Source organism: Aedes albopictus, chromosome 2 (assembly GCF_035046485.1).
Source record: "Aedes albopictus strain Foshan chromosome 2, AalbF5, whole genome shotgun sequence".
Lineage (NCBI taxonomy): Eukaryota > Metazoa > Arthropoda > Insecta > Diptera > Culicidae > Aedes > Aedes albopictus.
The window spans coordinates 61,432,139-61,504,227 of record NC_085137.1 but is presented as its reverse complement, the minus strand read 5'-3'; the positions used below and the strand labels follow the sequence as shown (position 1 = coordinate 61,504,227).

The following is a 72,089-nucleotide window of genomic DNA, read 5'->3' as shown; positions in this document are numbered from 1 at the left end:
ACTCGTAGAGAAATCTGCTTAAAAAAAGTAAAATACAGTCAGGATTTATTTACGCGGAGGATACGTACCGCGTAAAAAAACTCAGTTCAACATTCAAAAAACCGCGTAAAAAAATCTCACCATTTCTCGACAAATCATGCAAAAATAAGGCATTGAATTTTTGTTTGTATGGAGTTTTAATTTACGCGGCCGCGTTAATGAAAACCGCGTTAAAAAGACCTGACTGTATGGCGACATTTCTGGAGCATATTTTTGGAGAAATTTTTGATCAATTTTCTGAAAGAATCCGAGTAAAAATTCTTTGGAAGAAATTTTGGAGGAATTTCTGTGAAAATATATAGAGGAATATCCAAACGAATTTATGAAGTAATATCTGTATAAATTCATGCAGAAATTCCTGAAGATATTCCTTCTTCAACCATCGAAAGAAATCATGCAAGAATATCTAAGAGAATCCCTGATAAATTTCTTCGAGACACTCCTTCGAAAATAAGCAATTCCTGATATTTCTTAAGTATTCTCTGAAGGAAAAAAAATCTCAAAGAAAATATTGGAGAAATTTTGGAGAAACTTTCAGTGGTTGTCAGAATAAAACATGGAAAACACTTGGAGGAATTCGTTGAAAAATTCTCGAAAGATTTTTTTAAGGAAAGTTTGAGAAGAATTTCTGGAGCAATCCATGAGAAAAAAACTGAGGCAACGAAATATTTTTAAAGCAATCGATAAAGGATGTTCTTTAGTTTTTTTAAGCGAGTAATCAATATTGGTATTCATAAATTAATCCTTGCAAGAAAGTTTATAATGAATCAAGTTTATTGTTTTTGAAATCCATAGGAAAATTCTTCTAGGATATTGTGAGATAGTTTTCAGAAAAATATCTAAAGGAACTGCTGGAGGAACTACTGACGAAATTTTCGGAAGATTTTCTAGAAAACCTTTGGATGAATTTCTGAAAAAAAAACCATTGAGAAATATCTAAATAAATATCTAGACAATTTTCTAAAAAAATGCCTGCACCAATTTCTAGAAAATAGAAAATCTGAACCAATTTTGTAGATATGAAGCAATTTATTCGATATTATACTTAAACAAAACTTTTGAACTAAAAACCATTCCTATAGGACATTCTGAAAGATTCCCAAGAGTAATTGCAAAAATAATCCTGGAAAAAAATTTCGAATGAATCCTTGGCAAATTGTTTTGAAAAATCCGTGAAAAAAATCTGTGGGAATTTTTGGAACAATATGAAATCATAAAGTAAAATGAAAAATGAAATGGATAATTTAGTTGACTTTGTGAGTACAAAAAATATCGGTAAATTTCGTAGTGGCGAGTCCATACCAAATAAAGCAATCGCCTCCACTGGTCAACCGGTCCTGGGGCAACCGAATCCAGTCGCCCTGAACGTTTTGAGTCCTTAGGTCCCCCTCAACTGTAAAACGACACCCTGTTCGCAGCCTACAACAAAGCCGACGTCTCCTTTCTGGCTCCCGGATCAATATAGTCCAAGCTTGTCGTTTCTCCGGCATACGAGCTACATGCCCAGCCCACTGCACCTTGCCGTATTCTATTAGCTTCACAATATCTATCGCTTAAAATACTTGGTACAACTCGTAGTTCATGCGACACCGCCAAATGCCGTCCTCCAGTTCATTATTGAGTATTGTTCGCAGAACGAGAAATCACACAAGCAATTTCTTTCCCAGAGCGAAAGATTATCGAAAGTTTATTCAACGGAAATTTGGTAGCAATACAAGTAGATCGATAATCTCTCGATACTCAAAGGATAATTCAACGTGAAGCTTGTGGGAAATTATCAAGCCGGCTTCGTCAACGGCCGCTCGATATTGGATTAGGTCTCCAAAAAATCCGGGAATAACAGGTGCCAACGCGGACTGGACTGATCAAATCCATGATGGTTTGAATACTGCGAAAGCCTTTCAAGCGATTTGTCGAACTAGACTCAATTATCGCCGGTGACGAGGACAAGGGCTCTGATGGAGGTGTTATTCGACGAGCCGAGCTCAACAGCCAAGCACTACTTTCACGCGAACGCGACAAAAAACGAAGCACATGCTGGCAGGCGCAACCACGGACGAAACTACAATCCTGGGCAACAATGTTACGATAGACGAGGATACTTTCGAGGTGGTGGAAGATTTCGTCCACCTCGGATCGGTAGACAACAACGTTAGCCGTTGGCGGTATGCAGGAGAACGATGTGTGGCAGTGAAGAATGAATCACGAGCTCGCAGCACCTTTCGGTGAACCTATCATCCGGAAGGTGGCAATAGCTGGATGGATACGACTGGCAGGGCTTGTTGTATACTGCCGAACAACAACCCTACCAAGCTGGTGTTCACAAGAATTCCTGTTGGCGCAAGAAGACATGGAGGGCAGCGTTCAAGTGGCTGACCCACCCACATGGCAGAATGCATCTGATAAATGTGGGACGCGGCTTTGGATGGAGGACTGCATCCACGGACCTAGTGTTGTAACGAGGAATGCTTTTATTCATTTTTATTTTAATTGTTATGCAACACTTAATAAATTAAAGGGTCCAAATCGATATCCTTCGAAAAAAACCCTTTGTGACGCCAGTGCAAAAGTCGGCTGTCGGTCGATCGAACGTACCAACAAGCAGGGCGCCTCCGGGGGGAAGGATTGGACCGCGTGAAACGACGAAAACAAAAAATAAAACATCCCAGAATCAAGAACCGGTTCAACTCGTATAAAACGACGGCAGCGCAGTGCAGCAGCCAGCCACAGTTAGTTCCTCCAAGAAGTCCTCCGCTCGGGTTTTCGCTCGCTGAGCGGCCGACCATCAACTCAAACACGCGCGGGGAGGTGCGCGAAAATTAATACAGCAATCACGGTCGATCATAAAGAGTTGCTCCTTTTGGGACGAGATGGGACGGGGCGGCGGCCTGTTCGATGGGGTGCGATACGCGGGACAAGTAGACAACTTGACACATGTCATCGTGCAGCATGAGAAAGTGCTAACCGTAGATCGCACGCGTTGCTGCTGCAAGTGCGCGGCAAACATGTCCCAAGTCACACAAAACCGGATGAGGCTGACTGTTTCGATGACACTAGAAATGGAGTTGTTGACAATGTTTTACACGGATCATAATTCGCCGGGTAGTTTTTCTCTTTCTCTAGCAGAACAATCCGTGAAACATCGCTAAACGCATCATCTCACCTTCCCCTCCCCTCACCCAGCGTCGTAACGTCTTCATCGACACCGCACGTCTTAAGCCGCCATGTGATCATGCAAATTTGCAACGCAAGCTCTTCTTCATTTTATCGTTTTTTTTTTTCAAATGCAGGTTTCCTTCCTCATTGCGCCGGTTTTTTTTTTCCTTTTTGTTCCAACCGTCGCGTTGTCGTCGTCGTCGTCGTCGTCGTCGCCGTCGTAGTCACTAACCACCTTCTCTTCGGCACAACAGAGCAGCTGCAATCTCTCATCTGTTGCGCGCCTCATGAAACCATTATTCCGGCAAACTTTCCCAGCATTTCATGCGGAACATTAAAATCGTGTTTAATACCTTGTTTTCGTGCCTTAAATGTATGCATATTTTGTTTTCACTTCATCCCACACCGCGCTCACCGGAGTACAGTGACTCTCGCTCGTTCCGCGGTGGCGTGGCGATCTACGCGGAGGAGTCGGTAAGGCGGCAACAGCAGGTCGCTTAATCGTGGCACTTTTATCTTCAATTTGCACTTTCTCGCCATACGCTTTCGTCTGATGATGGTTGGTAAATAGTCAAGCGACGGTATTTCCGCTCACTTTGCAATCGGGGCATATTGAAATATCTCCTCCTCCTGCTACTTCTTCACGTAACGTCCCAACTGAGATGAAGCCTACCTTTCAGCTGTGTTCTATGAGCACTTCCACAGATATTAACTGAGAGCTTCCTATTCCAATGACCATTTTGCATGTGCAGGCAGGTAAACCTCGATTTAGTGGACATTTTAATTTTTGAAATGGCCATAGAATCGAATTTTACATGAAATTGAAGCAAATTTCTTTATTTTATTTTTATTTAAATTGTATATCAAATTTTCGACATAGGTACATTAAACTTACTCGTTAAATAACGAATAATAAGCAATGGACCTACACAATAACGTTATTTACATAAATGTTCGAAAAATATTCAAAAAGTTCAAAAATTTATTTAGGAATTCCAAAGTGGGAAAAATCGACCCAAAAAACGGATCTTTTAACGCCGTTGGTTTCGGTACGTGAAGTTGACCTTTCCTGATGTAAAAAATACGAGAAATTGATTGGTGCTAATTTCATTCACCGCACGGCACGGAAAGTGGTCCGTGTTGCCCCATTTTGCCCTTTTTTCATACAAAAAAAAAAATCAAAATGTACTTTCAAACAACTAACATGACTGTAGATCATTGAAAATACCTGCAGGTGTAATAAGAGGTTAATAGATATCATAAACATATATGAAAGATCCTTTAAAATGCTTATATTGCCCCATATGGCCCAACAACTGCTGGAAATTGTGTATTTCATATGGTTATGAATGGATTTTTAATGTTACTGACTTGAAGTTGATTTGAAGTTGAAGTTGTTGTTGTAAACAAAAAGCGCTAGATCTGTTATCACCAGAATCATCTTCAGTAGTTGTCTAATTTGCGCCATTTTGCCCTATTATAATAGAAAAATGTGATTAAAAATGTATTTACAAGAAACAGATGGAACGTTGAAGTTAGTTTTAGTTGCAATTGGAAGCTAACAGCTATCATGCGCATAAATGAAAGCTATTTTCCCTATTTTGCCCTACATGCTCCTAAAACTGCTGGATGATAACATGTTTTCTATTGTTTTGTAATATTACTGGTTGCAAAACATGATGTCCTAGATCATTTTTTATATATACAAATACGGTTTATCGGGAGGGTTCAAATAGCTGTCCATTTTGCGCATGATAACTGTTAGCTTCAAATTGCAACTAAAACTAATTTCAACGTTCCATAGCAGTATTTGTTTTTCATAAATACATTTTAAATCTCATTTTTTCATGAAAATAGGGCAAAATGGGGCAAATTGGACAACTACTGAAGATGATTCTGGTGATAACAGATCTAGCGCATTTTGTTTATGCCAAACAAACCAACTTCAAGTCAGTAACATTGAAAATCCATTCATAATTTGGAAAAAAAAAATGTAAATATCCGACAGTTGTTGGAGCATATGGGGCAAAATAAGCATTTTAAAGGATCTTTCATGTATTCTTATGATTCCTATTTACTTCCAATTACACCTGCAGCTATTGCAGCTTGATCATTGAACTACAGTCGTGTTAGTTGTTTGAAAGTACATTTTGATTCTCTTGTGTGAAAAAAGGCCAAAATGGGGCAACATGGACCACTTCCCGTGCCGTGCGGTGAATGAAATTAGCACCAATCGATTACTCGTATTTTTTTACGTTAGAAATGGTCAACTTCACGTAACGAAACCAGCGGCGTTGAAAGATACGTTTTTTGATCGATTTTTCCCACTGTGGATTCTTTTTAAAATGTCTCCGAGCATTTATTTACCCTGGACTTTTCCCCTTTACGAATCGCTTCAACAATGTTCCTTTACGAATAACGAATCTGGCATGAATTGTTTCACCAATTCCTACATGATTTTACACAAATCATTCCAGAGAATGTTTGAGAAATTCACCTAGTGATTACTTTTGAGATTCCTCTGGATATTTATTCAGAAATTTCTCTATACATTCTTTTTCAGACTCTAGAGCAGCTTTTCTAAAGGAATTTTCCCCTTTAGAAAGCTACCAAAAATTTCTTCACAAATTCTTTAAAACAATCTTTTTAAAGAAATTTTGAAAACTGTCCGAGTATTTGGTTTTTGGGATTTGTTTAGAAATTTCTCCTAGGCTACAAATTCCTTTAAGAATTCTTCCACAGTATTTTGCATGATTTACTACTTCATTTCAATTTTTCCAAAGAAAATATCCATGAATGTGAGCAGAAATTTTCCCAGGTATTATTTCAAATTCCTTTGGAGATTCCTCCAGAAATTTCTCCAGAGATTCCTTTCATAAAACTCTCAGCAACGCCTTTAGTTTTTCAGAAAACGTTTCAAAATTTGTTTCAAAAATTTATACTGGGAATATTTTGGAAATCCTTCCAAGGATATCACCAGAAATTTCCACAGCAACTTCCAATTTCTCCAGATATTCCACTCCCCTAGAAGTTTCACAAAGCGTTGTTTAAGAAAGTAGTGTTTCTCCAGGGATTTCTTCAGTAAATTCATCAATATCTTTTTGTATTTTCCTAATTAGTTTTTCCGATAAATTCTTCCGAAATTCTTTTTTAAGCATTCTCTTAAATGAAATTTTAAACGAAGGTTTAAAAAAGACGCGGACACCGTCTTCAGCCAGAGGCTGTACAGACTGAAACTAAACACTAGACAAGGGCAGGGATGGGAACACTCACTTGCAGAGAGTTACACTCACTTCATGTTTTCTCAGCTCAGAAGCATGCAATCAAGAAATGGTGTATGGACGAGTTTTGCCTGGTGGTTTTGTCTAAAAGTTTGCCAAATAGAGAAGGTTTCGCACACGCATACCAAAGACGTTACAGAGCTGTGAAAGCGACTCTCCACGAGGTGAGTGTAATTTACATTCACCTCGTGGAGAGTTGCCTTCGCAGCTCCTTCACGACTTCGGTATGCGTGTGCGACCCCAACTCTATTCGGCAAACTTTTAGACAAAACCACCAGGCAAAACTCGTCCATACACCATTTCTTGATTGCACGCTTCTGAGCTGAGAAAACATCAAGTGAGTGTACCTCTCTGCAAGTGAGTGTTCCCATCCTTGGACAAGGGACACACGGAGCATGCACCAAAACTATTCTCACGAAAAGTTTCATCGCCCGGAGCGGGAATCGAACCCTCACCCTATAGCATGGTGCGATTAGAAGCTTGGTGACCCTAACCGCACGGCTACGAGGCTCCACAAAATATTTTTCATAAATATTGCAAGAGGTTAAGTTAGGTATTCCACCAGGAGTTTCCAGGTGTTTCTTCAGATATTCCTCCTGAGATTTCTTCAGAAAATCCATCTATCTATCCATCTATCCTAATATTCAGAAACTCTTTCAGGAATTCATTCAGAATTTTCTTCAGATTTTTTTATATTCTTCTGAAATTTCATCGATACTTTCGGAAATATCTTTAGAGACATATTCAATATTCCAAGAATTATTTCAGAAATTTCAGCAGGGATCTCTACAAAAGTTGTTCCCTAGATTCTTTCGGAAGTTGTTCCAGCAGTTCCTCTAGAAATTGCCCAAGTGGTTCCTTCAGATAATTGTCCAGGAATTTATCCATGGCAATGTACCAATGCAGGGGCGCTGAATCGGAGAACCTTGACTCACTAGCACTGATTTTACCAGGACAGCATTGGACATATTTTATCACACATCTTGTTAAATGATTATCACGATGCGTAAAATTCTCAGCTACAAATGAAATCTAGGTTATCCTAGAAAATAAATTGAAGAACTTTTCAATAAAATTTTCCCTGGATATTTCTCCGTGGATTCTTTTTGAAAATTTTCCAGGAGTTCCTTTCGCAAAGTCTTCCACGGATTTCTTTTAAAAATTCTTCAGAACATCTCTCAAGCATCGCTTCAGAAATTTCTCTGAGATTTTTGTTAGAGGATCCTGCAGAGCTTTCGCTAAATATTCCTCCAGAAAAGCTTCCATGGGTTTCCTTAAAACATTCTCCATAGATTTTTTTTTCAGGAATCCGTATGAAAATTCCATCAGGATGTCATCTTCGAATTCGTTTAGAAATGCATTCAGCCTTTCTTTAAGAAAACCAAAACTTTAATCAGACATTTCTCCAAAGATATCTTCAGAAAATCTCCCACAGACTTTTTCAGAAATTCCTACAAAAAATCCTCCAGAAACAGATTCTATTAGAAAGATAATCAAAAACTTTTTATGAATTTCTCCATGAGTTTGTCCATGGATTCCAAGTCAATGGATATCTTCTATGGATTTCTTCCTCAATTGAACGATGGGTTCCCTTCAGAAATTACTACACAGGAAATAGGTCTTAAAATCTGCTAAGGTTGCTAATAGAAACTCTCCGCTTATTTTTTTTTTTTCAAAAGTAATCTTCCAGAGATTTTTTAAGGCCATCTTTCAGATATTCACTAACAAATCATTAAGTTTGATTTTTATGGGTTCCACCTGGAATTACTTTACAAATTCTTCTAGGGTTTCGTTGAAATAATTCTTCGGAAAGTCCTCCAGGGATTTTTTCAGAGTTGTCTACAGAGTTTTTTTTAGAAATTATTTTAAAGACTCTTCGATGAATTCATTAAAAAAGTTTCTTCAGACAATTTTCCAGACATTCCTTCAGAAATGTGTTCAGGTAAATCTTCCGGAATTCCACCAGAGATTTGTTCAAGAGTAACTACAAGGATTCCATTTGAAATTTTCCCATGAATGTGTCCAGAAATTTACACAGGGATTCATCCAGAAAATCCTCTAGAAATTCCTCCAGGAGCTTGCATTATAATTTTCAGTGATTAAGGCAGTAGTTTCTCTAGAGATTACTAAAGGAGTTGATACAGAGATTTCTTTGAGATTTGTTACAGACATTGATCGATGTATTAGACCTGAAATTTATTCGAAATTGCTTTCGAAATATCTAAAGAGTTATTTCTCGATGTTTACAGACGCTTATCTGTCTGTTCTACATTTTTTCAAGGAATTTCAACAACAATGAGCCAATAAGTTTCGCCAGGAAGTTATCAAGGAATTACTTCAAAAATTACCCTGGGATTTCTTCGGATATTCCTTTGAAGTGCACTCATCCGTTCGTGAGAGGTTCAAGCTGACACTTCAGGGATGAACCCGCATTCCTGATCACAAAAACCTGCAGGGATACTATCAGCAATTCCTGCTGAAATTCCTTCTTAAACTCCTCCGAGGTAATATTTTTTTTTTCATAGATTTCTTCAAAATTTTAGGTGTTTTTTTACCCTTGGCAAGAAATTTCTTCAAAAGTTCTTTGAAGGAGTTTCATAGAAGTTCTACAGATATTGATTCTGAATGTATGCCCAGGGTTTCTACAAGAATTCTTTAAGAAATTTCTGCAGTGATTCCTGCAAAAACTTTTACAAGATTTTTTTTAGAAATTTCTTTTGCGGTTATATAATAAATTCTCCTGGGGTGTCTGAAGAGATCTCTGGAAAATTTGTTCAGAGATTTTCAGAGGTTTTTTTTTTCAGAAAGTGCACAAAAATTACTGAAGAATTCTTTAACGGAGGAATTTCTAAGAAATCCCTGGAGGTTTGTCCCCAGAAAACTTTTAAAAAACTCCTGGAGATACATTTGGAAACTCCTCAAAGAAATCTTTGAAACATTTTTGGATGAATTCTTGGACAAACATTCGTGGTGCATTTTCTGATATTGTCTTGTGGGAAATTCCTGGATGAATACCTGAAGAAACATTTTAAGATACCACTTTTCTCCTAAAACAAATCTTAGAGGAATTGGTAAGAGAACCACTGCACAAATAAAAAGAAAATTTCGAAAAAATCTTTGAAATAATGCCTGGAATAAATAATAAGGTATTCAAGATGACAAATTCTTGAAAAATTTCATAAAAAATGTTGATTAATAGATAATGGTGAAATATTTGTAGTAAATTGTAAATGATAAATTGGAATAAATAGAGTAAAACATGAAGGTAATAAGGATATATGTACTTATATAGCAATGCTGGGAGGAATTTCTTATGGAATCCCAGGAGGAACAACAAAATTTCTGGGTCAATCCGTGGACCAGTTTCAAGATGAATCTTTTGAGAAAATTTCTTGAGAAACACCTGAAGAATCCCAAGCGAAATTTAAAAAAAAAAAACCTTGAACAGAGATGCATTTTTAAGTGATATGAAGGGAAATCTATAAGGAACTCTTTCTTAAATTGTTTTGAGAAATCCTGCGAGAACATTCCTGAAACATTTGGATAAATCCTCAAAGAAAAAACACATGAACCAATTCTAGCAAGAGTGTCTTTTCCGCAATAATTACGAAAAATAATGCAAGGAAGGGTTTTCTTCGAATAGTACCCAATAAGATTAGTTCTGTTCTTCGTTGCCTACCGATAAAGTCCTTTCTTTATGATTCCATTTACGGATCAGGCCAATCGCACCCATCAATGTTTTGGTATAAGTTAGGTTATAATTTAGTTTAAGACCCCTTCTAATATGGTCCAAAATTAGACTACGTAGTTTATGGACAGCGCCAATCTACAAAGTTATACATGTCTAACAGATGAGAGGGAATAGTTTCTCAAATTACTGAAGAATTGGCGTTCCTTGGAATAATGATTTATTATTATTATTATAGAGTTTTGGCACTTCTCAGCAAACATTGCTGGAAACTTTCACCTACCCCAGGCAATCGGATTGCCAAAGCGGATTAGGCTCTGTGGATCTCATTAGCCGGTGTTATGCTTATCCTAATGAGTCTGCTTTTGGATGTACTTTCAGTTGTGATGATTCAGGAACCGCCTAACTGTACTACAGGTTCCAAGAATCACCGCTTTCAGGATGCTGTTCAGGTCCTTCTTCTATTCCAGCTCGTCTAGGGACCTTAGGAGAGATTTAGGGACAACTCCGGTTGCCGAGAGGACAACCGGAACTATACGGACGTCCTCCAAGTGCCACATTTGCTTCAACTCCTCCGGTAGGTCGTGGTACTTGGTTATCTTGCCGGAGAACGTTGATTGGACATTAGGGGCTGTCCATAAACCACGTGGTCATGAGGGGATGGGGTGGGGGTGTTTCGGCCAATGACCATTTTGTATGGAAGAAAACAAAATTCTATTGACTAATGACCACGGGGGGGGGGGGGGGGGGGGTAGGTTGAGAAGTCCCAAAAAAAAATGACCACGTGGTTTATGGACAGCCCGTTATGGTCTAACGGTGCAACGATGTCGATGAGGTTTACCCCCTTCATCCTTGATTATTATTATTATAGAGTTTTGGCACTTCTCAGCAAAAATTGCTGGAAACTTTCACCTACCCCGGGCAATCGGAATGCCAAAGGGGATTAGGCTCTGTGGATCTCATTAGCCGGTTTTTTAGCTTATCCTAATGAGTCTGCTTTTGGATGTACTTTCAGTTGTGATGATTCAGGAACCGCCTAGCTATACTACAGGTTCCAAGAATCACCGCTTTCAGGATGCTGTTCAGGTCCTTCTTCTATTCCAGCTCGTCTAGGGACCTCAGGAGAGATTTAGGGACAACTCCGGTTGCCGAGAGGACAACCGGAACTATACGAACGTCCTCCAGGTGCCACATCTGCTTCAACTCCTCCGCTAGGTCATGGTACTTGGTTATCTTGCCGGAGAACGTTGATTGGACATTATGGTCTAACGGTACAGCGATGTCGATGAGAGTTACTCGCTTCATTCTTTTGTCGAAAACCACAATGTCAGGCCGGTTGGCACGAATGAGGACGTCCGTAATGATCTCGCGATCCCAGTACAGCTTTATGCAACTATTTTCCAGAACCGGGTCCGGCTGGTACTTGTAGTAGGGTACAAATCTGTCGACCAAGTTGTGCTTTAAAGCAAGCTGTTGGTGCACAATCTTGGCAACTTCGTTGTGACGATCGAGGTAAGCTGATCCAGCTAACACTGAACAGCCTGCAACGACATGCTCAATCGTTTCTCCTACTGAATCACACTTCCTACAACGGTCCTCCACGTCCTCGTGCAATATGTACCGCCGATAGTTCTTCGTCGCAATTACCCGGTCCTGGATGGCTACCATGAAACCTTCTGTTTCTGAGAACAGGTCACCCCGCACCAGCCACGCGTTTGACGCCGCCTTATCGATGTGCTCGAGTTCCAGTTGATGGGGGTGCGTCCCATGCAACTCCTTTTGCTTCCACGTTACGATCATCTCGTCGACGGTCTTGATGTCGCAGTTCAGCTGATAATCCTCCTGCGCCAGATGCAGGGCGCTGTAACCGTGGTCAGCTTCACATACAGTGCGGTACATTTCGTGACGGTTCTGGCTTTCTACGAAATATGCCCGCAGCTGCTGGATCTGGGAGACACATAGTGCCTGGATATCGGTGACGCCTCTTCCTCCTACTGCGCGTGGCAGGGTGACTCTCTCAATGGACGACTTTGGATGGCGCATGCGGTGCTTGGTGAACGCCACTCGTACTGCTCGTTCTAACGCCTCAAGGTCAGTCTTGGTCCACTTTACCACCCCAAAGCTGTAGGTCAACAGGGGCACAGCAAACGTGTTGATCGCCTTCACCTTGTTGCCGGCGGACAGAAAGCTCCTCAGAACACAGTTGACACGATGCAAGAACTTGTCCTGCAGTTCCTTCTTGATCGCTGTGTAACGAATACCTCTAAGTTGCAGGAAGCCGAGGTACTTGTACACTTCGCCTTCAACCATATTCCGAATCTCCTCCTGTTCAATGACGCGGAAACACCTGGCGTCCACTACTTGACCCCGGCGAAGATGGACTGACCGACATTTGTCAATTCCAAACTCCATCCGGATGTCGTTGCTGAACACCGTCACAAGCTGCAACAGTTGATGCAGCCTCTGTACTGATTCCGCAAACAGCTTCATTATTTGCTTATTCGCAATGCTTACAGCCCTAGGCTGGTTCACCTCGGAAAAGGAATAAAGATTAATATACACTCCCGTTCAAAAGTTTGGGGTCACCCCCTCAAAAACATGTCATTTTTTTAGGCCCATATCTCCGCCAGTTTGCGTCCGATTTCAAAACCCTAGGTTTCATTCAAAAGATAATAAGTCAAAGAAACTTTGAACATGATTTAAAAGAAACTTTTTCAAAAAAATTTGTATGTAAACTTAACCCAAAGTTGCCAAATTTTCTAAAAAATGAATATAAACTTACGGCAGTGTCGCTGGAAGTTGGGTCGACCAAATTTTAAGATGAGAGCGGTAATATGACCCATTTTCTATTAGCTTTCAAATGCTTTTTTACAGAACTTAGCTAAAAAATCTAGAAAAAAAAGTTATTAAGTAAATTAATCCTTGATGTCATCGACCAAAAGTTTGGGGTCACCCCTCAAAATGCTGTATCGGCCAAAAGTTTGGGGTCACTATCGTAAAACATGGAAAAGTGATTTGTTGATATCTTTGTCATCTTTCATTCAATTTTAATTCTTCTTGGCTTATTTGAAACAAACTGAATGATACTTACTGCATAGACATTGAACCACACATATTTGTTGAAATTTACATACTAAAACTTAACGTAAAGTTGCCTCATTTTTTGAAGCGTGGTAAAATGTGCTAACTTTACATAACATTTTTATATACAAAAATCGTTAAATACGTTAAGTTGAAGACATCAAACGTAAATTTTGTAAATTATCTTTGAAATGAGCCAAAAATAATTAAAATTGAACTATAGATGATGAAGATATCGCCAAATCACTTTTCCATGTTTTACGAAAGTGACCCCAAACTTTTGGCCGATACATCATATTGAGGGGTGACCCCAAACTTTTGGTCGATGACATCAAGGATTAATTTACTTAATAACTTTTTTTCTAGATGTTTTAGCTAAGTTCTGTAAAAAGCAGTTGAAAGCTAATAGAAAATGGGTCAAATTACCGCTCTCATCTTAAAATTTGGTCGACCCAACTTCCAGCGACACTGCCGTAAGTTTATGTTCATTTTTTAGAAAATTTGGTAACTTTGGGTTAAGTTTACATACAAAATTTTTTGAAAAAGTTTCTTTTAAATCATGTTCAAAGTTTCTTTGACTTATTATCTTTAGAATAAAACCTAGGGTTTTGAAATCGGACGCAAATTGGCGGAGATATGGGCCTAAAAAAATGACATGTTTTTGAGGGGGTGACCCCAAACTTTTGAACGGGAGTGTATTAACCCAATATGTACTATGTATAATCTATGAACTTCATCGTCTTCCGCATCATATTCCACAGAAGCACGTGAACCCAAATCAAACTGACAATTGGCCGGATGTATAGTATAAATTGTATACACGATGTTACCCCCACGCTCTGGCTTCAACCTGTCGTTCCCGCCGCACCAACCCAAAGAATCAAAGCACATTTGCATGCGATGGCCCAGTTGAATTCAAATGAATTTTTCTCCTTAGCCGCCACATGCATACTTTCCTCACATCCGAAAGATGCCAACCATGTGATACCACCGATCTGAAGTCGGGAAGAGCTGAATCGAAAATTCAAAACCTCATCCAGACACACGATTTGCGCCTTCTCCGCCGCTTCCTGTGCCCCAAAAAGTGGCCCAAAAACACGAACGGTTCATACTTAGGTACTCCACAACGGAGCGCGAAATCACAGTTTGCACGTGAATTGAAATCCAAATTAGTGGTGGCGGTGGCGCGATTACTCCAGTCGAGTTCCTGGGAGTGAGATTTGGTGGGGGCGTGTTGGCTTCTTTTTTTCTGCTGGCAGGTTTATCAATGGCCATCCGATTTGGGACTCCACCACCACCGCCGGGCCGAGCGGGAAGTGCTAATGATGGCTCAATCTAATCAATTGCGCTGAGAATGCAAGAAACACTGCAAAGTGTGGTCAGTTCGTCCGTTATTCCCAGTTTAGACGGTTCCCGGGCGACTATTCGAACTAGAGCAGTTTGATGTGTCGTGACTCGAGTTTTTTTTTTTGCTTTTTGTTTCTTGCGATCTATCGGAGGATGTTCATCGAGCACACGAGCTGCGCTACATGTGGCGTGCAGACATCAATGATCAAAGCCAAAGAAATGGAGGATTTTTTTGCGTCCATAGAATACAATCGAAGTGAAATTTAGTGCACTAAAATAGAACTTATTTACGTAGAGATTAACCAGTCACGAGCTGAAAATCTCCGAAATAAAGCTAATAATAATAATAATTATGTATAGTCACTTATTTACGTAACTTTTATTTAGTGGTAACATATCTTTAGTCTTTCTAAATTTCATAAAGATTGAAGCACTATGTAGAATGAATGTTACATCCCATTCCACAAATTTCTCATTAGAATCTCTAGCAATGTATCGTTTAAGGCACGGGTTCCCAACCGGTAAGGGTATGCGGTATACCGAAAAGTTTCGTCAAATACAACTCGAAACGAAATTCCGCGGAATTCCACGGAATTCAGCTTGGCGAAATTTATTATTTGAATTTCGTTTCGTTTCGCCAAATTTTAAAAATTTCGTCTCAAAAAAATATATTTTGACGAAATCAAACGGAATTCCGCGGAATGTCTAGACAATTTCGAAAACAAATACATAGTGTAAATATCCATATCATCTATCCAAGATCTAGCTAATCTCAAATTACTGAAAAGTGTTAAAAAAACATCTTAAGTAACAAAAAAAAAAACAAACCACTCCCAGGCTCTATAATAAAGACAGAACAAATGTCGAATATGCTTCTTTTATCTTGGACCTACAACCAAGACCTTGCTCAATAGGTAAGTTTTTAACATTTGCTGTATGCCGGACCATACATAATATTTTGATTATATTTTCCGATGGAATCAAATGCAAAACAAATACAAGTTAAGTTGCTGATTACTGTCTCCAGTTTAGATTCCCAACAGGATTTTTTTAGCAGAGTAATGGAGAATATTAGGTTAGTTATGATGATACAGGGTGTGGGATTTTTTCTTTATTCCTGTTCGGGTTTGTCACTGCGACCAGTTTTTAGATCTATTGTGACACAGGGTGTGGGATACACTAGCAAAAGTGCTAAGAAAACATGGATATATCTCTAGAAAATATATTGGAAATGCCAGAAGAAACTGATTAGGACAAATTCGGTAGAAAGTATAATACATGGAAAAGTTTCAGGTGAAATTCTTTTCCAAGAAATTTGCAGTTGAACTATTGAAAGAGTTTCACTATCAAATATGTATGACGAAGCGTTATACACGGTGTTTTAATTTATTTATTTATTTCAGCAGTGATTTTAAAATGTCAAAGTTAGATGAGCACGACAAACTCTAGCAACGTTATGTGTTATTTTTTTTTAAATTTTGATCCTTTCCCATACTTAACAAGTTACAAACTTCCATTTTCTTCAATGCCTACTTTTGTCGAATGTGACTGATATGCAGTTCTGGGTGGATAAGTTCTGAAAAGTCTTTTTGTTAAACCCTAGGCTAGTTTATTTCGGGACCCACAGGCTCGAATCGAAAGACCCGAAAACTTTTGGGAGTAGTATTTGACCCTAGGCCCTCGGCGCCTGCGCCGCAAACGGCAGATGATTGTGTTATATTTTTCGAATAAGTTCATATTTAATTAGTGTCGCACAAATTTCTTGAATATTCTTTTCAATTTCTTTGTGAATTTTATTTGTATTTTTGGTAATTTATATCATCTATAAATTTCAGGTTTAAATTTTGGGCTTTCTCCAGAAATCACGCTATCCAACAAAGCTTGATTGATAAACATCTGACTGATGTTTCCTCATCATGTTTCTAACAAACGACATTAGAGCACGCATTATTGGTGTGCTCTTATTAGTCATTGAAGCAATCTGATAAGATTATTGGTTGAATTATTAAAATTTTAAATATACGTCGCGGAAAATGATGAAAATATAAATGGCACTGTACCAAATGAAGCTATGGGATGAGAGTATTTATGGAAACTCAATACGCGTTACCACAAACACGCAAAAAATATAACAGTAAAATTCCGCGAAACTTTTACGAAAATTTCGTTTCGTTTCGAAAAATACCGAGTAAATTCGGATTTCGTATCGATCTCACGAAACATTTTTGAATTCCGTTTCGTTTCGTACCGCATTGTATCAAAAATTTTGTATTTCGTTTCGTTTCGTTTCGCCTTGAAAAAATCCCATACCGCATACCCTTACCAACCGGTGATCCGCGGCCCCCTGGGGGGCCGTGAAGCCAGTCCAAGGGGGCCGCGATGTTACCAAAAACTTGTTAAATTTTTATTCTATTTTGTGCAAATTATACCGATTGTTAATTTTGTATACCGCCACCCCCGAAAGCGACAATTTTAGGAACAAATTTTCAGTATAAAACGCCTTCAGATAAAAAAAAAATTTCGACTGCGCCGCTATTTTTTTAGCTATAACTCAAATTGAATGTACATGTCATCATTGTTTATGAAATGTGAGTGTCGAGTTAAAAAACGTTTCATTGATCGTCAAAAACCCTTCCCACAGTAAATTTCTAGCTACGTCACTGTACCCAAAAAACTCGGTTTCGTTCATTTAATTCAATTTTTTTTTCCAAAAAATTTCATTGAGCCCCAGATGTTTCGACAATTCTTAAAGGAGGTCGCCACCTCAAAAAGGTTGGGAACCCCTGGTTTAAGGAATCTTCTGGAATTCTTCCAGCAGTACTTTATGAAATTATTTTTTTTTCGGGAATTGTTCCAGAAGAGATTAACTCTGGATTCTTCAAGAAGATCCTTCTGAGATTCTAAAAGGTGTGCTTTCGGGGATTTTTCCAAGACTATGTTGAGTTATTCCTGGATTATTTCAAGGAAATAAAAAAACTGTTTTAAGATATCTCAAGAAGATCCTTCTAGGACTTTTCCTAATGATTCTTCTGAAATTTTTATATTTCCTTCTGGTATTTTTGAGAAGAGCCTTTTGGAATATCGGAAAGATCCACAAGGAATCCCCCGAAGGAACCCCAGAAGAAAGTTCACGAGAAATCTCAAGAATAACTTTTCCAGTAGAAGCCCATAAATAATTCAGATAGATCTTCTGGAAAAATTACTTAAAAACTTGTTTGAAGGGATCCTTAAAATAAACTCTGAAAATTTCCCAGAAGGACTTCTAGCAAGAGGAACATTGCGAAGAACTCCTGCAGAAGTCCCTGAAATAATTCCTTGAAGATTCTCAGAAATACTTTCTGAAAGAATACCAGGAGAAATTCCTGGAAGCATTGCAGAAAGAATGATTAAAAACCTCAAACGGAATTTCAGACAAAAAAAAAACAAATGATACCATTGAAGGAATTTCAGGAGGATCTCCTTGAAAAATCCATAAGAAATTGTATGAAGAAACTTTGAAAAAAAAAAACCTTTGCAATTCCAAAAGGAAATGCAGAAAATATCCTAATACAGGTATACCTCGATTTAGTGGACCCTCGGGTCTATATCCTCGATTTTGTGTACATTTTTCTTTGGTTTTTTTTTACTTAATCATTTATTTGAGGCTCATGCGCGAACAGGCATAACGAAGCCGAATTCAGTTATTTTTTTTATTTCTTACAATGTTATGTGTATGACTAAAACTATGTTAGTTTTGGGGAACCGTAAAACTCGACGTTAGGGGTAACAATAATATTTGAGGAAAGGATAGGGTGATGAGGGCTTTTCGTTGACACTTAACAGCATGATGTGGCGCATTGCTGCTGAACAAACGTAGAGTGGACAAACAACTTGTAACGATACGACGATTTTCGAAGGGGCACGAGGTGGACAAGTGGAGCAACAAGACTGGGATATCAAACAAAGACACGAGGTGGACAAGTGGAACAACTAGACGAAATTATCAAACGAAGACTTGCTTCAAGGAGTCGTACACAAGCTTCATGTACTCAAGATCAAGTTTACCCAACACATCTCTAATGTCTTCCTTTTCTGGTTTCCCTCGGGCCCTGAGGGATGCACATAAATCGGAACTGGCAATACCGTATTCGGGGCATTCCCACACAACATGGTTGATATCTTGATAGACTGCACCACAGCTACAACGATTGCTATCTGTGAGCCCTATTCGATGGAAATGCGAGCCCAGACAGTAGTGATTGGACATAAGTCGACACATTATCTTGATAAAATCTCGACCCATGTCCAACCCCTTGAACCCAACCAGCTGCGATGCGGCCATGTTTTTGAAGTCATCATCTGTTTCAGGTCAAACATTTGATTTAGGCGTAGTTTACGAGTGATATTTTTTCGTTAACAAAAAAAGTTCTTTACATCCCCAATTGCGGCCTAATTTGAACACGTTTTTATTTATTGTAACATATTTCAGCTAAGAGAATTAGATTTTTTCATAATTCTTCTAGTATTTTCGAAAATTTTCTTTTTTGTTGTGGAAAATATTACGCGCTTTTCAAGTGTTGGTCCAGAAAAGTTTACTGTTTACAAATTTTGCTGTCAAAATGGGGTTCAACGCACAATGGGGGTCAGAGATGTTGGCTCGCTTTTTTACTGTGGGGTAGTATTTGGATGACAAGTGGCTGCTTGAACCACACTTCTAGTTGTGCAGCCGCAGAGTGAAGCCGCTTTCCACTTCTGCTCCATTACGCGTTCTCAAGCTTTTTCCCCCACAACGTAGTGGGTTTTTGCTCGAAGTCTCGCGATCCCAAGTGCACCGCAGGAAGAAGCTATCCACGACATAATTCTGTGGATCAGCTGTAAACCGGAACCAAATCCGCCAAATTATCATTTTTGCAATTTGGTCCAACGAGCCGCTATCACAATCATCATTTCATATAAGCGACGACGACGACGAACATCCAAACGAAGGTCACCGTCGCGTCATCATCGTCATCATTGTGGTTCGGCGCATTGTTTGATGGTTTGCTGTGCTATATCTACACACAAGGAGCAACAGCAGAACCAAGTCCACAAAACAGCCTACAGAATACACGACGCATCTCTTCGTTGTAGGTAAACAATAATTTTGATAATTCTTTTCGCCCGCAAGTCCCCCTCTTTCCCCTCTGACGTTGTTCAACAGTAGTGGTTCCCAATTATTTTTTTTTCTTACGTTTTTTTCCCTACCCTTTATCATTATTTTTTTTGTTGTTTTTGCTCACGTAGTGCTAGTAAATTGAATTAAGTTGACGCAGAACTACGGGCTTAATATGTTTGCTCTTTGAACTAATATTTTTATTCATTATTCGTACACATATAAACTAATATTATTACGATAGTATTTTTTTTCTTTTTTCTTATTATTATTATTATTTTTTTTTTTTTTAATATCACATTATTTGGCTGGAAGCCAAAGTTCCAAAAATAAGTTTTTTTCCTTCTTCTTTCTGGCTTATCAAAGTGAAGTGAATTGATTAAGTGATAATAAATCGAGTGAAATTGTTGTCGCTCTTCAGTGGTTGTAATAAACTCCGTAATGGAGCCTAACGATACCGGAGGGGGTTCGCCCGAATATGTGCTATCTTCTGACGATGATGTAGGAACTCGTCAGTTCAAAGATCCAATTGTGCAGACCCAGTACACCGAGGCCATGGACATCACTGACAAAGTAGAAGCATCAGTCCACATTGCTCCAGTGGTTCCCCATTAGTATGGGACACGCTTGTATGGAAAAAATAAATCCTCGCTCCAGTCGACTTTTAAGATCCCATTTAGGTCCCACATGAACTGTACAAAACTTCAGCGCAATCGGTGAAACTATAATTTAGCGCAAGCGGTTCAAAGTTTTCATAGGATTCACTATGGGAAAAGTTACACTTTCAAACAAAAAATCCCAGAGGTCGCCCCTTGTCTCCTTAATTCAAATCAATCAACGCTTCTTGTAGAAAAACCATTTATGAAACTTTCCTTCGAAGACCGCAAAACAATTGGATGCTTGCGGAAAAAGTTATTGATTTATTACCGATTAGTGATCCAACGAACGGCTTTTTGTTTTGTTTTATCAGCAGCACTGTAGCTGCTGCCTTGGCTGCTGCTGTTTCTGGGGGTGGTGATGCCACCCGCCACCCCATGCAGCAACGGCAGCAGCAGTGCTGCTGATAAAACAAAACAAAAAGCCGTTCGTCGGATCACTAATCGGTAATAAATCAATAACTTTTTCCACAAGCATCCAATGATTTTGCGGTCTTCGAAGGAAAGTTTCATAAATGATTTTTCTACAAGAAGCATTGATCGATTTGAATTAAGGAGACAAGGGGCGACCTCTGGGATTTTTTGTTTGAAAGTGTAACTTTTCCCATAGTAAATCCTATGTAAACTTTGAACCGCTTGCGCTAAATTATAGTTTCACCGATTGCGCTGAAATTTTGTACAGTTCATGTGGGACCTAAATGGGATCTAAAAAGTCGACTGGAGTGAGAATTTGATGTTTGTCCCATACTATTCCCCATGTTCCTATTGACACCGCTCCCTATGATGAATATGGAACAGTTTTGTCGGCACAAAAGTCTACGGATACCAATTTGGTTCTGCCTGGTGGCTCAAGACAATCCCTGGCTTTCCCTTCTTCCTCTTCCTCTTCAGTTCTCTCACACAATCCGGCGGACCCCCGTCCGAAAGCTTACCCACCCGGATCTAAGGGTCCCTTTCTGGTTTTCTTTCGGCCCAAACCGAACGGAAAAAAACTTAACAAGTTGCAAATCGCGAAAGATCTGGCGAAATCGTTTCGGGGCGTTCTTGAGGTTGACTCACCAAGTCGTGACAAGTTGCGTGTTACTGTGAGCGACCGCGACCAGGCAAACAGGATTGCTAACTCTGAACTCTTTTCGAGGGAGTATAAAACATATCTGCCTAGTCACGAGATAGAGTGCCATGGAGTGGTCACTGACGGGGCCGGATCACAACGTCCGAGGCCATACTGTCCCGGTCGTTAAGTCGCGTTTTTTTGCGAAATAACATCCAAAAGTTTAGGTGCGTCATAATAACCAATGTGCCTTCTTTCCTTGGACTTCGTGACATACTTGTATGTTTGGGCGTTATGCCCCGAAAAAATGCGCCATAAGGCCCTGGGACATTATGGCCTCGGACGTTATGATACTGCGCCGTCACTGACGACAATTTGACTCGTGCCGCCATCTTGTGTGGAGCCGGTGGGTTTAAAAATCGTGCCGTCCCACTGGTTCCAGTACTTTATGCTGTCCAAATGAATAAGGCACAACCTGACGGCTCAAAAAAGCCATCAGAATCCTTTAGGGTGACCTTTTCCGGCTCTGCTTTACCAAGCGTTCTCGTGGTTGGGCTTCTTCGTTTACCTGTTCGTCTCTACGAACCGAAGGTCATGCACTGCGAAAAGTGCCGGGAGTTGGGCCACACCGCACCTTATTGCAGCAATAAACCACGTTGTGGTATGTGTGGTGAACAACATGCCGAGGGCCCCTGCAATACGGGGCCAAAATGTGTAACTTGTGGCGAAACGCCACGTCATGAGCTCAGTGCATGTCCAAAGTACGTAGAGCGGGAGAAACGCTCTATAAATTCTTTGAAGCAGCGGTCGAGGAGGTCATATGCAGAAATGCTGAAAAATATCACCCCGGCTGCTGTTCCATCTGTCCAACCTCCAAGTAACAATAACATCTTTGCATCCCTGCCAGATGACGATCAAGGTTCTGACTCTGAGGGTGGCGAAGAGTACACTATAATTGAGACAGGAACGAAAAGGAAGCGAGCTGTTGCAAAACGGCACTTGCAACAGCGAGCTTCTCAAAACGTTCCTGTTGCTCAACCAGCTCTTCAAAACCCTCTGGTAAAATCAAGAAGTGGCGGAAACACCAAAAAGGTATGTCCTCCAGGTTTTAAATTCTCGGCTGGAGATTTTCCGTCACTTCCGGGAGCATCTAAAACCCCAGTTGCCCCAGTTTTTCATCCAAAAAGACAACAAAGTAGTCAACAGGAACGCCGACAGAATCCAGTCGACCCTTCCGGAAAATTGACTCTTTCTGGGATAGTGGATATCATCTTCGAAACTTTCAATATCTCACCCGCTATAAGAAGTTTAATAAACATGGCACTTCCTTTTGTGAAACCTCTTCTGAAGCAACTGGCTTCAAACTGGCCGATTCTTGAATCTTTCATATCTTTCGATGGCTAATTTGTCCAGTGAGGTCGGAGATATGATAGAAGTCCTACAGTGGAATTGTAGAAGCCTAATTAAAAATATGGATGCGTTTAAATTTTTAGTTCACAAAACACGTTGTAACATATTTGCGCTTAGTGAAACATGGCTAACTTCCGATAAAGACGTCTCTTTCCACGATTTCAATATTATTCGTCGTGATCGAGGGGATGGATATGGAGGGGTGATCTTGGGGATCAATAAGCTCCATTCCTTTTATAGAATTGATTTCCCTCCGATGAACGGCACTGAAATAGTTGCATGTCATGTTACTATTCAAGGAAAAAGTTTTAGTATAGCCAGTGTATATATCCCGCCCAGTACAAAAGTATCTCGAAGAGATCTTGCGGCTATATGCTATGCTATGCCTGCGCCATGGTTGATCCTGGGAGATTTTAATGCACACGGAACAGCCTGGGGGTCTTCCAAGGACGACAATCGCGCCACCTTGATATATGACCTCTGTGACTATTTCAATTTGACAATTTTGAACTCCGGGGAAGCAACGCGAATTAAACCTCCAGATCCTCCAAGCATGTTAGACCTCTCAATATGTTCGAATTCACTATCATTGGATTGCACGTGGAATGTAATTCAGGATCCCCATGGTAGTGATCATCTGCCAATCAAAATTTCAGTTACCAATGATTCGTGTCAGGCTCGCCAGATTAACGTCGCGTATGACCTCACGAAGCATATTGACTGGGGTAAATATGCTGAGTTGGTCTCCGAAGGCGAGCAGTCGGTCGACGTTCTTCCACCGCAGGAAGAATACCAATTCTTGTCCGGGTTAATCGTCGAAAGTGCTCTTCAAGCGCAGCGTAGGCCGGTTCCGGGAACTTCGATACGGCGAAGACCCCCCACACTGTGGTGGGATGAAGAATGTACCGGAGCCTATCGCGAAAGATCCGCCGCGTTTAAAACATACCGGAAGCGCGGTACACGGGAGAATTACGAGTGGTATTCCTCTCTTCACAACAAATTCACGAATCTCGTGAAGGCGATGAAACGTGGTTATTGGAGGAATTTCGTCAACGGTTTATCGCGGGAAACGTCAATGCGGACTCTCTGGACGGTGGGAAGGAGAATGCGCAACGCGGTATCGGTAAATGAGGATCGAGAAAGCTCGCCTCGATGGATTTTCGATTTCGCAAAGAAAGTCTGTCCGGATTCGGTCCAAGTACAAGCGAATATTCGTCGTTATCCACCCGAAAGGAATGCGATGGATTCACCCTTTTCGATGCTGGAATTCTCTGTCGCGCTTCTGTCATGTAACAACTCTGCCCCAGGGATGGATAGAATAAAGTTCAACTTGCTCAAAAGCCTCCCAGACGTCGCGAAGAGGCGCTTGTTGAATTTGTTCAATCTATTCCTGGAAAGCAACACTGTTCCGGATGACTGGAGACGAGTGAGGGTTATCGCCATTCAAAAGCCCGGGAAGCCCGCGTCGGATCACAACTCGTACCGCCCTATTGCGATGTTGTCGTGCTTACGGAAGCTGCTAGAGAAGATGATTCTCCATCGGCTCGATACATGGGTTGAATCGAACGGCCTTCTTTCAGATACTTAATTCGGTTTTCGTAGAGGCAAGGGAACGAGCGATTGTCTGGCGCTGCTTTCTACAGAAATTCAACTGGCCTACGCTCAAAAATACCAAATGGGTTCAGTATTTTTGGATATTAAGGGGGCTTTTGATGCAGTTTGCGTTGATGTCCTTTCAGACAAACTCCACTAGTGTGGGCTTTCTCCGATTTTAAACAACTATTTGTACAACTTGTTGTCTGAGAAGCACATGTTTTTCTCTCATGGAACCTCGGCAACTTCACGAATTAGTTATATGGGTCTCCCCCAGGGCTCATGCTTAAGCCCCCTTCTTTACAACTTTTACGTCAGAGATATCGACGAATGTCTCGTGGAAAATTGCACGCTACGACAGCTTGCGGACGACGCCGTGGTTTCTATCACCGGACCAAAGGCGGAAGATCTGCAAGGACCATTGCAAGATACTCTGGACAATTTGTCTGCTTGGGCTGTAAAGCTGGGTATCGAATTCTCTCCGGAGAAAACTGAGTTAGTTGTCTTTTCTAGGAAGCGTGATCCAGCCGATCTAGAGCTTCAATTTTTGGGTAAGGAACTCACTCAATCTGTTTCACATATGTATCTAGGGGTCTGGTTCGACTCTAAAGGCACCTGGGGAAAGCACATTAATTATCTGTATCAGAAGTGCCAACAACGAATCAACTTCATGCGTACACTCACCGGAACATGGTGGGGAGCCCATCCGGAAGATCTGATAAAGCTTTATCGTACAACGATACTGTCGGTTCTTGAATACGGTAGCTTTTGCTTTCAGTCCGCCGCGAAAACACACATACTGAAGCTAGAGCGTATCCAGTATCGTTGTCTTCGGATCGCGTTAGGCTGTATGAACTCAACTCACACAATGAGTTTGGAGGTACTAGCAGCAGTACTCCCTTTATCAGATCGTTTCGTGGAATTGTCGTTAAGGTTCCTCATCCGCTGTGAGGTGCTGAATCCATTGGTAATTGATAACTTTGAAAAGCTGATCGAACGAATTCATCAAACAAAGTTTATGACAGTGTACTACTCGTACATGACTCTGGAGATTAACCCTTCTTCGAATGTTCTCAACCGTGATTGCTTCCCAGACTTCTCCAATTCCACTATAGCTTTTGATCTGACCATGAAGCAAGAAATCCGTGGAATCCCAGATCAGCTCCGATCGGAGCACATTCCAAAAATTTTTGCAAGCAAGTTTGGTCATGTCAGTTGCGACAGAAGGTTTTTCACTGACGGGTCAAAAACAAATGATTCCACTGGGTTTGGTGTATTTAATGAGCTTCATAGTGCCGCCCATAAACTTCAAAGTCCTTGCTCAGTATATGTCGCAGAATTGGCGGCTATACATTACGCATTAGAGCGAATCGCCTCTCTTCCCTCTGATCAATATTTCATTTTTACGGATAGTCTCAGTTCAATTGAGGCTATTCGCTCAATGAGGCCGGTAAAGCACTCCACGTATTTCCTAAGCGAAATACGATCATTTTTGAGTGCTTTATCGAATCAAGCATATAACATCACCTTGGTTTGGGTCCCTTCGCATTGCTCGATTCCGGGCAATGAGAAAGCGGACTCGCTTGCCAAGGTGGGCGCTATGGAAGGTGATATTTATGACCGTCATATTGCCTTCAATGATTTTTTTTCAATTGCCCGTCAGCATGCTTTGGTCAGTTGGCAACAAAAATGGGATGCAGGAGAATTGGAAAGGTGGTTATATTCAATTCTCCCACAGGTATCGAAGACGGCGTGGTTCAAGGGGTTGGACGTAGGTCGAGATTTTATCAAAATAATGTGTCGACTTATGTCCAATCACTACTCTCTGGGCTCGCATTTCTATCGGATAGGGCTCACAGATAGCAATCGCTGTAGCTGTGGTGCAGGCTATCAAGATATCAACCATGTTGTGTGGGAATGCCCCGAATACGGTATTGCCAGAACCGATCTATGTGCATCCCTCAGGGCCCGAGGGAAACCAGAAAAGGAAGACATTAGAGATGTGTTGGGTAAACTTGATCTTGAGTATATGAAACTTGTCTATGACTTCTTAAAGTAAGCTGAAGTCTTCGTTTGATTCCCCCGTCTTGTTGTTCCACTTGTCCACCTCGTGTCCCTTCGAAAATCGTTTGTTTGTATCGTTACAGGTTGTTTGTCCACTCTACGTTTGACCAGCAGCAGTTACGTCACATCATGCTGCTGAGAGTCAACGAAAAGCACCACTATCCCTTCCCTTCCTCAAACATTATTGTTCCCCCTAACCTCGACCAAACCGCGAGTTTTACGGTTCCCCAAAGCTAACCTAGTAAATAAGTCACATGAAATTGTAAAAAAGTTTCAAAATGAATCCGGCTCCGTTATGCCTGATGGCGCATGAGCCTTAAATAAACGTTTAAGTAAAAAAAAAAACCCCTTGAACCACGCCGTCTTCGATACCTGTGGGTGAATTGAATGTAACCACCTGCCCAATTCCCCTGTATCCCATTTTTGTTGCCAACTGACCAAGGCATGCTGACGAGCAATTGAAAAAAAAAATCATTGAAGGCGATATGACAGTCATAAATATCGCCTTCCATAATCTTTGATTTTATGAACATTGTTTTAGTTGTAACATATTTGGCGGATACATGAAAACTGCCCATTCACCAGAGGTTTCCTCAAAGCTTTCTAACAAACTTATTTCAAGATTTCTTATGAATTCCTCACCGAGAGTTGTAATGTATTCCTGATATTTGGATAGATGCATTGCTTATAATATCTGTATGTGTACTCAGCTGATTGAATCACAGAATTTGACGAAAATTTCATTGAAAAGGCCATTGTAATGCTTCAGCAGATAGCACATACATCTCTGAACTAACTACAAGAGATGTATGTGCTATCACAATCGATGTATCTGTTGGAAACCTCAACAGAAAATACGTTTATTGTTCGGTTTATTTACCGCATGATGAACCAGCCCCTACGGATGCTTTCAAGCAAGTCATTGCATACTGCACTTCAAAAGGCCTTCCGCTAATTGTTGGTAGTGATGCAAATGCTCACCATATAATCTGGGGCAGCTCAGACATCAATTTGAGAGGCTCCAGTTTGATGGAATACTTAAGTAGTACAGATCTTACATTACTTAACATAGGCAACCGCCCAACCTTCATGGTATCTGCTAGAGAGGAAGTGTTAGACATAACGCTTTGCTCTAGCAGAATTAGTCACGAGCTGACCAGATGAAGAATCTTTATCTGACCATCGCTACATCTTGTTTGAATATGTGAATGTTACTTCGCAAACTTTGCGTTTCAGGAACCCCCGGTCAACCAACTGGGATCTCTTTACCGATTTGGTTGCAGCTAAATTTCATGGATACTCACCATCCATTGACAATCCAAGTGATTTAGATGATGCCGTTGATACTACAACGGCCTTCATCATGGAAGTTTTTGAAGAAGCTAGCCCTCTGCGGTCTGTGAAGACCACAAGAGGAACCCCTTGGTATAACTCTCATCTGGCGAAGCTCAAAAAAACAATGTAGAAAGAGTTGGAACAGACGACGTTCGGCTGGATCGGAGGCTTTCAGGTCGGCTCGCAAGGCCTACCAGAAAGCTCTTCGGTCTGCTGAACGATCCGGCTGGAAAAACCTTTGTACAAATGTATCCAGTCTGAGAGAAGCCAGTCGGTAGAACACAATCTTAGCAAAATCTAAGGATTTTAAGTGAACGAACTTCGTTTACCAAATGGTCATTTCACTTCCTGTGATGAAGAAATTTTGGAATGTTTATTCAGTACACACTTCCCCGCATGTGTGGATATTACATCTTCGGATGAACCTGATGTCTTTTCTTGTAGCTATGATTCTTTAGCTTCGGCTCGGAGTATCATAATTTTAGAATTGATTGAATGGGCACTTAATAGCTTTGCTCCTTTCAAATCTCCTGGGGCAGATGGGATTTATCCTATTTTGCTTCAGAAGGGATTTGATAATTTCAAACATGTTTTGAAACAACTACTTGTTTGCAGTTTTGCTACAGGGTAAATTCCCAAATCCTGGCGGGATATTACTGTAAAGCTTATTCGGAAAGTTGGTCGTGCGTCGTATGAAGAAGCAAAGAGCTTCAGACCTATCAGTTTGGCCTCTTTTCTTCTGAAATGCTTAGAACGCATCCGTGATGTTCATCTGGCCAATGTGCCTCTTCATGTTAACCAACATGCTTACCAATCTGGTAAGTCCACTGTGACTCTTTTACACAAGATTGTTTACGATATCGAGAAAGCATTCGCTCAAAAGATATGGGTCATTCCATATGAAGTGACCGGGAAAAAATGGAAACGTGTTATCGACCATCACGGATTTTGACCAAATTTTGTTGGAATGTTTGTTTAAATGGAGGAAGAAAAAATCCAAATTTTGATGCCGATCGGATCACCCCTCGTCTTTGCCATTACAGAAAAATCCAAGTTTTCCCTTCCTTTTCTTAATTTATAGCTTTGAAACTATAACATATACACATTTGTAACCTTCGGCTTTTCTGAAGAAAATTGTTGGAGGAATCCAGGAAAAATATTATTTTTTTGATACAGTGTCGCCAAATATGTTATTTTTCAATTTTAACATTTAAAATCGATTTTTCTTCGAATGAGTATATTTTGATTTCAAAATTTTTAATTCCATCGTGTTTATCAGACATTTTCCTGTCGAAAAAGCTTAACTCCCCGAGGTCTTTTTGGCCGTTCCAGAGATACAGCGTTTTAAAGCTTGAAAACCGGTTTTCTCTAATATATAAAATAAGCCCAATTTACAAGTTTCGCTAAGAAAACATTATTCGATGCAATTTAAAGGTGATTTGGGCTGATTTAGACCAAGGAGAATAGAAAACTATGGAAAAATAATAATATGACAGTGCTGCCAGTTTATCAATTATGGATTTATTAGAATTGATAACAATAAATTGCTAAAGTTTAAAATTTATGTATTATAATCCTTATTTCAATTGATATTCTACCTATGTAAACATTGAGGTTGAGGAAAGTGTTGCCAGACATTTTAATTTTATTGTAAAAATCTACATGAGAACTTTTGTATCAAATCAAATTATCAAGCAAGAATCAAGAATTCCTTTTTTACAATTTTATTGCTATTGGCAACACTGAACCTTGTTAGTTTTCGTTTGATGTGCAACTTTCTATTCTTCGAACAAACCTTTAATAAGGGCAGTGGTAAATTCAAATATTCACTGCAATTTATTCATGATTCAGAATTACGCAAATTGATTCCGACTGTTCTTGGTGCATTTTTGGGATTTTTAGCTGTTCAGTCCGATTGTGAGATCAAAAACAACCTTATGTTCTCATACTCCGACGCTTCGAAACGGATCGAAACGTTGGAGTAAGAGAACATAAGGTTGTTTTTGATCTCACGATCGGACTGAAAAGCCAAAAAGTCCTAAAAATAAGTTCAGAATTACGAAAACCCATTCTGGATGACATGTTATGCCTTAACGTACAAGTTGCTATTCTTTTTTTTTCTGTTTATCCATTGTTTTGAACTTGTACGGGGAAAGGAAAGTTCCCAAAAGTGAGTTCAGTTAACTTCATTAATTCGCATACAGACAGAGTACTTAGAGTAGAAGTTCTTTTTACCCAACAGCCAGTTCAAATTACTCAACTATCAATACTATGTCACTTACTCATTTTTTACCAATTTTAATGTTGTTTAGGTGCCTGGATAATTACACCTTGTACGCACTCCCGGGTTGCTAGTCTTTTAAATGTGCCATCTAATCCTTCGCTTGGTCCTTTTTCATGTGCGAAACAATGCAACTCTACGGGAACTCAATAATCCTTCTCGTGAAACTTTTACATTTAAACTAACTTTTGAGCTCTTTTTTGCATCTTTGAGTAATTTGAACTGGCGGTTGGGTAAAAAGAACTTCTACTCAAAGTACTCTGTCTATATGCGAGTTAATGAAGTTAACTGAACTCACTTTTGGGAACTTCCCTTTCCCCGTACAAGTTGAAAACAATGGATAAACAGAAAAAAAAAGAATAGAAACTTGTTCGTTAAGGCATAACATGTCATCCAGAATGGTTTTTTGTAATTCTGAACTTATTTTTAGGATTTTTTGGCTTTTCAGTCCGATTGTGAGAACAAAAACAACCTTATGTTCTCTTACTCCAACGTTTCGATCTGTATGAGATCTTTCTCAAGATCCGATACGAAGCGTCGGAGTATGAGAACATTTTGATCTCACAATCGGACTGAAAAGCTAAACATCCTAAAAATACACCAAGAACAGTCGGAATCAATTTGCGTAATTCTGAACCATGAATAAAAAGTTGCACATCAAACGAAAACTGTCAAGGTTCAGTATTGCCAATAGCAATGAAATTGTAAAAAAGGAGTTTAAGATTCTTGCTTGATAATTTGATTTGATACAAAAGTTCTCATGTAGATTTATACAATTAAATTAAAATGTCTGGCAACACATTCCTCAATCTCAATGTTTGCATAGGTAGAATATCAATTGAAATAAGGATTATAATACATAAATTTTAAACTTCAGCCATTTATTGTTATCCATTCTAATAAATCCATAATTGACAAATTGGCAACACTGGCATATTATTATTTTTACATAGTTTTCTAGTCCCCTTGGTCTAAATCAGCCCAAATCACCTTTAAATTGCATCGAATAATGTTTTCTTAGCGAAACTTGTAAATTGGACTTATTTTATATATTAGAGAAAACCGGTTTTCAAGCTTAAAAACGCTATATCTCTGGAACGGCCAAAAAGAACTCAGGGAGTTAAGCTTTTTCGACAGGAAAATGTCTGATAAACACGATGGAATCAAAATTTTTGAAATCAAAATATACTCATTCGAAGAAAAATCGATTTTAAATTTTAAAATTGAAAAATAATATATTTGGCAACACTGTATCAAAAAAATAATATTTTTCCTGGATTCCTCCAACAATTTTCTTCAAAAAAGCCGAAGGTCACAAACGTGTATATGTTATAGTTTCAAAGCTATAAATTAAGAAAAGAAAGGTAAAACTTTGATTTTTCTTGTATTGGTAAAGACGAGGGGTGCTGCCAAGGGCCGAGGGGTGATCCTATCAGCATCAAAATTTGGATTTTTTCTTCCTCCATTTAAACAAACATTCCAACAAAATTTGGTCGAAATCCGTGATGGTCGATAACATGCGGTGTGTACACTTGGTGTGGAATGACCCATATCTTGTTTGGGTGTTTTCTTAGATATCGAGGGTGCCTTTGACAACGTGCCTTTCGATGCCATATTGGAAGCCGCACGGAGTCATGGTATATCTCCAATGATTTCCAATTGGATTCATCAAATGCTCAAAAACCGATATCTCTTCTCGACATTGCGTCTAGCAGGGATTAGGAAATTGAGTGTTTGTGGATGCCCCCAAGGGGGAGTCTTGTCACCGCTTTTGTGGAATCTCGTAGCAGATACGCTATTGAGGCAACTCAATAATAGCGGTTTTACTACTTATGGTTTTGCCGACGACTACCTAGCATTGTTAGTTGGTATGTGTATCACCACCCTTTTCGACCTGATGCAAAACGCTCTTGAGGTAGTTGAGGGTTGGTGTCGCCAATATGGCCTTTCGGTAAATCCGAGTAAAACATCTATTGTTCTTTTCACGGAAAAGCGAAACCGTAATGGTGTTCGAACTTTACGTCTCTTTGATTCTGAAATCAATGTGACTGAACAGGTAAAGTACGTTGGAGTCATTCTTGATTCCAAGCTTTCCTGGACACCTCATGTTGAGTTCAGAATCAAGAAAGATTGTATGGCCTTCGGGCAATGTCGGCGAACCTTTGGTACAACTTGGGGGTAAAAACCCAAGTATATCAAATTGATTTACACAACTGTTGTTCGTCCAATATTGGCCTATGGATGTCTGATGTGGTGGCAAAAGGGCGAAGTGAGAACGGTCCAATCAAAGTTAGGCCATCTCCAAAGGATGTGCTTAATGGCGATGTCTGGAGCGTTCTCTTCAACTCCTACGGCAGCGCTCGAAGTTCTCTTTGACGTTGCCCCACTACACATTCATCTCAAACAAGAAGCACTTTCCTGCACTTACCGTCTACGGGTACTCGGTCTACTAGAGGAAACTCCTGTGAACCGCACATCAACACACACCTCGTTGAATTGGGACAAAGTTGACCTTGCTCTAAGTGATCTTACAATTGCTTGAAATTTTCCATATAGGACATTTACCACGAATTTCCCTTTCCGGGAAGAGTGGACATCTGGTTATCTTGAGAGAAGTATTTCAGACGGTATCGTATGTTACACTCATGTCTCCCTTCTCGAAAGTCGAGCAGGTGCTGGTGTTTATTCTCGTGAGCTAAGGCTGCATCAGTCTTATTCACTTGGTAGACACTGCAACGTTTTCAGGCCGAAATCTTTGCTCTTATGTGCGGAATGCAATCAGCACTTTAGCAGCACGTAATGGGAAAAGTAATATACTTCTGTTCAGATAGCCAGGCTGCTATTAAAGCCCTTGCTTCGGCCAACTCCAGGTCGAAGATAGTTATCGCTTGTCGAACTCAAATCAAGGAGCTGAATTCAGCAAACGCTGTTCACCTTGTATGGGTACCTGGCCATTTTTCCATCGCTGGAAATGAATTGGCTGATGAGTTAGCTCGTCAGGTAAATGATGAATAGGCTCGTGTTCATGGCGATGGCACAAATTTCCCAAATGGAGGAGAACGTGCCTCTAGAGCCGACCTACTGATACCTGATTCTCCGATTTCAGCGAACATACACTTGTACATTCCCATGATGAATTGCTGGAGGATTCTCTGAGCAATTTTTGAAATACAGCTGGAATAACTTCAGAAAGAATCCATGGAACAACTTTTAAAGAAATCCCTGCTTATATTTGTGACGTAATTCTAAGAATATTGAAGACATTTCCGAAAGTATCGCTGAAAAAATTTTACAAGAAGTTAAAAAAAAGTCTTAACTAAATTTTCAATGAATTCCTGAAATAATTTCTGAAAAAAATAGGAGTATTTTAAGATTCTATAGATAAATTTTTAAAAGAAATACCAGGAAACCCCATGTGGAATACCTAAAAAACCTCTTTAGATATTTTTGGAAAAAAAAAATCTGGAGATATCACCTAATAGAATTCCTAAACATTATATCAATGAATTCCTGAACGAATCCATAGATAAATTCCTAGAGGTAAATCTTGGAGGAGTGTCTGAGAAAATACATAGAGGAATACCCGGCGGAATTTATGATGAAATTTCTGTGTAAATTTCTGCAGGAATCTTCCAGCCTTCCCGAAAGAATTCTTATTACAATCTCTGGAAGATCCTGTTGAAAAGGAATGAAAGAACCGTTGGAGGATTTTATAAAACTTTTTTCAGAAATTCTTGGAGAAATTTCTGGAAGAGAAATGTCTTGAAGAATTAACTAAAAGAATGAGAAGAAATCTTGGGAATTTCCTTAATAACCTTTTGTTGAATTTTTCAAAGCATTCTGTAATAGTTCAGTATAGGCGCACCTCTAGTTGTAAGTAACTCCACATTTGAACTTAAGAGCTAGGAATTAGAATCCATCTCCAAAATGATGATAAAACAGATTAGTCAAAAAACGCATTTGCATATGCCATTGTCTGGCCTTTTTTTGCGTTTCATCGACTTCGTCATATCCTTTTTGCTTTCACTTTTGTGATACTATTAGTCGAGACCAGCTCGTGCAATAAACACCATACAGTGTACCAATAGAGTATAATATATCGTTTTTTGCAAAGTGCTCAATAAATTGAAGTTTTCGTTAGTATAAATTCGCGTCGTGTTGGAAGTGATTTCTTACCCGAAAAATAGCCCGTGATTCGACCCCGTAATACAACATTTTTTGGTGCCGTGACCAGGATCACGGGTGTTGGATTTTCCCTGGAATCACCGCGACGCTCGGACCCAAGCTAACCCCACTTTCTACGGAAGGATTGTTCCAGATAGCAGTACCTGCTCAAAAAGTACAAGGCCTGTTGAAGACAGGCTCCATGTGAGTATCTGTCCAACCGTTCCATATTTCTTTGAGAGGTACTTCCTGGGTCCTTTTTTGCCCCCTTCAGGATTTTACACGTGTTGCTGCTGTTGGTGTTGGGCACGCGGTTGCTGTTACTACCGCTGCATTTACTGGCATGCCCCATCCTATACTGTGGTACGAAGCTGGTTTTCTCATCCCTAACCACATACGGAAAAGACGATCATCCATTCCCAAGCACTCGAGAGGATTCGGTGCAATTTTGGTGGTAGTACATCCCATCTCGGTATTACAACCCATCCTAATCGGCATCCTGGCCGGTGGATAAAACTAGTTCCTGCTTTATATTATAAAGCAAGGCCTGTCTTTGGACGGGCACAGGTGAGTGTCAGTCCAAGTACTTACCGTCATCCAAAAGGTGCTTCCTGTGTCTCCTGTCCATTCACAGCTCACGTGGCGGCCTTACCATCACTTCGGTATCATGGCGGAGAAGAAAATAAAATCCAAGGAGCTGAAGCGGAAAAACATCATGGACTCCATCCAACGAATAGACGATTTCCTGGGGAACTTCGATGCAGAGCGTGACCAAAACGAGATAGCGATTCGGTTGAGCAGGCTCGATAAATTGATGGAGGCATTCGAGTCCATCCAGGGCGAATACGAGGCATTCGACGATTCTCCAGAATTTGAGGCGGCAAATACGAAGGTAAGGGCTAAGGTGGAAGAACAATATTTCCGGGTGAAAGGCGGTCTAATGTCGAAGGATACTCCCCCTCCCAACCCAGTGCAACCGTTAATCCAGCAAGTGGCACCCGCCATTACTCATGTAACCGGAGTGAAACTTCCTACCATCGAATCCCACGGTTCGACGGCGATTTGAATGATTGGTTAACGTTCCACGACTCGTTTTCCTCCTTAATTCATTCCTCGCCAGAAATTCCTTGCGTCCAAAAGTTTCAATACTTGCGGTCGGCTTTGCGAGGTGACGCATTAAAGCTGATCGAATCCCTAACGATTACTGCGAACAATTATGCCATTGCATGGGGGTCGCTGCTTGATCGCTACTCCAATCCTTATCTCCTAAAGAAGAAGCACTTGCAGTCGTTGATGGTCCATACAAAGGTCTCGGGCAAGTCGCCGTCCGCACTTCGGAACGTGGTGGAAGATTTCCAGCGGCATGTAAAGATCCTCAACCAGCTGGGTGAGCCGACAGCACAGTGGTGCAGTCTTCTTGTTCAGCTACTGTGCTCGGATCGATGACAGCACTCTGAAAGAATGGGAAGAATTTGTTTCCGGTAATGAAGATCCAACCTATCAAAACCTAATCCAATTCCTAACTCGGAAGATTCGTACCTTGGAATCGTTACACATTTCGGCTGAGCAATCCTACTCTTCTCCTCAAGCAAAGCACTCTCCCCCTGTCAGACAATCGAAGCAGCAGTCTACACCTCCGAAGATCAACTCCTTCTCTGCGATGGAACATGCACAGCCCAGCTGCCTTGCATGTAGCGATTGTCATCCTCTGGTAAAATGTCCGGTGTTTGAGAAGATGCAGCTGAAGGACCGTTTGAATTTGGTGAACACCAAACGTATTTGCAGCAACTGTTTCAGGAGCAATCATTTTGCACGGAACTGCTCCTCCAATTTCTCATGTCGGCATTGTCAGAAGCGGCATCACACACTTCTGCATCCAGGCTTTGATTCTCCAGCGGCGGGAAATTCCAGCTCCAGCATCCAATCAAATCGATCAGACCCATCCTCTGCTAAATCCAGTACTGCGAATGGTAATGTAGCTGCGAACTTGACTGGAGGTGCTAACGCGATATCATCCAACTCGGTCGTTGAACCCCGCGGCGTAAACGTTTTCCTCTCGACCATCGTCGTCAAGGTTTTGGACGGTTATGGGAACGAACATTCGGCACGAGCTTTATTGGACAGCGGATCGCAATGTAGCCTCATGAGCGACCGACTTTGTCAGCAACTTCGTTTGGTTCGGCATCGTATTGAGCAACCTATCCTCGGTGTTGGTGAGTCCCAAATTCGAGCAGTTTGCTCGGTGAATACCGAAGTTCGTTCGAGATTCGGAGAATTTTACATCCCTCTCAACTGCCTGGTGCTCAAGAAGTTAACCTCCGATCTACCTGCTGTGATGATCCCAATAACCAACTGGAATATCCCCAAGCATATAACTCTCGCTGATCCAGAATTCATTGTGCCCCGCAAGGTGGATCTCATCATTGGTGCGGAACATTTTTATGCGATCCTACAGGGTGGCCGGTTGCAACTAGGTCCGCAAGCACCAACCCTCGTCGAGAGTAGATTTGGCTGGTTTGTTTCGGGAAAGGTTTCCTACGAGTCAATCCCTCAAGCTTTGGTATGCTGTACATCCACCCTAGAGTCTCTGAACCAGAATATCGAGAAATTCTGGAAACTCGAAGAATTAGACAAACCCCTTCCTTCACCCACCGAGCAACGCTGTGAGAATTTCTACAAGGAAACAGTTTCGAGGAAAGCAGATGGTAGATATGTCGTCAAATACCCCAAGAAGGACAATTTCCAAGCTATAATCGGGGAATCGTTTCTCACCTCCAAGCGGCGACTAGAAGGTTTGGAACGAAGGCTAGATAGTAATCCCAACTTGAAGGAGAGGTACCATGCATTCATCGCTGAATTTATTGAGCTGGGACACATGCGGGAGGTACCTGATGGCGAACCAGAACCACCCACTGCTTGCTACATTCCTCATCATGCGGTTCAGAAGGAATCCAGTTCGACGACCAAGGTGCGGAGCGTTTTCGATGCATCCGCTAAAACGAGCTCGGGGTTCTCCTTAAACGATGCACTACTCGTCGGTCCGGTCATCCAGGATGAACTGCTGGACATCGTCATCCGTCTCCGTAGGCACAAGGTCGTTCTGCTGGCCGATATCGAGAAAATGTACCGGCAGGTAGAAATCCATCCCGACGATCGTTCTCTGCAGCGTGTGTTGTGGCGGTTCAACAAAAGCGATCCGATTACCAAATACGAGATGACCAGAGTGACCTACGGACTATCCCCATCATCGTTTCTCGCAACACGAACACTACTTCAACTTGCCGAAGATGAAGGCGATTCGTTTCCCCTCGCATCGTCGGCACTCAAGCAAGATTTCTACATGGATGATTTTATTCGCAGCGAAGAGACTATCTGGAAGGCAACCCAACTAAGGAAGGAGATGGATGAATTGCTGAGCCGTGGTTGTTTCCCCCTAAGAAAGTGGTGCTCAAATTGTCCAGAGGTTTTAGAAGGAGTCCCACCTGAGAATCTGGCCAACCCATCCAGCCCATCATTTGATCCGGACGAAGCGATAAAGGCTTTGGGAATTTCCTGGGAACCTGCGACGGATCAATTTCGCTTCATCGTTGGCCCTTTTTCGGTAGATAAACCTATCACCAAAAGTAAAATTTTGTCCGTTATCGCCCAGCTTTATGATCCCTTGGGTCTAATCGCTCCCGTAGTTGTAAGCGCCAAAATTTTGATGCAACTACTGTGGACAATCTCCATCGATTGGAATGACGAAGTACCTTTGGAGATCCGAACTATTTGAGAACGTTTTGTGGAGGATTTGGCCCTACTATCCGAGTTCCGAATCCACCGATTAGCCTTTGATGTGGGGGAAGTGCAGCTGCATTGTTTCACCGATGCATCGGAGTCAGCGTATGGGACCTGTGTCTACGCTCGGACTGTGAAACCCAATGGAGAAGTGATGGTGATGTTACTCGCATCCAAATCACGCGTAGCACCTTTGAAGAAGCGCAGCATTCCGAGGCTGGAATTATGTGCAGCGCAACTAGGAGCCCAATTGTCGTCGAGAGTTGTCGCAGCACTGAAAATGGAAACCGTACGTATCATCTACTGGACCGATTCGACGGTGGTACTACACTGGCTTCGTTCACCACCACAGACCTGGAAAACCTTCGTGTCGAATCGAGTAGCGGATATTCACACCATAACGAACAGTTCGATGTGGCATCATGTACCCGGAGTAGACAACCCTGCCGATTTAGTTTCCCGTGGAATGGCCGTGCCGCAGTTTTTGAGCAGCAGTAAATGGATCCATGGACCGGATTGGTTGGGAGAGGGGGAGGAAACCTGGCCGAAGCTTGCAATACCGCAAACAACACTCGCCGATGTAGATGATGAGCGCAAGACAACCACACTGTTGACCCAAAATCTACCACCACTCAACCCTTTATTTGCCCGTTCGTCATCGTTCGATCGACTGCTACGAACAACTGCTTATTGTTTGCGCTTTGCTCACCATACCAGGAAAGAAGCAAAACAAACAACTATCACCCTCAATCCAAACGAACTCGATTCTGCCAGAGATCGTTTGGTAATGGTTGTTCAAGCCGAATGCTTCAAGGCAGAGATTCTTCTGCTCAAAAGAGGAAAGCCAGTTGCCAACAATTCCAGCCTCAAACTGTTAAACCCTTTTCTGGACTCCTCGGGTATAATTCGAGTCGGTGGCCGGCTGAAACTATCGACTGAATCGTACACCACCAAACACCAAATTTTGCTACCTGGCTTCCACAAATTCACCAGGTTATTGTTGATGTCATACCATCGCAAATTGATACACGGAGGAGTATCGCTCACCCTCGGCACCGTGCGGAATGAGTACTGGCCTACGAACGGAAGAAGAGCAGTGCGCAGCGTGATTCGTACCTGCTATCGATGTACGCGTGCAAACCCTCGTCCATTGCAGCAGCCCGTTGGTCAACTTCCCCTTACCCGAGTCACCCCAAGTCGCCCCTTTGCTTTCACGGAATTGACTACTGTGGACCTGTATTTGTAAAAACCGCCTACCGCAAGTCCACCCCCACCAAAGCCTATATTGCCCTCTTTGTGTGCTTCAGCACTAAAGCTGTACACCTCGAGCTAGTCGGTGATCTATCGACAGCCTCGTTCCTCTCAGCTCTCCAACTCGGGCTCCCAACTTCGGCGGCCTTTGGGAAGCCGGGGTGAAGGTTGCGAAAAAGCACCTACTTCGTCAGTTGGGCAACTCACCCTTGTTGCACGAAGACCTAGTGACGATCCTAGCGATGATCGAAAGTGCAATGAACTCGAGGCCGTTGGCCCCGCTTTCAGAGGATCCAAACGATTTTCAAGCCATCACGCCAAGTCATTTTTTGATTGGCTCTTCCCAGCAAGCTCTACCACAACCGGATATGAAAGAGATTCCCGGAAACCGGCTGCGAAACCGGTACGACGTCATCCAGCAGAAACAGCAACTTTTCTGGTACCACTGGCGGACGGAGTACCTGAAGGAACTTCAACGTCTGTCCACAAGCAACCCAAAGCGAGCCAATCTGAAGGTTGGTCAAGTGATGATCCTGCAAGACAGCTGCCTGCCACCCGTACGCTGGCCCCTCGTTCGCGTAGTGGAACTGCATCCAGGACAAGATGGCGTGACGCGTGTGGTGACAGTTCGCACTCCAACCGGTGCGATAATGAAGCGAGCAGTGACGAAGCTGTGTCCGTTACCCATACCGGACGAAGAAGAGACCACCTGTGCAGACGATTCTACGAACGCCTCTACTTTAGGACATCATTGATTATGAAATAGCAGTGAGTAATATTAGAAATTAACAGCTATGAACTCCTAGATAAGTTTTGCGGTGAAATGTTAAATTTCAGGTGGCCGGCCTATGTAATAGTTCAGTATAGGCGCACCTCTAGTTGTAAGTAACTCCACATTTGAACTTAAGAACTAGGAATTAGAATCCATCTCCAAAATGATGATAAAACAGATTAGTCAAAAAACGCATTTGCATATGCCATTGTCTGGCCTTTTTTTGCGTTTCATCGACTTCGTCATATCCTTTTTGCTTTCACTTTTGTGATACTATTAGTCGAGACCAGCTCGTGCAATAAACACCATACAGTGTACCAATAGAGTAAAATATATCGTTTTTTTGCAAACGGCTCAATAAATTGAAGTTTTCGTTAGTATAAATTCGCGTCGTGTTGGAAGTGATTTCTTACCCGAAAAATAGCCCGTGATTCGACCCCGTAATACAACACATTCCTTAGGTAAAATTCTCTAAACATCTTCTGAGAAAATTTTGAAGGAGTTCTGATTTTTTGATTCTCAATGTATCCATGAATCATTTTCCAAAAAACAATCCATAAAGTACTTTCGAGAAAGTTCATGGAAGGTTTTATAGATGAATGCTTTAACTTGTATTTATGGGAATCTCTATGGAAAAAATAGAAATTCGAAGATGAATTTCTGGAACAATTTTTGCAAGAATTTTTGAAAGTAATTTCTGAAGTATTTTCTAAGGAAATCCTTGCAATATTTTATGTAGCTCTCCGTGCAAGACTTTCTTGAGGAGTTTTTGAAGAAATTTCTGGAAGACATTCTTATGTATAAAGGGATCTCTAGATGATTTAGTAAAAAAAATCGAACTGAATTTCTTCAGGATTTTGTGGAGTTTCGAAAGGAGTTCCTGAAAGAGTTTCTCCGATAATCCCTGGGATTTTTTTTTCAGGAACTCATGAAAGAATTTTCAAACGAATAGGGTGAATTTCAGCAAGGGTCCATAAAAGAATTATCGAAAAATCTGTGGGAATTTTGCAAAGTTATACTTGTAGAAATTTAAAAAGTAATATTTAGGGGAAAATATAGCGATATTTTCTCAATATAAGTCAAATTTATAATAAAACCCCTGGGAGATTTTCTGAAAGAACCCCTCGAAAAAAATGTGTAGCAACCCCTAGGGCAGTTTCTGTAGGAATCTCTGCAGAATTTTCCCGAATGGATCTTACAATTTTTTGAAAAGAGTCCCTGAGGAATTTCTAAAGAAGTCCCAGGAAGTTTTTTCTGACAAAAATTCAGACTAAAAAAAAATCCCTGGAGAATTTCTGAAACAAACCCCGGAGAAAGTTTTGGAGTGATCGTTTGAGAGAATACTCAATGGAATTTCCTAAGGATTTTTTTAAACAAAAATCTTGATAAGTCCCGAAAAAATAGGGTTAATGTCTGCAGGATCTCTGGAGAAATTCCTGAATAAATAACCCTAAAAAAATCCCGAATGAATCCATGTATGATTTTTTGAAAGAAGCAATGAGGGGTTTTTGGCCGCCTTAAAAAGTGTTTTAGAAGAATTTTATGAAGAAATTTTTGGTGGATTTTCTAATGGAATCGCCAAAAGATTCGTCAAATGAATGCCTAGAGAAATTTTTGAAGAAATATCCAGTAGAATTTCTGAAGTAATCCTTTGGGCCAATTTCTTAAACAATTCATGCCAGATTTTGAAAAAGAATTCTTTGTGAAACTTCTGGAGGAGGATGCCAAAAACTCCGAACCTTTTATCGAAAGCTCAGTTTTCACATGTTTTGGTCCATTTTGGTATACAATTCAAACAAAAAAAATTGCTTCGATTTTATATTAAACTAGCTGTCCCGGCAAACGTCGTACTGCCTGTCTACTATGTTTTTTTGACATGCAGCTCAAATTGCCCGAAAAATGGAATTCCAATTTTTTCCGATTTTGTTACTTTCCCGTTAGATTGTGCGATATTTGCCAGAAAACCGTTCGCCAGAAAACCATTCGCCAGAATGACAAACGCCAGAAAACCATTTGCCAGAAAGTACCATTTGCCAGAATACTATTTGCCCGAAAGTACTATTTGCCAGAATGTACCAATCCCCAGAATTTAATATTAAATATTAAGTTCTGGGGATTGGTACATTCTGGTAAAGGGTACTTTCGGGCAAATAGAAATTTTCTCCGTTTTCTAAGAATTAATTGAAACTAAAGATGTGATTGTGAGAATTTGGTGGATATAATTCAGTCCATTTACATAAAAAAATGTCATAAGTTTCAATCGTTTACAATAATTCAATATTTTCACTGCTAGGATGATCTCTTGGTTTGTTCCGAGAAAGGACGACTAGGGCTAGAACAACGAAAACAACAGGAAATGATTCACCGGTAGTTCTTGAGCAAAGAGAAAATCGATGAAGAGAAATCGATCATAGCAGATACGCGCGAGACTTCGATGTAACTAGGCTATAAGTGCATATGTCCACAAATATCTGGTATGGTCAAAATACTGCTGACCGAAGTCCATTAGGCCGAATGTTCAATAGGTAGAATGGTGATCACGAATCGTAATTCAGTGATTATGGAACAGGAATTGGAACGGTTTCTTAAATTTGTTCGGTTTTCCAATAATTAGCTGATACTTATACAATATTAATATTGCCTTATTGTTTTACTGCAATCAACAATGTATGCCAAAAACTAGTCTTACGATGAAACTAGAAAGAACAGCCTATGTTCAAAAGAAGGCAAAATTCACTAGTTGAACATCAACGGTTTTGGTGCAAAAAACTATTTTTCTACAATGAAACTATTCTCTCTAGTTCAAATAGTGAATTTTTCCTTCTTCTGAACACAGGCTGTTCTTTCTAGTTTCATCTAGTCTAGTTTTTGGCATAAATTGTTGATTATATTAGAATCGTAAAGCAATATTGATATTGCGGAACAAATAGTTAAATTATTGAAAAAAAAAAATAACAGATCTTAAACCCGTATATTGTTCCTATATTTAAAAGAAGGAAAGATTCATGGGTAAAATTCAGTAGCTCTAATGGTCGATTTCTTCACCTCGGCTTACCCGGTAAGCCAGGCTTACCCATATAGTTAAACCAGGATTAACGCTTTAGCCAGGGTGAAGAAATCGGCCCTAACTTCAACAATTGTTTTGACAGCATAAAAGAAGAAAACGAAAAAAAAATATGGCCATTCGGCAAAATAACTTTTTGACTCAATGACATTCGACCCAATGGCCTTCAGCCGAATGCCCTCACACCATTGATAGTAAGATTCTATAACAGTAGCCGGAGCGCCATTAGATAAGCCCAAATATGTTAAGCTCACATGTTACAATCACCGTGATAAGGGAATATATTGGTTAGAAATGGCGCACATAAACTAAGAAGTTCATCTAGAAAGAACAGCAGATGATTAAAAGAAGGAATAAACTGCTGGAAATATTAGAATCAATTTCCTCAAGAACAAGCTTTTTAGGCCATATATTCGGCCTAATGGTACATTCAAGCTTGTGATATTGGGGGTACTGGCTTTCGGGCAGTGACAGTCAGGCTAATGGTATAGGTAAAACCGTCACTTAAGTTATTATTTCTGTGTATTTTACTTGTTGCTTCTATAAGGTTTTTGTGTATGGTATTCGATTGACTTCAGTGTGTGATCAACAATTCCGGGTAATTTTGCTGTTTGGCACCAAAATTATTACTTAAAGAGATCATGTTATTTTTATTGTCAAAAATAAGCTTTAAAATTACTTTCAAATGAAAGAAGGGAATCTTTGAAAAATGTTAGTTAAGCCAAAAATTCCATATCAGTAAAAGCTGGAAAGAACATCCTACGTGTTGAAGAAAGGAAAATTTTTCTATTGATCAAATTCCATCAAAATAATATTTGATCAATTGGATCCACATCCTGATCAACTTGTCCACAAAACAAATTTGTGGAAATGTTCTAGCTGTTCTTCGCAATAAAATATTAAATAACGTAAGAGATTTAATGTATTGTAAAGTTTGAAAGGTTTGAGTTCACATCAATTTTTTGTTTCAGAGTGATTTGCCCTTCTTCAAACTATAGGCTTTTCTTTAAAAGTTACTCTAAAATTATTTAATGTTTGCTCTTACATCAGTTCCAATAATTTATTTAACTTTCGCATATAAATCTGAACAAAATTAAAATTTTACATTTTTACAATCGTTATTGTGGGCTAATCGGCCCAAAACAAATAAAAAACACGATTTATTTTTTCAATAAGAATGCTTTAAATTATCATTAGATTGCGACCACTTCTGGATTGAGAACTTCGGAAAATTTCTGGGAAATGGTACTTTCTGGAGAATGGTACATTCTGGCAAATGGTTTTCTGGGAAATGGTTCTTTCTGGCAAACGGTTTTCTGGGAAATGGTATTTTCTGGCAAATGTCATTCTGGCCAGTGGCATTCTGGCGAATGGTTTTCTGGCAAATATCGCACAATCTCCCGTTAGATTTTCTCATTAATTTTTTCGTACGTGATGTCGGAGAATCGTTATTCCATAGTAGTTCGAGAGGTGCACTCGAATAAACAATAAACTACTAGTGCTTCTTGCATAGAGGGACATTGTTAAAACCTCGACAGTGGGGCAAAAGTTCGCACTAGATTTCTGCATCTAGTACATCAATATAATTACAGAATCTTTGAAGCAATGATGATTTCGTATAGAATCTACTATATATGTATAATATGTGTAGTATGCACCCTGAAATCGTTTCGGCAGAGGGTTTAAACTTAGTTTTGTGAGAAGTTCCTTTGTAAGGCAAACTTTATATTCACACATTTAAATCAAGAAATGAAAAATGGCTTAAAAAAACATTTTAATACAATTTCTTCGTCATCCTCGTCGTGTCTTTTCGTAAGTTTCTGAAGTTCTTATGTTTATCTACTTTACCGGGGTCTTTCATAGCTTAGTTTGTAAATTGACAGCTATAACTCATCACCATACTGACGGGGATAAGATTCGATTACGGTCCCGTTCACCAGATTTGCTGCACATTTGTTTTTTTTATGTATTTTGTGCAACATGTATCTCTATGATTACCCCACAATGTATTTTGACAACTTCAGTAACGCTGGAAAGGACAGCTCTTAGTTAATATTTGTGGAAGTCTTTATAAAAGACACTCTATACAAAAGCTGAACACCAGGTCGTATTCCAGTTGGGGCGTAATGCTAAGAACAGAAGGAAACAGATTTCATGGCTAGAGTGATAAGACGAACATGAATTAACATGAAATAAATGAACATCAAATCAATAAACTATCCTGTACAAGGTGCGAACTTTTGCCCCGCATAATGCGAACTTTTGCCCCCACTATGGGGCAAAAGTTCGCATGAGAGTACTTGTATTAAAATTTGTATTACTAAAACTTCAAAAAGAACGTGAAAAAATCTAGTACTACGTTTTGAAGGCAACATGATAGGAACCCGTTTAACGAAGAAAAATTATATTGTTCTTTTTTCGTTTATTAGTTATTTTGTGAAGTCTGTTAGGTGCGAACTTTTGCCTCGCATTACTCTATAGTGATTATTTTTGGCATAGAGTTCATGCATTGATGCGTGAAAGCTAGTCGTTGGGTGAAAGATTGTTTGATCATTACTATGAAGGTGAAATGGCACAGTTCGCTTAGTTGCATAACGTTAAGGCGTTTTTATGATACTTTATGATAGACTGGAACTGTACTGTGGAAGTTGGAAGGAAGGGAAATGGATTTCTCAATCCGTGTCTGGTTCTAACGATGGCTATTTTATATGAATATCCATGAGTTGTATTTGTAGAGAGAAAATGGATGGAAATATACAAAATGGGACGGTCCAGGGCTTGAAGCAGTACCTTCTGCATACGAATCAGAAACGGTAGACACTACACCACCAGAAACCTACTGAAGATTTTATCTAACAGTTTCATTGAGCGTTACCAATTAAGCTTGCATTCAATCTCAAATACTTCAAATCTTCAAATTCAAATCACCTCCTGGAGTTGTGAAGAATTAGCAAATAAGTTAAAATTCACAAATACAAAGAAATTAAAAAAAAAAAAAAAAACCTCCTGGAGTAAATGGAAGACAAATGATTTTATATCTAAACATTGTGTGCGTCGCAAGAACTTTTCCCCACGAGAAGAAAAAAATGTCGGCGAATTTGCGATGATCTTGTTTCATTATTATTTTTTCGTTGGTTGCTTCCCCGATGCGATGTGCCTCTTGATGATGATGCTATTGATATTCGAGGCGTTAATTTTATGCACATTTTATTAAATGTGGGAAGCCATAAAATGCGCATTGGTTTCGGACGGTGGTGTTGGAAATCAAGTCATCGAATGATTTGCAGTTTGACGCGCATTTGCGGGTGGAATGCGCAAAAGGTTGAATGCAAATGTCCGAGGGTTCGTTGAACTTGCTTTCGGTGGGCTCTAGGTGGGCTTCTATATAAGGATATGCTGACAAATTGCACACTGCGTAATTTAAGTGTGTATAAATTTACAATTTTATACTCAACGTACGATGTCTACACAGAAACCGCTTAGCTCCGGTTGACCCCGCCAATCTCCATTAACCTTACCCAATTAGTAGCAAAAGGCTGCCAATTCAACTGCTAATTAGCTAGTTTAGCAATAGAATCGACAAATCATCAAACAGGATTCCCCTCGTTTGATTTCGGGGTGGCCGACTTCACCGGAGTCGTAAAACTTTGCCACCTTCGGATCGGCTGCTTCGCACACAAACAAGGAAATATTAAAAACCAATGATGGCGTTATTAAAACTTGATCATCGCGCGCTAAAGATGCCCCACGGGTATGTGTCTCCGACCTACGCTAAAGCATTCAGTACACACTTTGCCAAGTGTGCAAATTTTTCCGCACGCATAATCCAACAGGCCAACAGCGGTCTCAACATTGACAAAACATCGAAAATGTCAAGTATATGCTTTGCTGTTGGTTGATGCGTGCGGAAAAGTTTGCATACTTGGCAAAGCGTGTACTGAAAGCTTAAGACTGCACGGTGAACCCAATCCTCTGCTTCGACCAGGCCATATCACATTTCGGCACCTACATTTCAAAAGGGCGTAACTGCATTTGGAAGTAATACCTTATTTCAAAGCTGTAGGTCGTACTGCCTCCCTTACACTCAAACCACCGTGGTTGTCGGAAAGAGGAGAGTTTTTCCCATCTGGTACTTGTTGTGAAAAACATGTAAATCATAACACATGATCCACAGCTTTAAAAGAAGGTAATGATTCCAAAAGCAGTTACGCCCTTTTTAAATGTTGGTGTCGATTTTATTCCACTTTCCAAAACTCCACTTATCAGCCCGAATGCAGCCACAACCGCGCCCAATTCAAACGGCACAAACGAAAAAAAAGTCCCCAAATAACACCTCATTAAAAGACCCCCGAAGGATGGATAACAGTCCGGACTCCGGACGCGGGAGAAGGAGGCCCCACCCTTCGTCGTTACTGACTGACTAACACCTCCACCGGAATCGATTCGATTATCGGAACAGTCAGTGGAGTGGATGTTGCTTTTTTGCTGCTTCGTCGTCGTCGTTGCTGTTGGTTGTCGTGGACTTTGGTGACTTTTTGCCTGGGTTCCGTTTCGTTTGGCTTCAATGTGGTGCCGAAGTGCCGCGCGGTTGCCGCCGCCGCCAGTTCGTCTTGACAGGAAAATATATGACCCAATCAAATCGCTGGCTTAATTAAATTTTCGTCACTTTAGTCGGAACCGGAATATGTGCGTGGCGAAGGTGAGGAAGGTGATGTGATTCACTACTGGAGGTGAGGATTGCAAGTGTAAGGAATTTTGATGTCTTTTGAAGTAGTTGCTTCGAAATGGAAATTTAGTACACTTAAAAACATAAATTGTGTTATAGTTCAGCAATTTAACTGCAAAGCTTGGCTAAACGCGATTCGATATTATATAGATTTTCTTTTCTGTCTTTGAGCAACTTAGACAATCGTAGGTTATGCAATCCGTAGAAGGCCCTATTTGCATCTGCAATACGCCTTTTCAAATTCTTCAACAACTTCAAAAACATCCCCATCAATCACTACCTTAGAATTAACACCACTAGGCCTACCTCTGTATCTGCCCGCTATATTGTACTTCGTCTTGGCAGAGCTAATCATCAAGCCTATCCTCGCTGTCTCTTACTCTCCCTCTCTTTAAAGGATCATAAGCTTTCTACAGTGCGATGATAGTTCCATTCCTACACTCAGTAGCAAAAAAAAAAAAAGCCGAGCTGATTTTTTCTCCTAAAATGCGTCATGTTCAATCTGCTGCAACTTTGACAATTATCAATATTTTTGGCTGAAAATTTCACCACTTCATCATCAATATATTGATAATGTATGAACAAAATTTCAAATTAATAGAAATTATATATTTTGAGTTATAACAACTTATATGAAAAATCCATTTTTTGACATACCTTTTTCAAAAATCCGTATTTCAGTGAAAAATTAAAGTAGCTTCATAAAAATTTTACTGCAGCGTCAGTAAATATAGGAAATGTTGTGGTCAAAATTTGAAATGTTTTCATCCAGTGGTTTGGGCCACAGAAATCTTCAAAGTTGAAGTACCACTGTGGGTGCCTACAGTTTTCACTTCATATTGACCACGCTGAAACACCGGTGCAGAAAAAAAAAGCCGAGGTCGATTCGTTCCATTAATGTTTAGATTTAAGTTTTTATAATCAATCCATATTATATGACATATTTTTATTAACTTTCGTGTGGTCTGCTAGTTGTTTATGACATTCTACACGTAACACATAGTGCGTTAGGCGTTACACATAATGCGTTACAAGCATATGTACATATGTTAGTGAATATACAAGTAGTTTGTATAATTTTCAAATTTTGGCAACTGTAAAAAAAATATTATTAATACTAGTAAACAAGTTGAGGGGTATAATTGAGAATCACAAGGTATGATATAGAAAGGCATGTAACATCACTTGTTTGCTTATGATAAGGTTTTAACAGTAGCCAAAATTTGCAAATTATCCAAACTACTTGTATATTCACTAATATATGTATGTTTGTAACGCACTACGTGTAACGCGTAACGCACTATGTGTTACGTGTAGAACGCCATAAACAACTAACAGACCACACGAAAATTTATAAAAATATTTCATATAATATAGATTGTTTATTTAAACTTAGATCTAAACATTAATGGAACGAATTGACCGCGACTTTTTTTCTGCACCGGTGTTTCAGCGTGGTCAATATGGAGTGAAAACTGTATTCACCCACAGTGGTACTTCAACTTTGATGATTTCTGTGGCCAAAACCCGTGGATGAAAACATTTCAAATTTTGACCACAACATTTCCTATATTTACTGACGCTGCAGCGAAATTTTTATGAAGCTACTTAAAATTTTCACTGAAATACGGATTTTTGAAAAAGGTATGTACAAAAATGGATTTTTTCATATAAGTTGTTATAACTCAAAATATATAATTTCTATTAATTTGAAATTTTGTTCATACATTATCAATATGAATATGATGAAGTGGTAAAATTTTCAGCCAAAAATATTGATAATTGTCAAAGTTGCAGCAGATTGAACATGACGCATTTTAGGAGAAAAAATCATCTCGGCTTTTTTTTTTGCTACTGAGTGTATTTAGGCCAGACCTACTAATTGCTCCTTCGAGCAATGTTGAACAGCATTTGAAAGAGCTTCACCCTGCTTCAATCCATCTAAGGTCACAAACAAGGTAAACACTTCGTCTGCGATCCGAATACTTGATTTTGATCCAACCAGCGTTGCGCGTATCAGCCTAATTAGTATCACCGGAAAACCATGTTCTGACAGTATCTGCCAAATCTCATTTGTTTTCACTGAATCGTACGCTGTTTTAAAATCAATGAACAGATGGTAAGTCTGATCCGTCGTTGATCGGCCCTTACGAAAATCAGCCTCCTCAATAGGTCTCAGTCAGTTGTACAGAGCACGCGACAGCATCTTATATGTCGAATTTAAAAGGGTAATCCCTCTGTAATTGGCACACTCTAGTCTGTGCCCTTCGGGTATATGAGGCCATCCCACCCGAGCAATGTCGAATAACAGCCCCTAACAAAATGGTAACTGGTGCTCTCTCCAGAACTCATTTACTGATTTTGTGTTATCACTCTGATAATTCATGTTACCGCACCTGTCAAACTCTGAAGCGTCATCATCGACAACAACATCAGAAGCTAGTTATAAATGACCGAGCAATTATCTCACTGATAACAAAATGAATTTTCAATCAGATCAAATCAATTGATTTACAGAAGTTATCAGGATGCCCCTGATGATAATATAATGAGATATTTTAATAATATCGTGGAAATAATTGGTTATTACGTTGCCTACTTATTCAACCAAACTAAAAACATTGTTTTATGTCAGATAACACAGTTTGTTATCCATTTATCATGAAACTTTGCTCGGGCAACCAGCTGGTAGGCAATTCATTATCCTCCCAAATCTTTACAATAATGCTCATGCTGAATACCCGTGCGTTTACCGCCTCGGCTATATGGGCCCTGTTTGACCGTCATCCATTATGCTAATCATGTTCCTGGGTGCTCCTTCACTACTACCATTCAACAAATCTTCAAAGTGCTTCTGCTACCTGGATGTCATCACTATTTTGTCTGTCAGCAAATTTCCTTCCCGGTCATTGCACATCGTGGGCATTGGCGCAGTCTTGTGCCACGCACCATTGATAGATGCATAAAACCTCTGCATATCGTTCCTCTTCATACTTTCCTGCGCTTCAACAATCACAATTTGTTTGTGCTGTCGATTTTTACTGCGGTGGATTCGTTTCTATGCTGCTCTTGCCACCCTGTACCGGCCACTTGTTGTGGTCATTGCTTCATAGATAAACCCCCATAAACTGTTGACTTCTACAAGTTGAGCGGCTACAAGATAATCTTCATGAATTGCAAATCAAGCACGTCCTGATTGGTGGACGGCATTTATCCGATATGAACGTGGTCAGAAATCCTGATTCAGGATTTCATCGTGGCGCTTTCTTTGAATCTGATCACTATCTGGTGATTGTCAAACTGTGTCCAAAACTATCCGTCACCAATACTGTACGGTACCAGCGTGGCTGCGTTTCAGAACCAGGATGATGAGCTCGATGTGACCCTTTTAGAAGACTGCTGTAGTACTGGCAAAAAAGCCACAATAGATGTGGTGCGAGAAAATGGAATTCCTGTACGGTTCTGAAGTAATGTGGGAATTTGGTCGATACTGACCATCAAAATAGTCCACGAGCAGTTTGTACCAACGCCTACCTACTGAACTATTTTATCTCTATCTATAGTCACGTTCAGAAGGCATCTGGGTATCCAACCGTTCCGTTTTGTACCGTCTATCACGATAACCATATCTTTTGGTTGCAGCGCATCGATTTTGTATCATGGAGTTACTTCATCCGTCTCGTCTGCATTGGCAAGTATCCACCGCCTCCAGGAGTGGCCAAACTGCATCTGAATTCGGTCCCATGATATTTGACCAATTCTTGCTGAAGCTTTCATCTCCATAATATAATGTTCCACCACCGTAGAACTGCATAGTATGAAGTAACTCTTGCTCAATTGCGTCCAGTAGGTCGGATTTAACAATAGGCGGTTCAATTTAGAGAAACGTTGCAAGCAAATTGGACGAAGTAGAACTGGTACGTACTAATGTAGGAGATATACTCTAGGCTCGTCATGTGTTTACTCGACGTTCTTCTGTGAAGGCTACATCGTCTCGGTCTAAGTAGAAACAGTGAATCACAGAATGAACGGCCCGATGCTTCTAGATACGGTTTATCGCTTTAAGTTAAGTTTGCTCGGGACATTTCTCTATCACGTATATGACATTCCTATTCCCACCCAATAGTATTGTTTGCAGCCAACATCAATTGGGTTCCCCCATTGACAATGCATTTGAGTTCCCCAATTATTGATACAAGATGCGTGAATCGAAAACGTGACGTCATCGCACCCTAGTGATCTCTATTCTTCAATGCTACTTATAGGCTGAATTTCCTCAACTCTGTAAGCAACAAATGGTAATTCGATGTTTCGGTCACGCCATATCATCTCAAATGAGAGTATCCAAAGTACCAAAGAGGTCGGAACGGAAGTAGCAGTGCGGTACTTAAACTTCGTTAACGTTCACCAGAATGTCAATCTGCTTTGTCCATTTTCCCATTCGATGCCACTTTTTCAGATGTCCTACATCATCATCTTCCCGCACCAGGACACAGGCCACGGCAGTCCCACGGAATCGAATAGGTTCATGGTACACCTTAGCACTTGACATTTCGTTAGAGTAATTATCGATTAGCGTTTCGATGTCCTCACCAGGCTTGTCCGCACTGAGCGCATGAGAATTTTGCTCTTTGGATTTACACCATCAAGCACATCACAAATTCGAAATCTTTTCATCTTATCAGATAGAAGGATGTTGAAATATTCTAAATGTCATTTCAAACTGTCAAAAAACTGCACCGCAGCGCCGCACGGGCCGTTCAAAGTGAAATTCACTGGAGTGTTTTCACCCGGGTGAAAATCTCTTTGCGCGCTCCGTGTGGCTCTGCGGTGCGGTTTTTCGATAGTTCGAAATGACATTTACAATATTTCAACATTCTTCTATCTGATAAGATGAAAAGATTTCTAATTTATGATGTGCTTCGTGGTGTAAATCCAAAGAGCAGAATTTTTATGCGCTCAGTGCGGACAAGCCTGGTCCTCACTAAATGTTATCACAACAAATAATTTTGTAATATCCAGTTGTGCGATTTCTGGCGACGTATCCAATTTCGAATGTAATTTCACTCAGTTACATCGTTTTCCAACATTTATCACACTCCCAATTGATCAATGCCTACAGGAAAAAGAAGAAACAGTTTTGACATCCGAGCGGTGTGCCGTCGATGAGATCCTCGTCGCTGATTGGTCGATGGATGTAAACGGCACAACGCCAGCGATTGCTAGACCCACAATCAATCTGCTGCGTGAAAATAATCACTTTTACACGCAACTGATGTGCAGCAAAAATGATGTGATATCACAAGATATTTTTTGCTGTGTAGAAAACCGTGATACACCCTGCTTCGTATGCCGTAGCATTCGCAAAACGCCTTCTGAATCAGTTTTGATTCGTATCCTTGGTGTCGCGATCAGGCGATTCAAAAAATCGGCCATCGCGCACGGCTTTATCACAGCATTTTTTTGGTTTATGTTACGGCCACGAAATCTTTTGTTGGTTTTATGCATTGCCTCACAGTTTTGTGTATTTGTTTACAAAAAAAACTCTCCGACAACAACCACAAATGCAAGTTTTATTGAAATGGTATATAATAAGTGATTAAACCAATTCATATCTACTTGCAAGTCTTTAATCAAAGAATACAAATAGAAAGAATGCCCTCTCTTGCATTTATCTATGTAAACATCAAGCGGCAAGACAAGTGGCGCTCTCTAAGCGTATCAAGGTGGAAGCACGCTGTAACAGTGTTCGTGGTTTGTCATAAGAGAAGGTGGTGTGCGTATGTTTTGGTATCCGCATACAATAAGTGACGCACACTACTGCATGAAGGTTGAACTTTCATCCGCAGATAGCACTGCGATAGTGTCCCCCCGAGCATCGGCGGAGTGGGCATTCTTTATATTCTTATTCTTTGCTTTAATTGAAGATGTTTATAGCAGAAGTTTTATGATAGTTTTATGGAACGCCAAAGGTTCAAAGTAAAAAACTACCACATCAAACTAATTTAGAACAACTAGCTTTTCGACATGCTCGTATAAAACCAGGAAAAAACATGAATAAACCTTCAAGGCATGCTGATTGTTACTTGAGAGACCCAGTGCCCGGCCTTCAAGAGAGCTTCAGCTGACAATCACAGTGCAGCTAACGCAGCAAAACCTGAACTACTGTGATGCAGCCCAGTAACTGCTGTGGCAGGCAGACGCTGGCTGAGTGGGAATGGGTCTAAAATTGCTGTGATGTAGACAACTACTCATTCCAAAAGTTAGTGTCTACACAGCAAATAATTTTGTAATATCCAGGCGCGTAATTTCTGGCGATGTATCCATTTTTGAACGTAATTTCATTCGCTTACATCGTTTTCCAACATTTATCACACTCACTATGTACACCCTTGGTTGGCACAGGAAAGTGTCAACAAACCCATTTCAATGGATATTTAGAAGCAGTATCATATTTAACACCTTCCTTCTAACTCGGTGAAATAGCCGAGAGGCAAGGGATACGGCTCACAATCAACGGATCAGTGTACGAATCCATGCCAATATTTTACTTATATATGATTCATCTACAGATCCGGTTCTAGCGATTGCTAGACCCACTCTCAAGCTGCGGCGGCTGATTTGCTGCGTAGAACGGTTGTGATTTTTACATCAATTTTACGACGTGTCTGATGTGCATCGAAAATGATGTGATATTACAAGAATTTTTTTGCTGTGTACGTCTTACGAGAGATTCGTGGTCGTGCAATACAAAGGGGCCTTCTTTAGCTGTTATGCGCCTCCTCGGTGGTTGATTGAGAAGATTATGCAAATGCTGGACCATATAACTGCTGCGTTGAAAGAGCGAAAACTGGTGGTAATAAGGGACCATCCATAAACCACGTGATAATGGGGGGGGGGGGGGGGGGTGTTCGGACAAGTACCACAATCCATACATTTTTTTTTGTATGAACCGAAGACCACAAGTAGGGGGGGGTTTCGGAATCTCCCAAAATATGACTACGTGGTTTATGAACAGCCCCTAAAGGGTGTTAATCATCGACATCGCATCTAGCATCGGCGTACTGGTGGACTTCACTCTTGTGAACCTGTGCCTAGCCTGTCCAAAGGATAAAGGGACGGATGTAGCGCACGCTATGTCTGAACCAGCAGATTATAAAAATTGAATGTACATCGGGTTTCTTTCCATAAAACATCAGTATTCAAGCTATATTTTCATTTGCAGAAGGTTTTAAAATATTCTATCGGTGAAAATTTTTCCATACATTTTGTATGGGAGAGAAACTGACCGAAAATGAGGATTTCAAGCAAATTTGTATGAAAAACGGTCAAAAAGATGGAAAAATCAAAATTTCCCCGATGGAATATTTTGAAACCTTCTGCAAATGAAAATATAGCTTGAATACTGATGTTTTATGGAAAGAAACCCGATGTAGGTACATGCAATTTTTATAATCTGCTGGTTCAGAAATAGCGTGAGCGTGTACTGATGAGGAACGGGGTGAACGACTGGTGTGGTGGCGCTTGCGGATGCCCTAAAGGCAAATAATGCTTAGTGCCACTACAAACCCGTGGATAGATGCCTACAGGATCATGATAGCCAACACATGAAATGTGATTGCGCCAATTGAGCAGTCTTCAGAGATGCTGTGGAGGATCATCTAGAGGCTTTTCTTGCGCCCTGGCCTTTTCTCGTAACTGCTGGGGACTGGGGCTGGCCATAAGAAAATGGTCATCATTGAGAAACGTGTGAAGATGGTAAAATTCTTTAACGTAAATAAGGCCTCAGGCCCGGACGGAATGCAGAACCTGGCCTCAAAAATAACCATTGCAGAGGTTCCCGAGATGATCAGATCTGCTATGTAGAAATGTATGTAAATGTAGTGCCTGAGAGCAATAGAGCAATATGCTTACCGGACACAACTGGAAAGGTGCTTGAGACGATTATCCTCAACAGACTGTTGAGGTACGGCCGACAGTTTACATGGTCTCTCGATGAATTTGGTGCAGGAGGAGGAGGCGGAGGAGTGAAATTTATAACTGTGCACTAGTGACCCTTGGAGAAGGAAAGCGTTCAATAGTACCATTTGGTTTGCTACTGCCAAAGGATATTCTGATCTGCTCTACAGAAATGTCTAGACGTGAAAGTCTTCCAAAAAGTGACCCGTCGGCACATAGATCAATATGCTGCCACTACACAACAGGAAATGTGCTTGAGGCGATAATCCTCACCAGACTGTTGAGGACCGCCGACGGTGGGTCAGCAGTCCTTCCGCGTAACCTCAAGAGTTCTGCATGGTTTCATACTGGGTCCGGTGTTATGAAATGTCATGTACGCCGAGTTATTAAATTTGAAGGAGGACGTCGCAGTTTCCAGTGGGCGTAACCATCATCGGTTTCGCTGACGATATTACCGTGAAGGTCAACGGAGTATTGATCGAAAAGATGGAGTTGACTGCTTCCCGCTTGATCACGGTTGTACACGAGTGGACGGGCTCCAAGATAACCTCACCTTTGGTGGCTACGTTGATTACGTCCTCAAGAAAGCCACCAGGGCTAAATCATCACTGCCACGGATGATACCCAATAGCTATGTTCTGTATGGTTAACTGGAAAACTTCTGGCTAGTGCCCCTCGTCTATGCTAAGACCCGATTTAGAGCGCCCACTAGCCCCTCTCCTGGTTCTGCCTCTTGTGTTAGCTTCGGAGAAGGTCCCTTTCTCCACTATTCGAACTTTTCTTTCTTTCTCATATGTGTATTGATCAGACTTCCGTTAAATGTTGGAAGATATCGCTACACTGTGGGAAATATAAGTCTATATAAATTCTAGTGTATAACCTCTCCTTGAACTGAAATAAGGTTTCATAGCCAACATGGTATCGTTTTGTTAACCTTTCAGGACGCGCGCCGATTTGTACTTAAAACTGCACCGCGCTAGCGCTTCATACGACGAGCAAGGTTTTTGGTGGTGTTGTACTTTCTACAAGGCACGCGTCCTGAAGGGTTGATAAATAAATTACAAATTACCAATAATAACACGCTAGCTTCTTAGGCTTTTTTTTTCTTTTAGGGTTCATCCATAAACCACGTGGCATGGGGGGGGGGTGTTCGTCTGAATCTCACAAAAAATGACCACGTGGTTTATGGATAGCCCCTTAACTCTCCTTGGATGTAAGGATTATTGACCCCAATATTTTACTACGGTTAAGTGGCTTTTCGCTCGACGAGTTCACCTCTAAAGTTTCTTAAACATTGGATTCAAACATTTAAGAACGAACAAAAATCTTCATTATTCTCGTCCTCACTAGGACCGTGTAATTCCAATCGGGTCTCATCACAATGATGGACATCAAGGGGGTAAACCAAGACAGGACAGTCATTAGCGAGTGGACTGTTGCCGTAAAGAATTCCTTCACTCACCACCGACCGCAACTGATGGCTTGTACCACGCTGAGCCTATTCTTTGCTTCTTTTTCAATTAAATATGTTGATTATAGGTTCCAATCGTAAGGCTTACCGCCCCGACTTGGCAGCCAACAGCCCCGGTAGACCGGCAGCAGAAGTGATCTCTCAACAAAACAGTAAAAATGTACACCAGTGAATCCTCCCTTGGACCCGCACCTCTCCCATCGTCCCGACCGGGGAAGCGTTAGCAATTATTTCACTTGAAGCTTTTCTTCTAATTTCCTGTCCCGCTCTGGTTTTCTCACTTTAATGAGCACATGGGACTGGGACTGGTTGACTGCCACCGCCGCCGCCGATGCCGTAGTTCGAGTCCGCATGTCTCGCTGTCATCCTTCATTCGTCGTGGCGTGGCCCTCTCTGTGGCCGTCGTGGACGTCGAAGAAGCCGGGTTGCACGCGCGCGGGTGGCAATCTTCCTGTATTGTGGGATCTCATTATCACAGAGTCACACCAAATAAAGGAATCCCAGTCGCAGTGTCGTCGTTGGTTGGTCGGTCGGTGTGTTGGACGAGGTTCGTTGGTTGATTCTTTTCCTAGTCCGTGATGATCCCGAACTCCGATTTCCTTTGGCGCGGGCTGAGGAAGAAGAAGAAATTAGTTCACTTGCCATTTATAGGCACCGCAGAGTAAGAATACGCCAGTCCTTGGGAATCATCATCATCGTCACGGGACGCGGACGACGACAACGTTGGCTCTGGAACATCGGGAGAGGGACTCGTTAGTATCATTATCCGTGAGATCCGACGACGAGGCATCACGTCTCGTTTATTTATTTAATTAAGCCTATATTGATTTGTTCCAATGTTGATGATCTAGCCCGTCAAGCTCGTCGGTCATCACTTGGCGTGGCATTCCAATGGCACACGGTGTTCAAGGTGGTGATTAGTTTGGTTTTTCCATTCGTCAGGCATTGGAAAGCCACCTGGGATCTGGATCTGATAATTGCATTTGGAGGATATAATTCCGATACGTGACGCAAAAGAGCGATGAAATAAAATGTATTACACTGGTCTACCATTTTTCGCACTATTTTCATAAATACGTGAAACATTAAAGTTTCTGCAATCTAATATCATGATAAATATTCATAACTAACTAACTTCTTTAACTTCTTTAGTCAACCAGTCCAAAAACACATGAGTCTAATAGTCCTACAACCAAGCTGACGATGCCTGAGTTCGATTCCAGGTCGGTTCAGGATTATTTCGTGAAGGGAAACAAGGAGAAAAAAAATTAAAAAAAAAAAGATAAAGAAAAAGAAAAACAAGTCATTTTCAGTCAAATGCAAATTTCCAATGCAAACCATTTATCTGACCATTTTGTACTCCAGGCAAAGTTCAGCTCTGTGACAGTGGTGGAGTAAATTCTATTTTAAACTCTGCGCCTGGCACCCGAGGGAATGCACCTTTACCGCCGCCCGTCGCCCTAATCTAATAGAGATAATTAACAAAGTCATGCACGGTCCCGAGCACGCACAACACATCAATCTTCATTATCACACACAATCATTTTCGCTGTCTGCGCGGGTATCGTTCTGTTTAATCTTTTGCGCGCGCGTTGGCATTGCCTTGGTTGGTGTTGTTCTTCTCGTTCGCCGTCTGTAGGTACTCAGTTGTCAGTCTTCCATCTTCCATCTTCGGTGTCCACCACGCTCTGACTGGGGTCTACAGCGGTCGCGATGATTTTTTCCCTGTTTGCTCGCGATTCACCATACCTGCATAATCAGCCGGTTGGAGAACAGAAAAAGGGGCAAGAAGTCGCACAACCTCAGCAGCATTCCTCTTCGACATCGATCTGGAAGCTCGGAGTAAAGAACAACAGCGGGCTAGGAGGTGAGTTAAAAGTTTTGTTAATTTCGACCCAAAAGATTGTGTTTTATCTAGACCGATGGAAATTGAATATTGTGTTTTCAGTTCAAAACCGAATTAGCGACATTTTTTCTTTTACTTCCGCTGCTTTTGCCTTGCGTTATAAACTATGTCGGAAGTGGGGCGCTGTATAGAATACCAGGTGTACAATACAGCGCCCCACTTCCGACATTGTGTTCAACGCAAGGTAAAAGCAGCGCAAGTAAAAGAAAAAATGTCGCTAATTCGGTTTTGAACTGGAAACATAATACAGTGGGGGGCGTTCTTCTCAGATTTTTTTCACAAAAAAACCTATATTTTTCATTCAGCATCACAATTATTTGGTAAATTTAAGTTTCAGTATACCTGTTGGCATTATATACAAGTTACGTAACGAACAAAAATTTGGTTCACTTGGAAAAGGCCGCAATGTTATTCCTATTCCTCTTGGTTGGATGTGGATAGGATCCAACCATTTAAACCATTATGGTATCCAATTGCTGCTTAACGATTCCTTTTCTTTGTTACAGAAAGATCCCAATCCTTTGCTTTCGATTTGCAAGAGAGTCGTCAAAGAATTTTACTCGGAATTCCGCCATCAATGTTTCAAGAGATTCCTTCAAATATTTTGTTTTTTTTTTTTTTTTTTTGAAATAAATGGACGCGTTCAATGCTGAGCGTTCAGATAAGCTGTTTGTTTTTTTTTAGATGGAAGCACGGTACAATACAACGACCAGTGTATTTCAAAAATTGCTTTATCCGTTATGTGTCCGACAAACGTTTTTTTCTTTCTTCTACACCGAGCTTTTAAAATCGGTGCTGGGTTCCCTGTCGGCCACATAAGGGTTGATGTTTCTCAAGAAACTACAGGAATTCCTCCAAGAACTTGTTCAGAGACTGCTTTATGAATTTCTAAAAGGATACCATTTGGGATTTATTCAAGCTTTTTTTTGCGATTTTCAATTGATTTATCTAGGATTCACAGGGACTTCTGTTTGGATTTCAGGGATCCCAAAAGCGACTCTTCCCGTAGTTCCTGTTGGTATTTCCCTTGGAGTTTCTGTAGGGATTTTCCCAGTTGATTTTCCAGGGATTTAAGGTTCCCTGAAATTCTACTTCAGATTTGTACATACAAACCTTCAGGACTTCCTCCAGAGTATTGTGCTGTTCTTTGATGTACATACATCGATCCTGTATGTAATGAGTATCTCAGCATATTCAATCGCGTTCGCTATTGTCTCGCGCGAAAATAAAAACAATAGATGCGCGAATGTTTAGTGTTTAGTATTGTGTTGTTCCAAGTTGTGTATGCATATGGTTTGGTTTATTAAGGACAGACTTGTTAGAATCCCAAAACGACCGCCACAGTGGCCGACTTTGGCACCTACTCACGATTTCGAGGGCACAACTCTCTGCGGAAACAAAACCAGCGCAACTGATCTTCTTATTTCGAGCTTATTACAAGTGAGCAAGAACAGAAGTGCTACATGGCCGAATCCTGCCGGAGAGGCGTAGCCTACTGGGACAAGACGTGCCAGGCAGAGGATGGTGGATCACCTAAGACTAAGAGGACGACCAACACGAGTAGCCAGGCTCCTAAGCCCCAAAGACTGTCCCCTAGAAGCTCAGGAGCGAACCCGAACGGAGTGACGAGAACCCCTGGACCACGATTGGGACGAAGAAGAAGGTGATAAAAGTCATAGGGGATAGGGCGACGCGCTGGTCCTCAGGACCGAGGCGGATGTGTATGTCGAGGTGCAGAGGGAAATGAGGATGGAAAATCGACAAAAGTCGCAGGGCATGGATTTGAAAAGCACCCGGGGCTTCAGTATGGGTAGATAATGATTGTTATAAAAAGATCTGCAGATCGTGACGATAAAATTCCCAGTAGGGGAGGATAACAAGGTGACTGCATTCGGGAAGATTAGAGTTGGCTCTCAGCATTCATGAGGCGCCATAGGCATGCTTAAAGTGCTTCGAACGAGCCCCCAAGTCGTGGGTATGTGGAGGCCCTGACAGGAGTAAACTCTGCGGAGAAGAGGGCCATAGAGAGTGCAAATCGGCACCAAAATGCCAGATTGCCCCTCTCTTGTATGGACAAAAGTCTACGAGGGGGGAGGGGAGGGTCTGAGATGGCCAAATTTCGGTATACGTGGTTTATGAACAGCCCCCAAGATCCACAGGAATGCGAGCAAACCAGTGCAGTGTACTGGTAGTGCTTAGAAATCTCAAGACTCGCAAAGAGCTCAAACCAACGAGCGTAGAATGGAGCGGAGTGAGGCCTACAGGGCAGTTTAACTGGCACTGAACAAAGAGATTAAAGTACATAAGCAGACGTGCTTCCACGCAGTCTCTGCCAGGTTGCCAACAGAAGCCAACGCTTCCCGAGAGGCTCCAGAAGATCGTGCCATGATATACGACCGTGGTCTCTCGTCGCCTATGGCCAAACTGGCTAAAGTCAGATAGCCCGGGTGACAAACGAGGAATTTGTCGTGATAGTGAGGCCACTCAAGGTGAAAAAGGCACCGGATCAATATGCTATTCCGGCCACCGAGGCTTGCCCTGACATGTTAAGAATGGCTACTACCCTATAAGGTAGATTTCACCAAGGATTCCGCATTCACGACTGATTTAATATTAACTGGATACACTATCAACTGCGTTGTTTATTTTTCGTATCAAATACATGGTGCAACTAACCCAACTAACAATCACTCATTTTACAAGCACCTTTACGACGAATCGATTCAGCATGATGCTGAATAACATTTGGATAATTTTCAGGCGCTACCTTTGTTCGGGTTTTATTCACAGAGAAACCTTAAAGCATAGTGTTGTGTACCAACTAAACTGTTTGTTATTGAATCGTTTTACAACTATATAGTAAAACTGTTATTCAGCTTTAGCAAAAATGAAAAAAAAAAACAATTTAAAAAATGCAAAATTTTTCAATTTTATGATTGAAAATGATTCTAGGTTGATGATTGGAACTTAATGCTGTGAACAAATATTGTGAAATGATAACCATATCATTATCATGTACTCTGAGCCGAAGTATGATGAAACGAAAGCGCTTATTTGACTTGTGAAAAGCACATTATACAGATACATGTCCTAATTTGTACGTGAACTTAACAAGAAGCAGAAAAAAGTCTTGTTAAACTATGTTGTAAAGGAATTACTGCGAGTCGAATGAAAATTTTATTAAACGCTTGAAAAGTGTTTTAAATTATGATTGTTAATACCAATACGAAAAGTTGAACATTGGCTACTTTTTCAATTGAAATAGCATTTGTACAGTAATGTGTACAGCATAATTTTAGTTCAGCTATAATTACTATTATAAAGTAACAATTCAGCATGCATGCTTGATTGTGGCTGGCGATTGTTAGTTGGGGAAGGCCTTGGCTTTCGGGTTATAGAATTGATACATGAATACATATAGACATACATGATATAGCCAATCCCATCCGATCAATAAACCAGGAGGACACTAATGCCAAAGTCACACTTTACCACCGAACAATAGAACTGCCTGTCGATTGTTCGCTCCGGTTGTCGCTCGTCGATTCCAGTCAGCCAGCCAGCTGCAATGATTGATCAGTTCATTTAAATGTGTGTCCCCTGCTTTGTACGCTGTACGCACGGCCTCGCTCAAAATAGGAGAAAAATTGCCTTCCCGCTTCGAACCAAATCCAAGCGAACCCCCGAAACCGATCGGTAATTTTCCTTCACACACGCACTTGAGTGATTTCTTTTCATGTCAACCCTGCAGCAGCAGCAGCAGCAACAGCGGGAAGATCGATTATTTTGTGCATTTTTGCCCTCGTAGTCACCTACCTCCCGCCGTTATTCAACCATCAACTGAGATTCTCAATTTCTTAGCTCTGGTAAATTACGTTGGAGTTTAAGATCACAGTGGTGGTGTTGATTCGAACGGATAAATGCTGCATTCCTTTCTACATACCTACCTACCTTCCTACCATTCGGAATAACGCCATTCGTTCGGTCACCGCGCAGCACGCAACGCTCTTTTGCTTGATTAATCGATTGCGCCTCCAGCTGAGGCATTTAGATCGATTATCAAATGCCTGCGCCCTATCCACTTGGTTATAGGCAATACTAGATGGGTTGACTCTTCAAGGATCTGGGTGGTAGGAATGGTCCAACACATCAAATGCAAGCCTCATAGCTGTGCTTCTTTATGTATTTCTCAATTACTGGTTGGATATTGTTGTAGATGTCCGTCTTATTTAGAAAATATATGAATACCGATTCATTAGATTTGCAATCACTGGAGAAGTTTCTGGTGGAATCCATGGATTCTTAGAAAACTCCCAAAAATAATTCAGAATCCCTTTACGGAATACCTGAAGGAAACATCTAGAAGAATCCGAGAAATAAATCATGAAAGAATCTCTAATAATACTACTGACAAATCTTTAAATTTACTTCAGTAAAATCTACTTATGAAAAATCTGTAAAAATCCCTGAAGGAATTCTTTGAAGATAGTCCTGTGTTCAATCCCTGGACTCTGGCTCGTCACATTTTGAATTGTGGAGCATCGGATGAATTCCGTATCTATACCTTAAGGTGTTCTATCCGTCTGAAGCACGTTACCAATCCGTAGGGCTCAAACTCACGGAACCGATAAAAATGCGCCTTTCTCTGACCGCTCCGTCGATCCGGTCAACCGACTGCAAATCAGCTGCATTTTGATTTCCGTGGCTACCGCGTGGTTGCTACTCAACTACGGAACGAGGACGACGACGATAGCAACCTGTCTGCTACCCTCGGGTCCCCCTGGGCGACAGGATCGCAACGCACACCGGCAATTTGCCGAATATGCACTGCACAGGCACACCAACAATTAATTCAAACGCAAATTTTTGCATCAACCAAAACCACAATAATCTGCATATTACCGGCGGCAGGGATGACGAGCTTTTTTACTCGGCTCGCCACGCCACGGCACCCTAGTAGTACCGAGGAATGCTGCCGCGCTATTGTTATCCAGCAGACTGGACACCAAAAGAATTCCACAACGTGGCGGTCACCACTGTGGTCCCGCACGCGGCGGTTACCAGTATGATGGCCAACAATGCACTACTACGCTGCATACGAGGGCAGTGGTTTAAGTGCTCAGAACAGTTAAATGTGACTTCAAATAATACATATCATTAATTAAAAATTGCATCTACTTATTTTTCTTCTGGGTTTTCTGATTCTTCAAGTTCTTCTGATTATTTTTTTATTCTTCTGGTTTTTCCAGATTGTCTGATTCTTCTGGTGTTTTTGATTTTTTTGGATCTTCTGTTTTTTTTTTGGCTCTTCTGGTTCTTCTTGTTCTTGTGGTTGTTTAAGGTCTTCTAGTTGTTTTAGTTACTATGGTGATCCTTGTCCTTATGGTTCTTCTGATTCTTCTGATGCGTCCTGTTCTTTTTGCCCTTCTTGTTATTATGGTTCTACTTATTCTATTTTTCTTGTTGCTCTTTTTTCTCATCTTGTTCTTCTTGTTTACCTGGTTGTTCTCACTCTTCTTGTTTGTCTATTTATTCTGGTTCTTCTTGTTCTTTTCGTTCGTCTTGTTCTTATTAATCTAAACGAAGAATAAAAACTAATGTAAATTAGCATTGTTTACTGATTTTTTTAAAGGTTCTTCAAAGTTCGAACCACTGCGCAAAGGATGACGTGTTGCTCAGAGATTCCATAGTCAATGTGTGCGCGGGGAGGAACATTGCACTGCACTGGAAGCAGGCATTCGGAACTTGCTATCGTGTTGCGGTGCCTGCTGGGGGTACGCTGCGCAGCCCATACAACAGGGCTCAATTTTTCACAAATCAAAATTGCATTACAGACAGTTTGAATATTCCGATAATTATTATAATTTTGATGGATACTGCGCCGAACGACCGTGGGGCATTCTTTGGGCTGACCGGGACAGGATGGCTTATGCGGTGTGAACCTCTTTTTTATCGTGCGTTGAAGGTCCATCCAGGCCGGACATGTCATCGTTCATCATTATAGGGCTTATTTGGGGGAATTTATCAACATTCATCTTTTTTGATGCGCTTTAATTGGCTTGGATCCAAAACGAATAATGTTACCCTATGTCACAGAGTGCAGCTATATGTAATGATATTTAATTTGCTTTCTAGTGGAACTTGGGTCGTAGGCTAACAGGGAATAGGAGGTTTGCTCCTGATAGTCTGAGCGTACATACATACATTTATTCGCACACCATCACATTTAAGATAAGACATAATCAACAATTTTACGCCACAATACTCGGTTTGTGGCTGCCGCTCTCGATCCTCGGTTACTCCAATAGAAATACACTAGAACGCCAATGGTGCTATACTCAGTTTTCCCATTTAATTATTTTAATAACTTTAGTTGTAATAATTGATTATTTTTAAGTGCCCATCTTGTAGAGGACCTTTTGTTTTGGTAAACAAAATTTATTTGACACTTATAGTACCGCTACTGACGCTGTAAGGGCGAGGCAAACTAGATGTTAGTCACACGTTATTATTCTAATGTTACTCCCAAAGCTCACCAAGTCACGTTCTACCTGGTCTGCCCATCGTGCTCTCTACGCTCCACGCCTTCTTGTGCCAACCGGATCAGTCGCAAACACCAACTTTACAGGGTTGTTGTCAGGCATTTTTGAAACATGCCCTGCCCACTGCATCCTTCCAGCTTTGGCCACCTGCTGGATGCTGAGTTCACCGTAAAGTACATCGAGCTCGTGGTGTATTCTTCTCCGCCACACACCTTTCTCCGGCACACCGCCGAAGATCGTCCTTAACACGCGTCGCTGGAGAGTTTGCCGGTCCTCCTCGAGCATGGTACATGTCTCGTGTCCGTAGAGGACCACCGGTCTTATCAGCGTCTTGTACATGCTGCACTTGGTGCGTGGGTGAATCTTTTTAGATCGCAGCTTCTTCTGGAGCCCGTAGTTAGCACAACTTCCACTAATGATGTGCCTTCCTATTTCAAGGCTAGAATTTTTGTCAGCTGCCAGTTAGGATACGAGGTAGACGAATTCCTCCACCACTTCGAAGTATCCATGAAATCCAACAAATCAAATAATCAGAAGCCAGGTGGAAGTAGTGGTGGGATCAACCCGTTCGCAAGAAGCGGGTTGATGAGGTCTCCGACAAGGAGAAGTGAGGAGATAGGCGCTGGGAGTTGCGTACGCAGCTCTAGCCCACTTCCCGGCAAGCCAGCCAGTGGAGGTTAAGGCGTGGTTGTTGAGGGCCGTCAATCAAGAATCCAAAGGACGGTCCGCCATAGAGGTGGCCGAGCAGCAGCTTGGCAAAATCATCGACTTTGCGTCCACTAAGTCGAACATAAGCAAGGACCTGAAAACGGCCTTGCTTCGACTTAGGGTGTCGATCGACGATGCCAAGCAGGAGCACGCGGCACTCGCGTTGCCGACTGGTAAAGCAGCGGAGCCTGCAATTGAGAAAGTGCCGAAGTTTACCCAAACGGAGGCCTTCTCCTTCGCAGGAAGGGCAAGCAGGGCAAGCAATCGCAGAAGCGGGCGAGGCAGCCGTCAGGCGAGGAGCTGTCTGGCGGTGCCCGCAAGGTCAGGCGCATCATTACCCCAAAAGTCGGTAATAATGCCGGAAGGTCGGACCCCAGCCAGGAATCCCGGAAAGCTGGGAAGGGTGGGCCTGAAAAGGCGGACCCGTCCCGGAACGATGGGAACAAGGGGCTGCGACCGCTGGTGGGCCCTCAACAGCCACAGAGCAGGACGATCCAAGGGGAGGACCCCCCTTGGACGAAGGTAGAGCGGAAGAGGAAGAAGAAGGCGAATCCGCAGGTAGTAGTGCAGGACGCCAAGCCAAGGCGTAGGAGGGCAGGTGCCGAGCGCGAGACGTCTCGGAAGACGATGCGGACGTCTTGAAGGCGATGCGGCGCTGAAGGTCATAAGGCCCAAAGCTGCACGAGTCCGCCCATCTGCATGATCTGTACCGGGAAATCCTCGAACAACAGACATCCGATGGGTGGTCCAAAGTGCCCGGCCTTCAAGAAAGCCGCAGTGAACAACAAACCACAGTGCAGGTAACGCAGCTGAACCTGAACCACTGTGATGCGGCTCAGCAACTGATTTGTCAGGCGGTTTCTGAGTGGGAGACGGATATCGCCATCATATCTGACCCATACCGAGTACCCGCCGGCAACGGTAACTGGGTCGTGGATGGGACCAGAAAAATGGCGGCGATATGCACGACGGGTAAATACCCCGTTCAGGAGTTGGTGTCTACTACCTATGAGGGCTTCGTGGTCGCCAGAGTAAACGGGGTCAATTGTGGAAACGACCGACTGATAGGCAGAATTTATCCCTCTACAATTGGCTTTTCGGTCCGGAAAATTATGAGCGGGGTGATTCTATTCTGTTTTGCTGAGTGTAGCTGCGATACCATCCTTACCAGCTGCCTTGTTGGTTATTGGCTGGTGAATGGCACGCTTAACTTTCCTCAGCGTGGGAGTTGGCTCATGTCCGTCCTCTGCCACATTGACGTAATTGCTCTCGCCGTTGTCATGGTCTCCCGTGCCCACGTCCTCCACGCCATTCAAGTGCTCGTCGAAGTGCGTCGAGGCCTCCGTCCTTATCCCTGCATATTCCGGCTCGCGGCACGAAGTCGTTGCGAGATGCGTTGAGCTTCTAGTAGAGCTTCCGGTCGAACGGCACAGCAGTTCCATTTACATGCACTCCGCTTCTTCCAGGCGGCGTTTTTCCCCCGAAAGAGACGAATCTGCTATTTTCGCCTCTGCCTTTTTTTATTTGTATTAACGAGATTTTAAGCCCTGGGCTAGTTCATCCCGAGACCCACACTTTACTTCCCTTCCGAAGGAAGAACTCACGTTTTGCGAGTATGTCGGGAGTGGGATTCGATCCCAGGTCCTCGACGTGATAGTCAAGTGTTCTAATCATCACACCAGGTCCGCTCCACGCCTCTATTTGTAACGTTTCACGTTCTGCCGGCTTCCTTGCTGCAGCGTTACCGCCTGTGCTGAGTTCTTCTCCTCCAAAATCACTTTGCATTCTTCGTTGAACCATTCGTTTTGTCGACTCCTTTCCACGTACCCGACGGTGCTCTCGGCTGCGTCGTTGATGGCTGCTTTTACTGTTCTCCGGCAGTCTTCTAGAAGGGCCACATCGAGCTCGCCCTCGTCTGGCAACGATGTCTCGAGATTCTGCGCATATGCTAAAGTGACATCCGCCAGCGACACAATCGCAAGTCCTTTTTGTTCGCTGGGGGTAGTTCATTAACCACGTAGACTTTTTGGGAAGTGGCGGGGGTCTGACAAAAGTCTACGCTCCATACAAATTTAAACATTTTTGTGTTGACAAAAGTCTACGAGGGGAAGAGGGGGTGGGGGGGGGGGGTCTGAGATGGCCAAATTTTGGTCTACGTAGTTTATGAACAGCCTCCTGTGGTCGATACCGTTGGTCTCTGTTCGTATCTGTTGCTGATTTTCCGTTACAATGGATTTTTACGGCTGTCTCGTAGGGCCTGGCACCAATCCCCTACTTTCCGGACGACCATAGTGCACATTTGAGCTTATAGTCCTGCCCTGACACTCGGACGTTGATAAGCCGCCCCTAACATCGGGATCAGACGCTGTTGTGAGCCGCTTCTCCTGAAGAACATACATTCAGGCTTGCAGAATCAAACCAGCAAAGCAAGACATATTAACCTTCGAGGATGCTTTCTTCGACGAAGCTTTAGACGATTTCATGTCGCTCTTCTCTGGTGGCTATAAAAACTTCTTGGGCTTAGCTTTTTTAACTAACACGCACTGAATACATGCAGCCATCGACGCTAGTGCGTGTAATGTGCACCCACTCATGGTATACATCGCATGCGACTTGCGAATCAAGTCACCTTTCGCAATTGAAGCATACCACGTATGATATCCTTCGATGCTTCGATCCTCTTCCCTGCACACCGCATCCAGAAGGTGGCCACAGCTGGAAGGATACGGTGGGCAGGGCATGTTGCACGAACATCGAGCAACACAGTTGACATGGACAAAGTGGGCGGACAATGCGGAACGTGAGCTGCCGTGCATTGCGCATGACCGAAGATGACGAGCGACAGCCTCGAGTATTATGGCGAACTATTGTAGGGCTGGCAAAGCTGTTGTAATGTGTACAAAAGAAACCCTCATTGATATCAATTGGCCTCTTTTGTAGGCTTCGTGACCGAGCGGTTAGCGGCGTCAGCCGTTTAGGTGTCTCGTAAGCCTCGGAGTGTGGGTTCGATTCCCACTCCAGTCGGGGAAAACTGTCCGTTGTCAAATGTTAGTTATGTTCAGTCTGTAGAGGCCACAAGGTCGAAGACCGTGCAATTGTCTTTCTTTTGTCTTTTTTCTTTAAAATGACAGAACCCGATCGCACACTCCCCTCGGTCGGCTAATGGAAAAATTGATCGAATTAATTCGGAGAATTCCAACAATTTTCAATCACTGATGCAACCTCTCAACTTTCCCACCGAATCTCAGTTAATCAACTTTGACCCGTGTGACCCGCGCGCGCGTTGACTGGCTGGCATCGCAAGGAGTCTCGGGTCCCGCACCATTTCCGAGGAAGAGATCGCATTGCGTTGATGACTGCGGCGCGCTCGAAAGCGACCACGAGCACAGGCAGCCGTAGGGGCCCCTCCGCAAAGCAAATCCGAAGAGGACCCTTTCCCTGGTACGCCGCAGCCTAGCTGGCACCATTGCCAGCCGATAGTGTTATTGTTGAACTTTGCGCGGCGCGATTCCGTTTCGTACACTTTTCACCATGCCATTTTTTCGCCAACAACATCTTCTTCATCCGGCTGTGCTGCAGTTGATCCACGCAAGACATAGACTGACAGGAGAGGACGAGGTTAAACGGAACTTTTTGATGAGAAAAGCTCAACTCCAAATCAAATTGAGACCTGCTTCGATAGACATTAACAAATTGTTCTTCGGTCACAGTCACAGAAGCTTAGTTCACCCCGTTGTCCCCAAAGCAAAACGGACGTGAAAACTACTTTTGGCACGGATAACATCTTTAGCCGTCCTTCTTCTCGTCCTTTTTTCGCGGATTTTTTTTCTGCCCGCAAGAGGTTCGCGAAGCACACCGCACCTCGGTAACAAACCAGCCAGCAGTATAGAGATGATCTGAACCGGTTGGCCCCGCGGGCACTGCTGCAGCTTCAGTCTCTCTCTCTCTCTGTTTACGGCCAGTGAGATGTATAATTTAAAAATTATAAACTTGCACCGCGCCAATTCATCATGGTTCGACGCGCGGCGGGTTGGGTGGATTGATGGGCACAATTCAGCGAAAACGACGAAAGGTTGTTGTTGGCGAAACTGCAATCGCGTGGATTGGAGTAACTGGAGGGTATCTGGATCTGGATGAAGGTATCTGGATGGAATTTGGCTGTATTTACCTACATTTTTAAAAATGAAACATTTTGACATAAACAACTTCTCCTGTTCTGATAAGATTCAAACCTAGAGTAGACCGGATCCATTATCATCTTAGTCAAATTACAAACAACCATTCTTTTTTCCTAAAATTGTCAATGTATGTTCGAAACCCTTTTCTAATACTTGGAAAGTTTCTTTGAATTTTTGAAAACATAGTTTGGAACAACAGTTTGTAAACTACAAGTTAGGATCATAACCAAGGGATTTATTCCTTTATTCGGTATCCAGAACTACACCCAATTAAAAGCATCAATAGAATTTGTATCCAGAACTCATCAGCAAACGCCATGAATGTGTCAATTTACGACTCCTTCATATATGTCACACCTGAACCGCACGGGAACAGCATAGACCGTCGCATGAGGCAATCACCAACAGCCGTCAGTACAAACAATGAACCGTTGATTTAGCAACAATGTGTTTCCTTCAGAATCACCACCCTCTAAGTCGATGGGAGGCAGCGACGACGACATACTCACATAGGTCAACTGCCAGCGAAAGAGCACATGTCATCTCTACTGGGTCGACGACTAGGCTGCACTGCCACCACTCCCCCGATTGATGGTGGATGCTGGAGCTGATGGCAGCCACTAAGGCCGGCATGTCGGTGTGGTATGTGGTGGCTTGACTGCTCTGGCAATCAAGACTAAACGAAGCTATTGAAAATTAAGGCTTTCCTCCTGCCGCAGCAGCAGCAGCTAACCTGGCCTATCAGTCCCAGTACCTACCTGCTGCACACATAGTGGAAAAACTCGCGCGGTTAGTCTCACGTGATGCAATGTCGTGTTTTAGCACCGTTGTTGTCACCATCAGTGAACAAAAACGTGCGAGTTAGAGCGGTGTTTGATTCGTGAAGAACAAAACGAACTAAATACCTACTAGGCCAAATGTACCAATAGTGGTGCTATTAGAAGCTCCTTGCACTAAAATAATTGAATAAAATTGATAATACCATAAAATAAAAAGTCTGAAAACGTTTATCGAAAGTTTTTCACTTAAATTTGCTAAGAAAAATGTAAAAACCATTGTTTATTTCAGTTTTTGCTAATAAATCACTTGCACCAACCATAGGTACATGGTTCCTATTATGGAAGTAAAATTTAACATTGGTTCCTATAGTGGCGCATCCCATTGAATTGTTATGGGACCCACCACTATAGGAACACTATAGGTGCAAAGGAGCAAAAAAGTTAAAGAAAATAATGATTTAAAATAGGTTTTCCGCCAAATCCTGAACACAAAATTGAATTAAGGTTATTAATTAGGTATGATGCATCTATTAAAAATGCCATTTGCAAGCTTTTTGGTCAAATAGTGCTTAATTGCCACTACCACCACTATTGGTACTACCTCCACTAAGGGAGCTTTTACCCTATATAGTTTTGCGTTCAAAACGATTCTCAATGCAATGCATTTAGTTAATATTTG

The 72,089-nt window shown here is 41.5% G+C and overlaps 1 protein-coding gene across 1 annotated transcript; it reads left to right on the top strand.

Moving 5' to 3' along the window:
- Window positions 1–20,164: 20,164 nt before the first annotated feature.
- On the top strand, window positions 20,165–38,049 carry LOC134286057 (uncharacterized). The gene is made up of 4 exons (XM_062847621.1): window positions 20,165–20,296; window positions 34,912–35,326; window positions 35,398–35,664; window positions 35,867–38,049. Exons 1-4 carry the CDS (start codon window positions 20,165–20,167, stop codon window positions 38,047–38,049), a joined length of 2,997 nt encoding a protein of 998 aa, XP_062703605.1.
- Window positions 38,050–72,089: the final 34,040 nt, after the last annotated feature.

What these genes read in the sequence shown, in the direction of transcription:
- LOC134286057 (XM_062847621.1), top strand. Translation starts at nt 20,165, where the DNA reads ATGGAGCCTAACGATACCGGAGGGGGTTCGCCCGAATATGTGCTATCT. An exon ending in TCCTACCATCGAATCCCACG is followed by an intron (nt 35,327 to 35,397) that starts GTTCGACGGCGA and finishes ATTCCTCGCCAG; the next exon opens with AAATTCCTTGCGTCCAAAAG. An exon ending in AAAGATCCTCAACCAGCTGG is followed by an intron (nt 35,665 to 35,866) that starts GTGAGCCGACAG and finishes CTTCTCCTCAAG; the next exon opens with CAAAGCACTCTCCCCCTGTC.